Source organism: Magnolia sinica, chromosome 6, assembly GCF_029962835.1.
Source record: "Magnolia sinica isolate HGM2019 chromosome 6, MsV1, whole genome shotgun sequence".
Taxonomy (NCBI): domain Eukaryota; kingdom Viridiplantae; phylum Streptophyta; class Magnoliopsida; order Magnoliales; family Magnoliaceae; genus Magnolia; species Magnolia sinica.
This window is the reverse complement of record NC_080578.1, coordinates 5,737,428-5,809,516: the sequence shown is the minus strand read 5'-3', so window position 1 is coordinate 5,809,516 and position 72,089 is coordinate 5,737,428. Positions and strand designations below refer to the sequence as shown.

General features: G+C 39.8%; 3 protein-coding genes and 1 long non-coding RNA gene across 7 annotated transcripts; 2 read left to right on the top strand and 2 right to left on the bottom strand.

The window, feature by feature from the left end:
- Window positions 1-1,880: 1,880 nt before the first annotated feature.
- LOC131248055 (probable WRKY transcription factor 12) lies at window positions 1,881-5,299 on the bottom strand. 2 transcript variants are annotated; one of them, XM_058248095.1, is made up of 4 exons: window positions 5,007-5,299; window positions 4,807-4,874; window positions 3,993-4,154; window positions 1,881-2,149 (listed from the first exon to the last, which is right to left on the bottom strand). In XM_058248095.1, the coding sequence occupies exons 1-4, from the start codon at window positions 5,235-5,237 to the stop codon at window positions 1,990-1,992; spliced, it is 621 nt and encodes a 206-aa protein (XP_058104078.1). In that variant the 5' UTR covers window positions 5,238-5,299; the 3' UTR covers window positions 1,881-1,989. The 2 variants fall into 2 exon arrangements, with proteins under 2 accessions (XP_058104078.1, XP_058104077.1); XM_058248094.1 differs by having other exon boundaries at window positions 1,881-2,152; window positions 5,007-5,294.
- A 31,589-nt stretch (window positions 5,300-36,888) lies between these two features.
- On the top strand, window positions 36,889-38,984 carry LOC131248053 (nucleoside diphosphate kinase 1). The gene is made up of 4 exons (XM_058248093.1): window positions 36,889-37,039; window positions 37,136-37,184; window positions 37,301-37,532; window positions 38,699-38,984. Exons 1-4 carry the CDS (start codon window positions 36,989-36,991, stop codon window positions 38,811-38,813), a joined length of 447 nt encoding a protein of 148 aa, XP_058104076.1. The 5' UTR covers window positions 36,889-36,988; the 3' UTR covers window positions 38,814-38,984.
- An 839-nt stretch (window positions 38,985-39,823) lies between these two features.
- Window positions 39,824-42,130, top strand: LOC131248054 (uncharacterized). The gene is made up of 2 exons (XR_009172128.1): window positions 39,824-40,253; window positions 40,666-42,130. It is a non-coding gene; the product is annotated as an uncharacterized LOC131248054 (long non-coding RNA).
- On the bottom strand, window positions 41,426-53,938 carry LOC131248051 (uncharacterized). Of its 3 annotated transcripts, none has more exons than XM_058248091.1 (9): window positions 53,284-53,938; window positions 51,904-52,089; window positions 51,412-51,480; window positions 44,662-44,777; window positions 44,503-44,557; window positions 43,291-43,411; window positions 43,160-43,207; window positions 41,782-41,876; window positions 41,426-41,683 (listed from the first exon to the last, which is right to left on the bottom strand). In XM_058248091.1, exons 2-9 carry the CDS (start codon window positions 52,072-52,074, stop codon window positions 41,582-41,584), a joined length of 777 nt encoding a protein of 258 aa, XP_058104074.1. In that variant the 5' UTR covers window positions 52,075-52,089; window positions 53,284-53,938; the 3' UTR covers window positions 41,426-41,581. The 3 variants fall into 3 exon arrangements, with proteins under 3 accessions (XP_058104074.1, XP_058104073.1, XP_058104075.1); XM_058248090.1 differs by having other exon boundaries at window positions 51,904-52,013; window positions 53,284-53,936; XM_058248092.1 differs by lacking the exon at window positions 41,782-41,876 and having other exon boundaries at window positions 51,904-52,013.
- Between the last annotated feature and the right edge of the window lie 18,151 nt (window positions 53,939-72,089).

The window sequence follows — 72,089 nt, the reverse complement described above, 5'->3', positions numbered from 1 at the left end:
TACACAGAGGAGATTTACGTAAGAATTGGATCGTTGATCTGTTGGGCCAGCATAAAAAATCATGTTGATTCGGCAATCCTAGCTCACCAATGTGAAAGTTTCACCCATCAAATGTGGACCGTTGCTTATTTTGCTTTCTCAAACTTTTTCTCGATTGAAGCCACTACTTATTCCAATTGATCTACATAGACCATTCATATGGTGGAAAATCAGATTAACGGTTCTGATTTTCCCTAGAAGGTTGCTATTAGTAAGGAGGAGATGTTGGACACAAGCAGCATCCATCTCCAAAAATCTATGAATATGCTAAAAGTGAGTGGTAATCGGCTCTTTCCATCAGATGGGCTGCACCGTTCAGATCTTCTGGCATAAAACAAAGGCCATTTCAAGCGTCAGAAGGGCAACGGCATACAAAATGAACGGACGGCTAGAAAAAGCTGTCTTAGCAATCAAGGCAGAAGATCTAACCAATATATAGAAAGTTCAGATCTTACACATGTGCACCATCTTGTTACGTGTGCCTGCATGTGAATGGGCTTAGCTCCACGTGCGTAATTAGAACAGAGCCCCACCACCCAAATGAGAATGTGATATGATGGGACAGGCCCATCATCATTCCTTCTGATTTTCGGGCCAGATTTTGAGGACTGGAGCATTTAGCAAATCCCACCATCTGCATATTGCGGTGTACCAAACAGCTCCACTTCCATGAAATGTACAAAAGCCGCATTCTCTTCCATTCTCAATCTGCTGGACATCCAAACACTGAGGTCTTGGTATCGATCCCTAGTGGGGGTGGCTAACACTGAAGTGTCAACTGACAGTGGGGTGTACTAACAAGCTGGCCAAAAAATAAAAATAAAAATCTGCTTGACATCCAAACAGGCCTTCTCTAGACTGATCACTGATCAGGATCTAGATTGAGTGGCTGTATCTTACATGCATGGAATTAATAGGGTTTTGCCAAGCCCGCACGTGTGTACAGCCGTGCCCATCTACACACCAGTGCCCATGATAATATATGCAAATCTCACAGTCCATCAGGTGGGCCACAATGTACATTTCTTAGCTGGAAAATCTGGCAATTTTATCAAGTGGGCCACGGTTCATAAATAAATGGGCATCTAGAAAAAAAGTCTTTTTACCCGTCCATTTGTTTAGCACAGCAGCCCACCTGACGTGTGGGCCTGAATATCTCTACAGTGTTGCAGACCTGATGGACTGCTCAGATCTTGCACGTGTTCACCATATTGGCAGGTGCACGGCGCGTAGAAAGTTGGGCAGGCAACATGCATGTGTGGGTTTAGCAAAACTCTACTTAATAGCTTGATTTTAAGTATGAGGGAATTTTTAGGTTGCTACTTAAAAAATGAATTCATCTCATTTTCATGAACTATATTTATATATTAGAGATCATACTTTATATAATTGGTTGGTTATTGGTTCTTAATCACTACTAAAATGAGATGTAGTTATTTTTAGGGGTCGTTTGGATCATAAGTTACTTAAAGATAAGCTACTTATGCCTCAAGTATATCTTGGTTTCTACTTATTAAGCTGAAGTGATTAAGTGGGTGTTTTGATCATAAGTTACTTGAGATAAGCTATTTATGCCTTAAGTAGCTTATCTTGATTTCTGCTTATCAAACTGAAGTGATTAAGTAACTTTAATAAAAGGTTACTTATAACTGATCATAAGTTAAACTTATGCATCTCAAATAAGTTACCTATTTACTGTAATAAGTAGAAAAAGTAACTTATTTAGTGGTATCCAAACTTATTTACTGCAATAAGTAGAAAAAGTAACTTATTTGGTGGTATCCAAACTGGCCCAAAGATTGCATGAACACAAATGTACATTTTTATATGAGAAAGATTACTTCAAACAAGCAATGCTTTCATTTGCTTTATTCATAATGACAACGGCTCTTGGTAGATTACAACATGGTTTTTATTATACAAGAAAAAAAAAAAGAAATTAAAAAGCTGTTAGAATGACGTGAAACATTCATGTTCGGATGGATTCAAGTCGTCGCATGGAGTATGTGTGTGCCTACCTTCATACGTCGTTATCACCATTCGACAATCCTCTGATAATCGTTCGACCCGTTTCTTCACTCGACAGTTACTGTGGGTGCAACGGTAATAACTTCTGCCAGAAATTCCATTGGAAAAGAAAAAAAGAAGACCGAAAAAGATATGCTATTTAGCAAGCGAATGCAAACGCATAACTACATCTACACAATGAGAAAATGTAAAAGTAAAAAATAAAAACAAATTAACAGTTCCAAATGTTGGTGGGTAAGAGAGATGGCCCACGGGCATTGCTGATCTACGGTTGGAGATATTTTCCAAAACAATGTAATGTGTCCAATTGGCTGTTAACTTATCTTTCCCACCAACATGTTCCTTGTGTAAGACATCAATAATTCGGTATCAAGAAAATCAAGTTAATCCGATCACTATGGGTCTGCACTGTTGTCCAACTATCACGAAAACAATAGGCCCTACCATGAAGATCGCTTGTTACAAAAATCAAGTTAATCCCATCACTATGGGGTTCGCACAGTTGTTGGTTGGAATCTAAGGACAACTAATGGTCTACCTCAACATATAAGTGAAGCCCGAGTAACATTGGAATCAATGAACAAAACTAAGGGAGTGTTTGACACATGATATTAGATGTGATATGGAAAAAGTTGATATTAAGTGGGATGGAATTGCATGCGGGGTTTCCGTGGATTTTGAAATCCACTACATATGTGGGGCTCACATTGACGGATGTGTTTATCTACACCGCCATCCATATACACTCTTTACATGTGACATTTTGGTTATATACGTGTACAAGTGATTGACATCCGTTGTGAATATAGTCAATTTGTTGATTACAACTCCATGGTCCAGTACCAAACAAGATTTTGCTTAATCCAGTGTTTTTCATAGCAAGAGTTTTATCCCAAATATGGAATTGGATATGTAAAATACCATGGTAGACATGCAATTATTGTACAAGAATGATGTTAATCTCATCTAATACAATTTAATACCATTTAATCCCATGGACCAAACACACCCTAATGGTCTCACTCAACATAGAAGTGCAGCCTGAGTAACATTGGAATTAATGAATAACTAATGATCTGACTACAAGTGCAGGATAAGTGTAGCCTGTCTAATATTCTAATCAATGGACAACTAACGATCTCACTCAACATATAAGTGCAACCCAAGAAGCATTGGAATCAATGAACAACTAATGATCTGACTCAACATACAAGTATAGATGTAGTGGGCGGATGGATTTTCTGATTTTCGAGAAGGGTGATCTTCATGGTAGATTAATCTACCATGCTCATGGTATTGATGTCCTGAATAAGTGGCATGTTTTCAGGGAAAGATGGTACGGAGACAGAAGTTGTGGTACCGTTGCCTGTAGGTTATCAGTTCTAACTTTTCTTTTATGTTAGCACAAGAAGTCTTATAAGCACTTGATTTTATGTCCGAACCTCCTTCAATGAATCATTCTTCCAAAGCATGTGATTCTAGAAAGAGGGATTGTACGATACGTGGTGGTATACATCTTTACGCATACATGCGCATTTTAAGTTCTGACAAGTGGGCCTACGCTTTGGCAATCTAGACCATTAGTCTATTGCGTTCCACCGTTGGATGGACTCTTTTCTCTTGGCTGAAACAAGTAGAACTGATCCCAACTCGCATCTTTTATGCAAGTGGTGGTGATGGTGGTGCAATCAAGAATCATGGGCACATACCATTGGAGGAAATAATGAAAAATCATGCATGGTTCCAATCCAACGGCTTAGATCAAAACTTAAAACCATCAAGCCAAGCTACTAATAATCATCCCAGTGTAGTTTCAAATCTAAATGATTACAACCATTAAGGTCTTGTTGCTAATGCATCTTATTGGAATGTTGCGTTGAAGAGTTGGATGTGGGTTAGAAGAAATAAGAAGAAAAGATAATTACCTTGGGTGGAGACTATTCTTCACAACCTTTTGGCCATATTTTCTCCATTTGTAGCCATCATCTAATACATCCACATCGCTCCTTGTTTGAAAGCAGAACCTTGGTTCTCTAAGCTTCCTCCTCACTTTCACCTTGTTCTTCTCTGATGCTGAGCTTTTCCACCTACAAGAGAGACATGCCCAATCATGGAGAGAGAGAGAGAGAGAGAGAGAGAGAGAGAGAGAGAGAGAGAGAGAGAGAGAGAGAGAGTCTTTACAAGGGAGACGGGAATAAAAATCAATGAATTTAACCAAAAAACCCACAAGATTAGAGCCTGTTTATTTCACTTTCTTATTTTGTGACACAATGAAATATATTTAGTTTTTCGTTGGGAATGTTTGGAGAAAGAAAATAAAAACGAATGGAAATTTATGGAATCCAAAAATAAGTATGTTGTTTGGTTTTGGAGTGGAGTTTTGCTTAAATATGTTATAAGGATGATGGTCAAAGGATGAGTGTTTCTCTTTTAACCTTGGAAATCTACATTTAATATGTTTGTTTTGTTTTGTTTTTTTTTTCAGGAGAGACTGTTACCATGTTTTTATAGTGAAACCTTGGAAATGAAAACGAATCCCCACAGTTTCTTTTCTACACAAACAACGCCGAACTAGATTTCTATGGAAACAGAATTCTTATATAGAGTATTCTCTCAGTCCAAACACCCATAATAAAAGAAAGAAAAAGGAATATATACATATTTTCCGTTGAATTCATTATTTCCTAATAATCATATCTCGACCAGATATAACTTGAGAGAGAGAGAGAGAGAGAGTACCATGAATTTCCTACATCGTCACCGGTGCAATTATGTTCATTGCCAGCCCTTGGATCCAAAGTCTCAACCTAATACAAAAAAGAAAAACCAACAAAGAAGCCACAATAAGAGAAACCCATGTTAGAGATGGCACAGACGGCGCCCCACGTCACAGCAGAACGATTTTCAACCGTCCATTTCGAGAAATCTTGAATACCCACCTGATGATCTTGATTCAATGTCATGGAAATCTGGCCATCATTGAAGAGCATAGGATCGCTGCAAGGTATCGAAAGCTGGTGTGGACATGGAATTCCCTGAGAAGGGACCATGAAGCTCATGCCATGGTTTTCTTCCAACTGCACAAACTCCATCTCATGCATTGCCCGTGGATCAGAGAACGAACGGTCAAGCTCGAAACAGCGTGATTGAACACCTCTCTCTCCTTCCATGGCCGTTGATCTTCATTACTCTTCCCTCTCTTCGACGTTTTATGCCCTCACAGGCCGAGCCGGATTGTCTAGTTAGCGTGGTGAGTAAACTCTGTGGGCCCACCGTTATGTATATGTATTTTATCCACGCCGTCCATACGTTTTCAAAGCTCATTTTAGGGCACGAACCCAAAATAGAAGAAAATTCAAAGCTCAAGTGGACCACACTACATGAAAGAGTGGGAATTGAACGCCTGCCGTTGAAAACTTATTGAGGGCCAAATAAGTATTTTATCAAGCTGATATTTGTTTTTTCACTTCATCCATGTCTTTGTGACCTTATGAACAGGTTGGATGACAAATAAACATCTCTGTGGACGCTAGGTAGATTTCAACGTTGTACATCATTATCCCCACGATTTTTTGTGGTGTGGTCCACTTGAACTTTGTATATGCCTCGATTTTAGTTTTATACCCTAGAATATTCTGAAAAAACGGATGGACGGCGTGGATCATAACAAATATATCACGGAGGGCCCCACAGAATCTACTCACCACGCGCGTGAGTTACTACACAATCCCTACCGGGGCTGATGTCGGCTCGTGTCATCGACCCGTTTGGCTTCCACAGATGGGATTGGTGCACCTGTAACCATCAATCTACACTCTGGGTTTGTGGTTTATCGCGATGATTGGATCTTGATCATTACAACCGACCATCATTCATGTGGCCCTTTGATCCAACTAATCCAGACCGTCACGGGTTCTACAACGAATGGCTGCTCGTGGAAAAGCCACACCAATCTGTGATCCTAGCTTTCTGGCCCATGTTCTTTCAAATGAGTCCTGAAATTTGAACTCGGTTACATGGCTAGTTCTATCTGGCCGATGGAAGTTCCATACAGTTGTCCACCATAGGGCCGGTGGATCCTAGTGATGGACGGTTTGGATCCAACATGAGCACACCCACGTGTGCAACGGTGAGTCGCAATGAACCAACTGGTTCATCGCAACGAACTCAAATATACCCCCTAAATAATTCTCCAAGAGATAAAAATCAAGAAACCATAACGATAGCGACAGCAAAACCAGAATGTTGGAGGCTTGGAGCAACCTCACTACGGTACAAGTTGTGGGGGACGATGAATCGGGACCGTTCATGTGATGGACCTTAGCTTTGATACGTGAAAATTTCACCGAGAAGATAACATTAATCATCTAATTGTTTTCCCTTCGACTTTGCAATATGAACTATTTCACTTTTAACCATCCATTTGATCGGAATTATTTAGACGGTTAGGATTGCTTGATCAGTTTTATTTTAGAGATATAGATCCTCCACGGTGGGATCCACATTTTGGATGGTCTGGATAGCTATACATCAGCGCCACATGTACGAAGTATGACTCATCTTTACTGTTTAACTGGTGGAAAACTAACACAGGAGTTTCTGCTAGCTTTTATTAGTGGTGGATGCGTGCAATGCACGTGAAGAGAGATAAATTGGTTGGCAAGACCGAGGGAAAGATAAGCGGTTTCAAAAAGTGAGCTATTCCTATTTAAATGGTGGTGACTCATTATCCACACACGTAGGATGCATTTACGTCCATTCAAATTCTGAGTACTACAGAAAAATAGATCTCTAGAATAAATCTTGACCATTCAATCGATGGTTATCAAATGAAAGGTTAAAAGTAAGATAGTGAATCTGAATTCCAAAGGCAAAACAGATGTTCATTAGCATCTTTTCACTGTAAGTTTTTAGTTATGGTTCGTCCATGGATGGGAGAGAGATCTGGATGGCCGGAACGGCTGGGGAACATGTCATGTCTGCAGTTCAAGAGTCACCCTCCTTAAAAAAATAAAATGGTAGTGAGCCATCGTAATCTAACCCCAAAAAAGCATATATATTTCTTTATCTATCACTTCACATCTAATTACGTAAATATCCTTTAGCTTATTTAAAACTCCCGTCACAGTGCAACTAATTAAGATAGGTGCAAACACTTCTGTTGTTAGAATTTAGAAAATCTTGCTATATTTCACCCCATGAGGTAAATATATTAGGGATTTTTATCACAAAACTATTTTAAAATTAAGATGTTACCAAATATAAACACAAGGAGCTATAAATTTAGCATAATGCCTCACTTTATACTTTTTTTTTTTTTTTAATTTCTTTAAAAAGTGATAAAGTAATGCAGGACTTACCACGGATGCATTCTTAATACAACCAAACCAAAAGAGACCCAAATGAAAGTGAAAGCAATCAGTCATAATCAAACCCAATCCTATATAAGGCATGAGGTAATTGGGTTTCAGGCATGTTTGATTCGAAGATCAAATTCATTCCGGATATGAAAAACTGTCATTCAAAGTTTTGATCATAAAAGAGTTATAACTTTTTTATTCAAGCATCGTCACAAAATGCACAATCTTTATATAATGCATGTCGCAGACATCATTTCGTAGGAAAATGCATGCTTCCGATTTAAAATTGTGATTTTAGAAAAAATATTACTATTTTAGAATTTTTTATTTTATCTTATCTCTTTGTTCTTGCAATTTAGGACTCTTATCTTTTTTAGAAAGTACTTGTAATCATGCTAGGAATACTTCAGTAGCGTTTATTTGGATATTTTTATTTTTGACAAATTAAACGTTGTAGAGAGGTTACTATTTTGGATAATTTCAAATTAGAGTTTTGATTTTCTTTATTAGTGATGTAATCGAAAAATTATAAACACATTATTTCAATAAAATTATCCGTTTTTTCTCTCTTAATTCTTATTGACTCAAGAACTATCATTGTTGATTCAAGGCCTTAATCACTTGATAAAGGTGATGCTCTTTCTTCTCATTGTTTTATGTTCTATTCTACGTCATAAAGTGAAGAATTGTAGCTAATTCACCATAGATGTAAATGCTCTAAAGAATTAAAAACAATTGGTTAATCTAAACATTACTTTAGCCACACCATAAAAAGTACCATTCACCTCTTAAAAACTCCAAAATACACTCATAGCCCTATTGTGATTCATTCATAAAGATTTGTAGTTTGTATGATTATCATGCTTTGATGCATATGCTTGACAAGTTGAATGTCATGCACATACCATGTGGGCCGTAGAATTTTTTAACTTATATTACTTTTTGAAGGAAAATAATATGCGAGGGGACTTTAGTAACTTACCTCCTCAAAAAGCACCGCCCAAATATTTTGATTATTAAGGGAATTCTTTGATAAATTTGATATTTATGTGAAAACTTTTAATAAAAGTTACAAGATATTATCCTAATAACATCATGAGAATTTGAAAATATTAGTAGTTTTTATTTTTTGCAATTCTATTAGAATTATCTCCATGTTAACATAAAAATTATTCAAGATTTTAACTAATTCATCATAATTGCAAATATATATATATATATATTTCTTATTTTAGAATAGTTGCTTTTCGAGAAAGAATATTATCAACGTACTTTCATGTGTTATTTTTCTTTAAAAAGTAATAAAGTTAGAAAATTTTGGGCCCTCATGTGCATGGCATCCAGTCTTTCAAACATATGCACCTAAGCATAATAATCATATGGGCTAAAAATCTTTTTAAAAAATAAATTAAATCAATAAATGTGTTGCAGGTGCATTTCAATGTTTTTAAGTGGTGTATATTATTTTTTATGATATTGCTCATTATATGTTTAGATTGTCATTTTTTTGCTTTCAAGGTGAATTGGACGGGTTGGTGTGGAGGCTAGATCCTTGGGCGGATCACGCTCACGCTAGGCGGATTTGGTTGTAAATGGTTAGGTATGATTGTATAAAGATGTTATATTTGATTAGATTCATTATGAGCCAATTAATCCAATTCTACAGATGGTTAGACCCTGTAAAAATATTAGGATAGAGAATCTAATGATTTCATACCCTAAGATGACTCATCAATCTATGGTAGAAGAGATTCTGAGTAAGGAACCACGGCTATAGAGAGGGGGAAGGTGTTAGGCACTCACTCCGCTTGTAAAAACATATGGTCTCTGCTTCACAAGATCTTTCAAACTTTTGACGATTGGGTTAGTTCTTGCGCATTAATAATGCGGGGGTGTGTGTGATGTTGTGTTAAATACAATGCTTATGGAAAGTTATAGTTTTGGTTAAATAAATTTATCTTGACTGTCCACTTGACAAAGTGATAAGCCAACCAGTCCAAGTTTTTTATAGACAAGTTTTGATTAACTCGTCGAGTCACATAGCATACATTTGAACTGATCAGGTGCTGCGTGCTATGTATGCAAGACTATATTTGTAATGATGCATTGTGTGTACAATACTATGTTAAATGCAATGACGATGATAGGCTATAGTTTCAGCTAGGTAAATATGCCTTGACTGCCTACTTGCCATGCGTAAACTAATTAATTAAAGTTTTTCATGGGAAAAAATCAATTATATCGACTAGCCATGGAGCATACGCTTGATTCGATAAGGTACGTAGTGTTATGCAATGCGATGTTAATGGTTGACATAAGCAAGGAGTTGAAAAGGGAATGAATGTTGCACGATGCTAAGGTAAGAGTTGATGAAGCTGATCTCAAAAGTTGGGCGGTCGGATGGATGATAACGTCGTGAGGATTGGATTGAGTGGCTTGGATTTGGAACTAGATTACTAGGGAAACTAGGGATCTAACTGGATTAGGCTAGACCTAGGCTAGACTCTCTTCTGCTGCTTCATCCTCTACTTGGTGGAGGGATGGAATGGCTAGGCTAAGGGTGGCTTAAGGGACTTGAGGGATGGGAAGTTGTCTTGATGTTTCTGGTTGGATGAAATGAGAAGGGGATGGGGCAATTTATAGAGTCCCAACATGATTTTCTGGTAATTCTTGTAAAGTTTGGGATTATAAAATGCTTAGACGGTTGAGATTCAAAATCTCCATATGACATGATCTTAATGGTTAGATTAGATGGCATGGGCCATAACTTTAAGTGCAGGAGAGGGTCATCGAAGTCAATTCACATTACCGCACATTCAAAAAATTTAAAAGGAGGGAAACCATGTGTGTAGAGCTCCTGCCAAGACAAAAGACATGTCATGTGGTTAATGGCCCCTAGGGGAATGCCAATCACAAACACGATCTCCTTCTTTGACAAATGATCGCTCTCATGCACATGAACGTAGCGTGGCGCAGGTGACGCAGTGTGGTGTGGTGAACTGGTGTGTCTTTGATCAAATACTTTTGGTTTTCTTTACATATGTTATGCATATGAAAACAGAGTCGTTATACACCTACCAAATGGTTAATGAGTTGGCATGTGCTGATATGCATTTATTACGCCACTCGTATGTGCCTTGAGCCACAATGACTACGTACTTCTCCTTTATAAAGACATTTCCTCTCCTTTACAAAATTCAATTGAAAATTATTTCTTTGATTTTCCCTATGTGTTCTTTATGGATAAATCAATTTGAGTATTCTTAAGTTCGTGTGACTTTGATTAAGAGTGCACCAAATTTAAGTTGTTCATCTTGGAGGAAAGCTATTGTATCATAGGAGCAAACTTGCTGAGACCTAGTGCATCAGGGATCATATTCCTATGAGGGCAAATCTACTTTAAGATAGTGACGGTAACATGCCTAAGCTCTTTAAATTTTTCTTTATTTCTGGTTTGATATTTTGAATTTTTTGCTTTATCTCTATATTTTAGAACCAGCACACATCATTGTGGGCCTTATGGTCATGGATCCACCGAATCCGTTTCCCTTCAATCCATCCTCGCAGATGCCTTGATATCTCTTGTGATTATCATTCTAATGCACTTAAAGTCAAATTCGAAACGAGTGAAAATGTGTCCCTCTACTTCCTTCCTTTGTTATTCTTCTTCCACCCAAGAGGGTGGATCTTCTCCCACGCTTGTTGAATACGGTGATGTGTTCGTAGCATCCAAATCCGTCTATCACGGGCATCCCATCATGTTGTGCTTTAATTTCCAAATTAGGCCAATCTAAACTCAGGTGGGCCATACTATGTAAAACCGTACATAAATCCTTTAAACCATGTAGTGGGCCCACCTGAGTTTTGGAATGGACTGATTTTTTGGGCATCTATTCACATGTTATGAATGGATTGGATGGCATATATAGAACACAGTGGACCCAACACACAATCTAGGAGGTTTTAATGGTGGTGTCCCCATCCCAACTGTTCACCGTGGTGTGACCCACCTGTGTTTGGGATCAGACCAAGTTTTCGAAATGGACAAATTGAAAGGGTAGTGCACCCTTTGTATGGATTAGATGTGGGTCCTACACGACAATGGCCCCTATAATCGTTGTCATGATCAAGTCCTCTCCACAATATTCTGAGACCCTCAAATCCTTTCAAATCAGATTCCCATTAATGCTTTTCTCCACACGACCACACTGTAAAAATACTATCATCACACCCTATTTTTGCACCCTTTCCACTCATCCTCACCTGTTACTTCATCCACAGTGCTTTCTTAACAGAAACACCCAATAACACTTAAATTATTATACTAATAATGGTCCATCTCTAATGATATCTTCTTCCCTTGTTTGTCTTCCTCTTGTTGGGTAAGGTAGGTGTTGGATGTGTGACCCCAACGGTTCAAGCAGATAACATGCTCATTTCACATGGTTGATGGATTCAAAGACAGTTTTGACTCATTGATTCTCAATCTTATTCACTTTAGAATTTCAAGAACACGTACAGTTTGAACATAGATATTCGAATACTGTCGGTATCACATCATAACAATACAAAATCATATAAGCAAGGCCACGAAAAGAAGAAGAAGAAATATCAATATATCAAGAAGTAGGAAACAAAAATAAGAGAAGAGAGTACAATGAGAAAGAGAAAAAGTGAAAGAATGAGAAAAATTAAAAGATAAAAACTTCTTTATTAAAAAAGCATGAGAAAAAGTGGAGAAATTCTTAGGTACATGTTATACACATGCTAGCTGGCCTTATGATAGAAGAGAATTCCTTATTTATTAATCCAACTAATAATACAAGAAGTAATTAAAACTACTTTTCTAATTTAGTTGAACCAAAGCTTGTTTAATCACGATCCTAATTAAATTAAAACAGTCAACAATAATTACTTAGCTTAAGTACTATATAAGTTGTCCAATAAAACCCATCTAAGATAAATCTCATTTCAAGATGATACTGTACAATGCTTGACCACAGAAATCTATATTTGGATTGTGTTATCATTTGCAGGCCTGTTGTTCAATAATCATCTTGAATCCCTATACACATAGCTCTCTCATATTAGAAGACCATGGAAATTGAATATTTGAGCTTTTGTTTTTTTTTTTTTTTTTTTCATGAGTGCTATTGTTGTGACACGTGTGTATATATATCGAGTAATGATCCCCTATGAACCATAGCGTAGGAGAGTTATATGCAAGAGGATTGGTACACGGATTGTCCTATACTGTGGGGGCCACGGTGGTGTACGTGCTTTTATCCTTGCCGTCCATCTGTTTTTCCACCATAGTTTAGTGGATAGCACATGGTCCTTTGGGTGTTGTTGCAAAAAAAGAGAAACATATGGATGGGCAAAGCACATGCATGGTCCCAGTTTCGTATCGGATACAAACTGGTTTCATCCACGAACGGTGCGGTTCTATCGAAAAGGGGATGATATGACTCGGTTTGGGTGTTGACCGAAGGGGTACCCTAAAACGGATTTTCAAACCTTGGTTTTACAGATCACATGCTATTCTTTTATTATGGTTCCAATCTCAATATCTCATACAATGTCCCCGGTCTCATTCAATCATCAGAATGACTTCCTTTGCTCTTCTTTTTCTTTTATGTTCTGCAATTGCCAGAGTCAACTGCCTCCCTTTTCCAACCGAGAGAAAAAAAATAAAAAATAAAAAATCTTAGCCTGATGCGATTGGATCGATCGCCTGAGTCGACTTAAACTCAGTCAGAATCAATCCGATTTGGGTCCTTACTCTTGCTTGGGTGGTAGATTCTTAGGAGTTTGTAAAATAATTTTTTTTTAAAAAATAAAATAAATAAAATAAAATCCGATTTGATACCATAGGTCACACCCAACTAAGGTGAGCTGAGTCGATTCAATCCCAACTCCGGCGAGTCATGACTCAAAATAGGCTCACTGAGTCCTGTGACACATATGCATGGTAATCCAGACCACACGAAACGCATGAGAAAATAACTAAAATCATTCAAAAGCTCCAGCCAGTAGGATATCGGTAGCTTACCATAACCCTTCCATTGTCCAAGTGCCACATATGCATGGTAATCCGGACCGCATGAATTGTGGGCCCCATCATGGATACATCATGATCCTAACAGTCAAATTATACTGACCATTAAGCTAATATAACATGCAAAAATCTGAAGGGTAGGTGACGCAGGGGATGACATGAGGTCAAGCACCGTTTTCTTCAAGAGATTAGTTGTTCCAAATCCACGGAACTTCTCTGGACTTATCACAAAAACTTCTCGAATCCATGAGAAAGAAAGCAAGTAAAATAGAAAATAAATAAATGAATAAAAACAAGTTCACAACCCTTTAAATAGGGGTATCAAGCAATAGTAAAGAAATCAGAATTAAAATACAACTAAAACTCCTAGAATTCGCAACTTATTATAAATAGTAAACTTACTATTTATAAACGGTCGTGATGTCTACTAGTGCGTAAGGTTTTTGGCCAAAAATAGTAAGTATCCTATTTGGCTTCACCAGACCATTCTCTTAAGTATTCTAAGCTCTTTTCATGTTGGACACAACTCCGAAAGCTCACGGATGAAGAGTTATAATCAAACTAAAACTTACTATTTATAGTAAAAACGAAATTAAAATAGGAAAACGACCATTGATTTAGGGGTATTTCGCAAATCTGGCTTGCGCAACCCGGCGTAGCGGGGTTGGTTGGATAAAGTAGGTCGTTCTACTCTAAAATCATTTATTTTACGTCCGATAACTCATTTCAGATTGCAAGATATGCTTGATTTAAGGTTTGATGGTCCGGATTACTTCTGTCGTTGACCGAGCCTTTTCTGATTCATCTTAGCCATGTAGTTGTCCGCAACCCTCTCAACATCAGTAGGATTGTCCAACCAGTTGAATTTTCCAGTTACCCTCCATTGGTTGTGGGCCCCACAACCTTGAATGATGTAGAGCGGGTCACAAACACTTTCACGGCAAAGATGAACCAAGGAAGTCAATCAAATGAAGAAATGATTCGGACTGTCAGAACCTTAAAACAATTGTATCCGGCAAACTAGTATGAGTTTTTGAATATATCATATATAATTTTGGTGCAGGAGAATCTACTTTATCCTGCTGGCCCCACTACTCCAAGTTGCCCACGCCGAATTTGTGAGATTCCATCAAATTGACGATAAAAAATCTGTTTTATTTTCGTATTTAAAATAGTAAGTTTTAGTTGGCATATAAGTTTTGATCATTTGAGTTGTAGGAGTCCTACCCAATATGAAAAAGGGCTTAGGAAGGATAGGAAAACAATGTGGTTAGGATAAACTAGACACTATTTTTTGGCCAGAAACCATAAAGTCTAGTAGGAATAGTCATCACCTATAAATGGTATGTTTACTATTCATAGTAAATTAAGTTTTTAGGGAGTTTTGAGTCTAAAACTCAATCCTAAGTTTGAGCTTATTATTCTATGGAATGTAATTTTGTTTTTAATCATTAATAAATTTATTTCAAATTTATTAGAAAGTATTTCTATTTTTATTCCTTGTAGAAACTTAAAACTTATGTGAGAAATAGAGAGAGCTCCGTAAATTTAGAGTATTTATTCCCGTGATAAGTTGGTGATTGACCTCATTACGTCACTCCCTCGTCATTGAAGCACATGCGCCACATTACCATGGATGGGCAATGTCCTTTCCGACGTGCCAGCCTGGTCGGCCCCGTATAAGCAAAATTGAAATTTAAGTAGTCCAAAATCCGGGCTGCCAGTCCACCCCAGTGATAGCAAGGGTAATTAGAATTGAAAATCGGTGTCGGTGGGTCATATCAATAACCACTCAAACGGGTCATATCTCACCATAGTTCTCTGGCCGTATCTGGCAGATACAGCTGTACGTTTTAAGGACGAAATCAGTTCATCTTGGATGGTGCATGCTCTTTTAAATGATACTTTTAAACCTTGTTATTTTTCAAATTTCTAAAATCAAAATAAAGGACATCCATAATTTACAAGATGAAGCCACGTGCTCTTCACTCTCCTCACGTGTGCAGTATGCTCTACTCGACTATTAGCTGGCTAAAAACGGATAACAATGGACGGTTTGGATATCTTATATGTGTAACCTGATGGACGGCTAGGATGTCCCATAGGTTTGTGAGGTCCAGCAGCCTTCTATTATTCAGGGCGTGAAATAAGGCACAAACGAAAACAACCCACACGTATTAAGTTGAATATACGCTGGTCCACTTATAAAGTGCACCGCATGTGTACGTTTGAATAGAAGCCGTTAATCATTTTTCCTAACCGGCCATTTTTTTCGAACATATGTGACCTACTCGTTCAACCAACTGCTCTGATTTTTGGGTCATTGTATGCTGATGGTGGTACCAACCTAATGCATGGCCTAGATCTCTTCCTCTCACATGTCCACCAACCTAATGCATGTGAAGGGGACGGAAGATGAGAAGAGGTAGAGAAAGCAAAAGAAAAAACGAAGTGGGAGACGCACTACACGTACGTTTCCACCAAAGGCTACAACTCCTAGCGATGTTGGAAGTATCGTGCGACGACGTATATGGGTAACGTGAGTCACGTACACCACTAGAAATGGGCTAATCGAAAGATGTCACCACGACGTTCACGACGACCATGGCCGTGAGTCACACCACTGGAAGGTGCAACACACTCCACACGTGGAAGGGTTTCGATCATGGTTTTGAGGCTCGGACGAGTCTGGTGCGACTCCACCTGAGTCATCTCCAACTAAGGCCAAGTTGGGGAACGTGGATTTGGTAGTACAACTCAGACCACTTCCACTGGTGGTGAAATGATGTGGCATGATTTGATTGGCCTGTTGCTCATGGCCGTCCCTTTGTAAAGCTTTTTGGCCGATGATGTATTCTGCAGTCTCTCGCTACATCATATCACCCCCGCTGGACATGATTTGGGTTTCATTACCCGATTCATGTCTGAAGTTGGACTGATTTGACACCAACTCAACTAGAGTTGCACGTGAGTTGAACTGTGTCAAGCTTGTCCTAGCTTAGCCCGGCTCGGCTCGGCCAATAGGCTATCCTAGCTTGAACTCAACTCAGTCCTCAAGCTTGATTGGGCAGCTCAGCTTAGCTAGGCTTAACTAGCAACTCGAGTCAGCTCCAGCCAAGCTTGAGCTAAATCTTTAGAGTTAAGTTTGAGTTTGGGTTTGAGTTTGTAAGCTGATTTCAAGTTTAGGTTTTAAGGTTTTTAATATATCTAATACATAAATTATTTATATATATATAATATTTATATTAAGTGAACTCGATCCGAATCGAGTTAAGTTCGAGTCAAGTTATGAGCCGAGTCGAGTTCAGTTCAAGTCAAGTTTTGATCTAAGTTGAGTCAAATTCAGTCTAGGCTCAAAATTCTTTCAAACTCCAAAAATCAACTTGACTCGGCTTGAACTCAATTTCGAGCTGAGTCAAGTTATGCTTTTCCAAGTTGGGTCGAGTGAGTTAATCGAGCTTACTTGGTTTGTATACATCTCTAAATTCAACATAACAAATGAGCCAGCTTGGGTTATTGAGTATTCTTATCATGGGGGAAGATGATACACGTGCTAGGTGAAGGTAAGATGATAAGGCAGCCATCTCTTTACAGTACTCATGGCAGGGTTGTATTGAGGGCAATGGTTAATGACTCGAAAGTCACACCCATCCTATATGATCCGTGAACATTAAAATGATGGTGGAGGATTAAAAAAATAAAAGGATAACTGGCAAATATGCTGTGGGATAAACTGTTAAAAAAGTAATGAATGAAATCATCTTATGAATTTTATTTTCATGACATGAGATATCAGGCATAGTGCACCTAGAGATGGTGAAATGATGTGGCTTGCTTACATGAGCAGTGCCTTTTTTTAACACTTTGGGGCTGAGGACATACTCAGCATCTGACCCTGCGTACAGCTGGTCAAACAAATCTCACAGCATCATTTCACCACTGCTGGAGGTGGTTTGGGTTTTACTACTCAATCAGCGTCCAAAGCTGGGTTGATTTATCACCAACATGACATGGGACAAAAATGAGCCAGTTCAGGTCATTGAGTATTCTAACCATGGCTCATGGGAGAGAGGATAGAGAATGATAATATGATAAAGTCATCTCTCTGTAGTACATATGGCAGGGTGATTTGCAAATCATGTTATGCACGACCTTAGTATAGATTATTAATTACTCAAAAGTCACACCTATTTCTTATGATCCTCGAGCACTAAAATGACGGTGGAAAATTAAAAAAAGAAAGGATAACTTCCAAATATATCGTCAGATAAACGATAGAAAAAGTTATGATTGAAAATATCACATGACCTTTTTTTTAAAAAAAAATTAATTCTTCTTTTGTTTTTTTACGTGTAAACTATAGAAAAAGTAATGAATGAAAATATTTCATGAATTTTATTTTTACATATGTGACACATGGAGGGACGTGACGAGGTTGATCACCGTCATCTTGGAATAACTATTCCATATCCACTAATCTCTCTTGACTTATAGAGCTATCTCGAATTCTTGAGGAATAAAAATATAAATAATTTCTAATAAATTTGAAATAAATTAACTGATGATAAAAAAATAAAATTACAATCCTGTGAATAATGAGCTGAAACTTAAGATGGAGTTTTAGATTCAAACTCCTTAAAAACACAAATTATTATAAATAGTGAATTCATTATTTATATATTATCACAATTCTTACTAGACTTCATGATTTTCAGCCAAAACTAATAAGTGTTCAATTTAGCCTAATCATGTTATTCTTCTAACTTTTCTAAGCCTTTTTCATGTTGGGGACTAATATAGCTCAAAGGGATCAAAAGTTATACACCAACTAAAATTTATTATTTATAATAAAAATGAAAATAAAGGGTAATTTTGGTCGTCAATCGGACAGAATCTCACAAATCTAGCACAGGCAACCTTGCGTGGAGGTTGGTTGGCTAAAGTGACTTCTCCTGCCCAAAATCATATATGATAAGTCAAAAAACTCTTCCTCCCATCTTCCAAGATACAACTTTTTTAAGGTTCTGACAGTCCAGATCATTTCCACATCCGACTAAGGCCTTAGCTGGTCCATCTTTGCCATGAAAGTATCCGTAGCCCACTCTACATTAATATAAGTGTTCGGTGGTAAAAGTGGTGAAATTTTATTAGCTTGCCCTGCGTGGGCGGTGCCTTTATTAAGGCTTTAAGGCCGAGAGTGTACTCGACCATCTAACACCACCTATAGCAGATCAAACAAATGTCACCACATCATTTCACCGTTGGTGGAGGTGGTTTGGGTTTACCCAAATCAGGTCCAAACTTGAGCTGATTTATCACCAACTCAACACGACAAAATGAGCCATTCCTAGTCATTGAGTATTCTAACCACAAAAGAGAAAGTAAGCATGTCTTTGGTGAATGGTTATATGGTAAAGTCATCACTCTACATAACACATGGCAAGGAGATTAACAAATCGAGTGACTTCAGATGCGAGGCCTGAACATGGATGATTAATGAGTCGAAAGTCACACCTATATGTTTCACATGATTGGTGAAATTAAAATGATGGTGGAAGGTTTAGAAAATAAAAGAATTAAGTGTCAAATATGTTGTGGGATAAACTATATATAGAGAAAGTCAATGAATGGAAATATCTTAAAGTTCTTATTTTTGACGACATGATATGTTAGTTGCAGTAGGTTCATATTAGAGCGAAAGGTAAGTGTTCCAACTTTGAAAATATCAATTCCAAGCATCAAATGAATGGATATGATATATAGCCCACTTGTGCCACTTGCGCATAAATGGCAATGAGGCTACCTAATTGGATCCGGTCCTTTAAGAAATTATAGGATCCGGATCTGGACTCGGGTGCGAAGGTTGCAAATAAGATGGATGGTACGGTAGTATTAGAAGAACCCACGAATGGTTGAGCTATCTCTCTACATGACACGTGGCAGGGTGTTGTATCGATCAAGTCCACCCATATCCTAGCACGAAAATGGATGGCTTAGGTTTTAATAATAAATTTCATGAAACAATCCTATCCATTATGGTTTATCCCACTGTATACATGTGGTTATTGAGAAATAAACCATACATGCGGGAACCTGTATCCCTATCACATATATATTACAGATCATGGATGGCTGCATGGATCTTCGAGCTCCGGGGTATCATGTCCTGGTAACCTTGGTTTTTTGGAGCCTGTGCAGGTGATGTAGAGCGGGTCGTAGACAATTTCATAGTTAAGACGGATCAGAAAAGGCCCAGTCAGCGACAAAAGTAATTTAGACCTTCGGACTTTAGATCGGGTGTATCTCATAATCCGGAATGAATTATCGGACGTAAAATATATGATTTTAGAGTAGAATGAGCTACTTTAGCCAAATAACCTTGCTATGACAGGTTGCGCAAGCCAGACTTGTGAAATACCCCTGAATCGACAGTGATTTCTCTATTTTAATTCTGTCGGGCTTTAAGAGTTGCACCCAACATGAACAGAGCTTAAAATAATTAGGAGAACAGTTTGGTGAAGCCAAATAGGACACTTACTATTTTTGGCCGATAACCTTGCGCACTAGTAGACATCATGACCGTTTATAAATAGTAAGTTTACTATTTATAATAAGTTGTGAATGTTATAGAATTTAATTTCTATTTTACTTACGTTTTTTTCTCGTAAACTCAAGAAGCCTCTTGGAGGAGTCCAAATAAATTCCGTGATTCGGAATAATTATCCTCTTGAGGGAGGTGGTGCCCGACCTCATCATGTTCATCCCTGTGTCAGCAAGTGGGTCCCATGATTCAGTGATCATATAACGGGTCTATTGGCCCACTGTGGATGGATGATGCTTAAGAGACTCCATATTGGAGGACTCTAGGCCATCAACCCTCAGATTCTCTTAGCTGAATGTGGACCGCTGGTGTATTTATTTCCTTATCCAACCATTTCCAGTGAACCAATTTTGGGCGTACTGTATCCACCAATAATTCCAATAGATCAACGGTTTTGATCATCAAAGGATGGGCCCACTTGTAAAAATCACGGACCTCAGGATACTATGCAGTATCATTTCCTCATTAGAAATGGATTGGACATTTCATGATTTCATACTCAGGTTTCCAGCGTATAATAATTACGTGGACCCTTTTGCACCCTTGTAGGAGAGAAATGCAAGCAACAGGTGAAACCTCTATGTCTGATCAAATAGGCCGGTTCCAATACAAAGCTTTGTATGCTAACCTTAACCTACAACACCATGTGTGGGATCCACTGTGACGTATGCATGACATCCGATCAGTCCATCATTTTTATTTCTTGGCTCCCAACAATAAGGCCGATCCAAGCTCAGGTGGACCACACCACAAAGAACAGTTGGGATTTGGATGCCGACCATCAAAAACCTATCAGATTGTGTGTGGTCCAATTTATTTTGTATATGTTATCCAATCCATGGATAACATGCATTCCACCAAGATGAATGGATAAGTCCAAAATCAGGAGATTGAAAGTCTCATGTGGACCACAAAATGTTATTTGTTTTAGGTATGATTTTTCAAGCTGTGGCCCAACTGTGTCTTAGATCTTAGTGATTTTTGGATACCAAGGTGAATATGAGGGTTCACGAATGATGGACGGATAGGATATAATTCACACATCACGTTACAACCCACAGGTCTCGTTGTATGTTAAGATTAACCTACAAAGCTTTGCAGTGTATCCAGCATCTCAAATCAAAACCACGGCTTCTTGTCGTTCTTCTGAATTCCATGGCAGCAATCATAGCCTTTCAAAATCCCGAAAATCAAATTCGCGGTTCTCATGATGGAGGATTGTGCGTTGGATATTTGATGGGGCCCCTTAAGTTCCCACGGTTGTCTCACGTGAAGATAGAGCGAAAGCCGGGTCATTGAAATTCATGAAAATGTGACAACGAGGAATTACACGGACCTCGAGTCCACGTTATGCACGGTGTCCTCGAGCCCAAGTTTATACGAATGGGGGCCATGAACTGTTTATCAAGACCGTCGATATGATAATCTCTGGCATGGATGGGGGATTCCCCAAAGTACTCCCAGAACAATCTCAACCGTTTGATTGTTGATGTGCAAATGAATTTGACAACAAAAAATACAGAACCTTTCACATTCAGTAGAAAAAAAGCCAGAGAATGAATAGCTTCGATCCTCGAATATGGGAGCTTTTAGAGTAATCACACATCAACATTGATGGCCATCAACTCAACGGTATGGATCACCCACTCGTGGGCTCCAATTAGGATCAAAGATCATGCAGTTCCTAGTGAGTGAGACTATTTGCAACCTACGAAAAGCACCGAAAAGGAAGGGGCTTTAATGAATGCGGTCTAGCTTATTCCGAGCTTATCCGCACGAAAATAAAGACGAATTACGCAAATACATTTTTTTTTTCTTTCAAATACAGACGGGTTTTGAAACCCAGGGTTGGGTTGGGCTTGGGCTGAAATTCTTTAACCCAACCCAACCTCGGGTTGAACTGGGCCTAGCTTGACCTAACCTTACATGCATGTGCATATGATTTATGTCGGCCAAAAATGTGAAGTCATCGCCTGCTTGGAAAATCGTGTTGATAATCGAACCATCCATGTTGTGGACCTTATACAAGATTCAATTGGAACCGTTCATGCACAAAAAAATAAGGTTTATGATTGCAGCTGACTTGAGGCTTATATTTGGAGAAGTCCAGTGTCTTTTAAATTGTTAGATATAGAATAGATTACAGTATCTAATTAAATTAGAGATATTTTTATATTTGTTTATAACGTGTATTTGTTAGGATCTTTCAAAATTACTTATGGATCTCTCATCTCCTCTGTATATTTAAAGATACGGTAATTTACTCTAATCTACTCTAACATGAATTATGTTTGTAAGCATTAATATGTATTATTTATTTATTTGCATGTGTTAATTGTAGACTTTATTTTGAGACACTTAAATTATCTTATGGTACTCCTAGTTGCATGGAGACACTTAAATGTTCCAATTGATTGATCTAGATTGTTCATTTGGCTCTGCCAAATATTTCATGGGTTACCATCTAATAAATATGAATTGTTTCACCAATGGCTTTTAATTGGAATTAATATCTTATCTTAATTTACATTAGAAAGAAATTATATTAACTTAGCAACAAAAGTTCAATTCCTAAAATCAGAATTAAGATCTTATCTATTTTTTATTTTTTTTTAAAAAAGGCTTTTGTGTTATCATTTTAGTGTGCCCAATCATGCAGTTGTGGCATGCAAGTATCACATGAGCCAAATGCCAATATGCCAGCATTGATATTGCATGTCTTCAAGCATAACAAATGTCTCATATACAACTTTCAAATCTCTCTCTCTCTTTCAAAGACTTTGGGCCCATCACAAATAGGTTTACGCCCAAAGTCTACAATCTTCCACGTCTACATTATGTATATGAGACATTTGTGGGTCCACCATAACAATATACTGAGTAAACTCTGTGGGGTCCACCATGATTTATGTATTTTATCCTCTCCGTCCATACATTTTACCAGATAATTTTAAACTCTGTGGGGTCCACCATGATTTATGTATTTTATCCTCTCCGTCCATCCATTTTACCAGATAATTTTATAGATTGAGACAAAAAATGAGGTATATCCAATGTTCAAATGGACCACACCACTGGAAAAAATTGAATTGAACAACTACCGTTGAAAAATTCTTGGGGGCCACAGAAGTTTTGGATCAAGCTTATATTTGTGTTTTACCTTAATCCATGTCTGTATGATCTTATGAACAGGTTGGATGACAAATAAACATCACTGTCGGGCCTAGAAATGTTTCAACGGTGGAAATCATTATCCCCACTGTTTATAGTGGTATTATCCACTTGATCCTTGGATGTGCTTCAATTTTGGGCTCAACCCCTTAAATTATATGGAAAACAGATGGACGGTGTGGATAGACCACATACATTCAAGGTGGTCCCAACTGAGATTTCAAATGTTTTGGGGTGGGAAATAGGGAAGCGGATTGCGCTGTGAATAACTCACTCGCTTAGCGTACTGAGTAAGCTCTGCGAGGTCTATCATGATTTATGTATTTTATTCACTCCGTCCATTCATTTTACCAGATAATTTTAAGGCTTGCGCCCAAAAATGAAATATATACAATGTTCAAATGGACCACATTACAGGAAACAGTTGAATTGAACTTCTATTGTTGAAAACTTCTTGGAGGCCACGGAAGCTTTGGATCAAGCTTATATTTGTGTTTTCAGTTCATCCGTATCTGTATGATCTTATGAACAGGTTAGATGACAAATAAACATCACTGTGGGGTCTAGCAAGGTTTCAACGGTGGAAATCATTATCCCCACTGTTTCTTGTGGTATGTTCTACTTGATCTTTAGATATACTTCAATTTTCTTACCAACCCCTTAAATTAGATGGAAAAATTGATGGACGGCGTGGATAGACTACCTACGTTCAACCAACATGGGCCCAACTCAGTTTACTCAGTACAATAAGAGCTTACCGAGTAACTCGGTACGCAATCCGATTTCGGGAAATAGTTCACCATTCAATGGGTCCCACCCCATGTCATAGCCAGAAGAATCAGAATATGGTAGAGCCATCTCTCCACTATCTTCATCATCAATTGCAGGGTTGTCAACGTCTGGCCTTGGCCGTGGAATATCAAAACAGTCAAATTGGGATGGGCCTAAAACTGGGACAGGCCTGGCACAGTAAGCCCATCCTGTCGCAGGCCCATCTTGTTGAACGCCCATTCTTTCTGACAAGTCGGGCTCGTTCGTACTTGTTAGCCTAATGGATTGTCCTGGTAATGGGCCTGTAAGCCCACAAAAAAGCCCATGGAACAATGTACATGAGATCCACCCCATCCAGGTGCGTTGCATTGAATCCCCAAAATCAGGCCGGTTCAAAAGTCAGATAGGCCACACAATAAGGAAGAGTTGAGATGCAATGCCCACCATTAGTTAAATGTGGGGCCACTGCCACGGTTCATATATGCCATCCAATTTGCTCATCTATGTTTATCACACGGACCAAAAGGCCGTTCTGGAACCATGTGGCTCAACTCAAGTATGCCACAACATATGAATTTAAAGATTTTAGTCGTGATTTCACAACATTATTCTATTCGTCCCCTTCTAAAATCATGTGGTTCAACTCAAGTAGGCCACAGTACATGAATTTAGAAATTTTAGACGTGATTTTACGATATTATTCCATCATATAAACATTATATAGTGCACTCGATGGACAGGGTGGATGTAACCAGATGCTGTTTCGGTACTATCCTGCCCATAGGAAGGGCCACCCTGATATATGAGTTTTATCCACACGGTCGGTCCATCCTTTTTGCCATATCATTTTAAGTTTCAAGCCCAAAAATGAGGCAGATTCAAGGCTTAAAGTGGATCACACCACAGGTAGCAGTGGTGATAATTACAACCACTGTTGAAACCTTCCTAATGCCCACCATGATGTTTAATTGTCATCCAAACTGTTCATAGGTCACGAAGACCTGGCTGAAGGGAATACACAAATATCAGCTTGATCCAAAACTCCTGTGGCCCCCAAAATGTTTTCAATGGTAGGTGTTTAATTCCCATTGTATGGTCCACTTGAGCCTTGGATCTGCCTCATTTTTTGTCCTTAAAATGATATGGAAAAATGGATGGACGGTGGAGATAAAATTTATATATCATGGTGAGCTCTGTGAAACCCTGTTTGTTTCTATACATTTTACCGCTTCATTTAAGAGCATAAGCCTAAACATGATACATATCTAACGGTCTAGTGGGGATCGACCGCCCTCCATTGAGAACTTCTTAAGGCTTGCCATGATGTTTTATTTGTCATCTAATCTATTTAGAAAGTTGCATGGACATGGATGAAGGGAAAACAGAAATATAAGCTTGATCCAAAACTTCTATGGTTCATAAGAAGTTTTCAATAGTGGACATTTAATTCCAACTATTTTTTGTGGTGTGGTTCACTTGAGCTTTGGATCTACATTATTTTGGGGGCTTATGTCCCAAAATAAGTTAGAAAAATGGATGGACAGCATGGATAAAATACATACATCACAACAAAGCTTAGGCCACGTCATGCCACATAAATTTGATTTCAAATTAATTTGGATAAAGCTAAAATTTGATGGGTGCGTCATATCTGTTGGAAGAAAAAATCATCCTCCTCCTAATGTACAACAATATCAAAATCAAAAGAAAATAAGAAAAAAGAAGAAGCAACCTACAACATAAAAATTTACATAGCTTCCTTTTAGTATATCTGCATATTCACATCCAGTCACTATGCTCAAATGTAAAAAATGAAGAAGTGATAACTCTCCTTTTATCTCAATATATATTATCCTAAATGAGTTAGAGTTTATATAAAAACTATATAAAATTATAAGAGTACCCTTGCAGAAGTGAGGGCTAGATGAACAATACATTTATGATGATCAAGCTCCATAAATCCTAAGCCTGTTTGTTTCATGAACTAGCACAATAATGCTATGTTAAACTAACATCATTATTTATTATCATTAATGGGATATTACAAACAGTTAAATCACTAGAATCCTTTGGAATCAGGGCATGAATCGACAAAGGTGTGTTGACGTGGCATAGTTTCATGGGTGCCACCATGATGTGTGTGTTATATCCACAACACCCATCCAAATTATCTGATTATTTTATGCAATGAGACAAAAATGATGTAGATCGAATGGATCACACTACTAGTAGTGGGATTGAACATTTGTCATAGAAAACTCCTCCAGCTCCACATAAGCATGGGATCTTTGTTGTTTTTTTAGACATGTCCTAAAATGATATTGCAAAATAGATGAACAATTGGATAGAACACATATGGAGAAACTTACGATAAAGTATATCTAACCATTGAAAATACTTTATATATGGTAATGATAATTATTGCCTTTTTACTACACTTTACACACATTATACATTATTGTAGTAGTTCACAAAAACCTACAACCCTAACAATATAAGCGACTTTTATAACAATAAATGAAATATTTGTAAAAGAATAATCCATGATTTACATTTAACATACATGGTAGCTCACATTATGTTTTACTACACTTTACACATATGAATACGTATGTTGACAAATACTTGAGGAAGGAAGTGTGACTCTGGAAAAGATTCATACGAGCATGAATTCAGCAGACATGCTCACTACGGTGGTTCTCATAGAGAAGTTTAAGTTCTGTGCAATTTCTCTGGGCTTGGCGAAAGCGTGAAGTAAGACGGAGGATGCACAATACACATTGATGAATCTATGATGCAATGTGGAATTAGAGATGGAGAAAAATAAGCTAAGAAGAATAACAATTGGAGACATGGTGGAGATGGTTGATCGATATCTTAAATCTATAAGTCAATATGCTTATCAATGACAGTTCGATGCCATCAAGCAGATTTCGATACCATCGTAAAAATCTGGAATTTATCAAGTTGGTTGTTGGACACTCCAAGTGTCCTGTTTGATGTCATTGAAGGTTGTTCAATGCTATTGAAGTCTTATTAAAAGTGTCATCAAACGATCGTGAAGAAAATACGCAGAATTGCATAAGTGCAAGATTCGTTTCTTATTTCAATTGTAATTCACCCAAAGACTATATATATGGGTATAATCGGGATTAGGGTATATTTAAGGGCTTTCTAATTTGTTCATAAGGTTTTCAAGGGCTTGTAAGGAGAGATCGAGGCTTACTTGAATTAGGTATTCTCTCTATCTCTTGTAATTCTTGCTTTCATAGTGATATATGTCACGCCCCAAACTCAAAAATCGGATTCACAGGAATCCCGATCGTCGAATCCGATACCGACAGCCTCCGTAGCACCCCATTCTCGACTCTCAGCGCCTATACGCCAAGTTCCGATCCTGGGATTCTACAAGGAGGATTTTCAGACATACATTTATCACTTAAGAAGCATAATCACAAGTTTATCCAAATCACAAAGGCAACATCATCATCACATATCCACTAATATAAACATTTGAATACAATGCTGAAAGGAAAATACATATATCAAAATCAGAGCTCTACAAGACAGCTGTATGCTCCAAGCTCAACACTACTGCAACCTAACGTTACTTGCACACATCTATCGTGCATAAGCTTACAAAAGCTTAGAGGGTGGTGTAAGTACGTGCATAAGGCAAGCGCCAAGTGTACAATATCAGAGTAATGCGAAAATATGCGGTAAGTCCATGAATGCTATCAGTTGTACCAAAGCTATATGATGCAAGGCATAAATGCTATCGGTCATACCAAGGCCATGCGATGCGAGACCTATGTAGCCAAATGTCATATGCGAGATGCAAAGTAAACATGTTAGTCCTCATCAAGTACACATATCAGTACAGTTCATCTCTGGATATTACCGGGGTCTAATACACTTCACATTGACTGCCTCCTCCCTATCTGCACAGCCAAATAAGTGGAAGAGACCACACTATCCTCCTGACCAGTAGTCTGCCAATACCCACCCGGCTCGTCGATAACGGACTCATTTACGAGCTGGTTAAACTCAGCCTAGCTTATAGCCCCCTTACTCAGGCGGATAAGGCCACACTCCCTTCCAACTAACCACAACACAGTGGAAAACGCGGCCTACTGGTATTCGGCACTCGGGCGCTCGTGTATCCACTCGGTCTAGACGTGGAGTATCTCTTAGTATCAAAAAGATTCTGAAATTTTCACCCAAGGACATCCTAAGTGCCCCACAATGCTAGAGCTAATATTTTTGGTATCCGATACGACCATCCAAGATGTGCCTGTGGAGGTCACGGCCCTGATGTCGCTAAGACGTGCAGTGATCACGACACACAATGCGAAATACATGAGTCACACCGTCAGTCATGCAGCAATCCTACGTGTACCGCGTGATCTTGTGGGGCACTCCATCTTATAAGGAGTCCCGTAAATGTCTTAGCCCAACGGCTTATGCTATGATCAAACATTTCTCATATCAAGCATACATATGATGCGTATGGGCATGAATCATGCAGTTATACTAAGCATGTTATAAAGTGATGAACTATCAACAAGTATGGGCCTATCAATGGGCCCTAAGGAGAGTTACAATGCGGACATTTAACCAACATTATACTTACAATGTGGACGTCAAACCATCATTGCTCCCAAGGCATAGCCCGCCATAAAGGTCAACACATAAACTACGGTGGAATCACATTCAATGGGCCTTATGTACATCTCATTGGGCCTCGACCCATGGGCCTCTAATACATCAAATGGGCCTTATAAATATCAAGGTGAGCCTCAACAATGGGCCACAAATACATCAAGGTAGGCTTCCTCAAATGGGCCTTATAAATATTAAGGTGGGCCTCATCAAATGGGCCTTTAAATATCAAGGTGGGCCTCAACAATGGGCCACAAATACATCAAGGTATATATATAGCATATATAAACGAATCATATCAAAAGATCAACTGGACCGCACTCCAAATGATAGTAGTGACAGTGATTTCCACCGTTAAAATCCTATAGGGCCCAATAATGGAGATAGATGAAGTGAAGGCAGAAACATTAGCTAGATTGGAACTATCGTGATCCTTAAGAAGTTTGAACGGTGAATGTCACTATTCCCGCTATTTTTCAGCGGTGGAGATCCACTTGAACCATGTATCTGACTCATTCTTTAGCTCATGCCAAAAAAGTGAGCTTTTAAAATGGTTGAACGGTTTGGATGCAACACATGCATCATGGTGGGGGTCCACATGAACTATGGATCTGACTCATTCTTTAGCCCATGCCAAGTGGCTGGACGGTTTGGATGCAGCACATGCATCATGGTGGGTCCCACCGTCTAGGTGTGGACGGTGTGGATAAAACAAGTAAACCATGGTGGGTTCCACCGTCCACTGCTATGGATGGTGTGAGTAAAAAACATACATCATTGTGGGTTCCACATGGGGCCCACCATAATGTTTACATGTCGTCCAACTTGTTGATAAGGTCACGCTGACCTGGATGGAAGGAAAAAACAAATTTCATATTGACCCAAAACTTCTGTGAAGACCCAAATGGGTTTCAATGGCAGCCATTCAATCACCATTGTTTCCTATGATGTGGGCCACCTGAGCCACGTATACGGCTGAAATTTGGAGGGCGGCCCACTGCCCTAAGGGCCTACAAAATGGACGGTGTGGATATTAAAAACACATCACGGTGGGGCCCACGGCTGGGACCGTGGTCCCTGGCCCCCACCTGCCACGCGCAGAGGACATTGTGCCGTCCTTGCAGACACTGTTGCTGCTATTTATATATATTTTTATTTTTGAAAAAAAATAAATTTTACAGTTTTTCGTATGTCGGGCCCGCATCAAGTGAATCCACCCCGTCCATTGGCTCTCATGGCTCAAGACAAGCCAAACAAGTTCAATATTTGATATATTTTGGGGTACAGAAACATCACAGTGTATTTTAACGGTGAAAACCACTGTTTTCTATGCTATGGCTCACCAGATACTCGGATCGGCTTCATTTTTCGGCTCAATGCCTAAAATGATCGAGAGAATGGAATGGACGGCTTGGATTAAAAACATACACCAAGGTGAGGCCTGTATAAGTGGCCCACCCCCAAAAGCTAAAAAAACAAATATATTTTATTTTATTTTTCTTCTTTGCACGCCCACTGACAGTTCATACTTCATTGTGTAGCTGTCCAGCGGCCCTAGACGATGGATGGTTGCACATAACACATTTAAGGTGGGCCCCACGGGGACGTGGCCCACATGGTTTGGGGACGTGGCCCACATGGCTTGGATCAATCTGATACTTGTGTTTTCCATTGGCAAAGGGTAGGGCCCACATGGCTTGGATGGCCATAGGGTCCATTTGTTGGACGGTTTGGACATCACATACACTCATTAAGTGGGCCACAAAATAGAGGACAGAGAGAGAGAGACACGTGATGATGGAGGGACCCCAACACTATGGGTCCTCCCTTGCATTCAATCATACAGGGTCCCATTGCATATGGGCCAACCGATCAAAATCAATGGTGGAGATCCTTTCTCCACCGAAATAGAAGGTCTAGATGACCCATTTTCAAACTAGAAAGTAAACATCATGATGGGGTTCATGGAGAATGACCCCATCATGGAATGATAATGAGCATCAAGGTGGACCATCAGCCACATCTTAGGGTCCAAAGTGAGATCCATACCATCGATCGGTAGGCCTCACTTGGCCCATCATAAAATTTGAAAGCTAGCCTATAGAAGCATCCACCGTTTGATCTTCTTGGTCCGATGGAAAGCTGATCTCCTTGTGTCTCACTTTGATAGTGGAAGATGAGAAATGAATGGCTAGGATGAAGGATTTTGGGATGGGAAGGTGGGCCACACAACACACTTTCTCTCCTTAGAAATGCATGGACGTCCACCACTTCTTTTGGTTACTTGGAATTTGTGAAGAGAGAGAGAAAGAGGGCTGTAAGGAGAGAGAGTGATGGGTGATGGATGCGAGGTGAGTAATGGATGTGAGGTGAGTGATGGGTGAGGTGAGAGACTTATTGACTTTTGGGGTTTGCTTGACTTGTAGAGAAAAAAAGCATGGGTTGCTCTTGTACTTGACATGAGATGATTGATTGATTGATTTGAGTAATTGATTGATGGGACATGATGTAGAGATTCTCTTGGGATTGTAAACAAGCGAAGTTTTCTTCAAAATAAACGCTGACATACATCTCCTTGCCAAGGTATCAGATCGGTATGCAAGACACAGCGTTAGAACCGCGGCAACGGTGCGGTTGCAATGGTAGAAGTCTCGAATTAAGCCGACTCAAATCTATAGGATACGATTTAGGGTCGCGCGCAAACGTCGATTATAGGTCGCAGGTTGCCGGAATTCGTCGGAAGGATCGTAGGAGTCGACGGAACAGTACGGATTAAGATACGGGTTTTACAATATATGTCGCTTTATGCCATGATTATTTTTTGTTCGCAAAGGATTTTTCCACATTAAATTCGAAATATCTATGATTGGGCTTGTTTATGTATTGAAATACTTTGCTTAATTCATCTATGTGTGCTTCCGCAATCCCCGACATCATACGGATATTTGGGATCCATGCATGCTTTTTTTCTTTTTTGGTTTTAATTTCTTTTTCAAGGATGCATAAAAGTAACAAATAAATACTTTGATGCTTTTACAGAATAGGATGACTGCCAGCTGGGACCGTGGTCCCTGGCCCCCACCAGCCACGCGCAGAGGACATTGTGCCGTCCTTGCAGACGCTGATGCTGCTGTTTATATATTTTTTTGTTTTTGAAAAAAAATAAATTTTTACAGTTTTTCGTATGTGGGGCCCACATTAAGTGAATCCACCCCGTCCATTAGCTCTCATGGCTCAAGACAAGCTAAACAAGCCCAATATTTGATATATTTTGGGGGTACAGAAACATCATAGTGTATTTTAATGATGAAAACCACTGTTTTCTATGCTATGGCCCACCAGATACTCGGATCGGCTTCTTTTTTCGGCTCAACACCTAAAATGATCGGGAGAATGGAATGGATGGCTTGGATTAAAAACATACACCAAGGTGAGGCCTGTATAAGTGGCCCACCCCCAAAAGCTAAAAAAAAAAAAACATATTTTATTTTATTATTATTATTTTTCTTCTTTGTACGCCCACTGATAGTTCATACTTCATTGTGTAGCCGTCCAGCGTCCTTGGACGATGGACGGTTGCACATAACACATTTAAGGTGGGCCCCACGGGGACGTGGCCCGCATGGTTTGGGGACGTGGCCCACATGGCATGGATCAATCTGATACTTGTGTTTTCCATTAGCAAAGGGTAGGGCCCACATGGCTTGGATGGCCATGGGGTCCATTTGTTGGACGGTTTGGACATCAGATACACTCATTAAGTGGGCCACAAAATAAAGGAAGGGGAGAGAGAGAGAGAGAGACGTGATGATGGAGGGACCCCGACACTATGGGCCCTCCCTTGCATTCAATCATATATCAAGCGGGTCTCATTGCATATGGGCCAACCGATCAAAATCAATGGTGGAGATCCTTTCTTCACCGAAATAGAAGGTCTAAATGACCCCTTTTCAAACTAGAAAATAAACATCATGATGGGGTCCATGGAGAATGGCCCCATCATGGAATGATAATGAGCATCAAGATGGGCCATCGGCCACATCTTAGGGTCCAAAGTGAGATCCATACCATTGATCGGTAGGCCTTACTTGGCCCATCATAAAAACATGAAAACTAGCCTATAGAAGCATCCACCGTTCGATCTTCTTAGTCCGATGGAAAGTCGATTTCCTTGTGTCTCACTTTGATGGTGGAAGATGAAAAATGAATGGCTAGGATGAAGGATTTTGGGATGGGAAGGTGGGCCACACAACACACTTTCTCTCCTTAGAAATGCATGGACGTCCACCACTTCTTTTAGTTGCTTAGAATTTGTGAAGAGAGAGAGAGAGAGGGCTGTAAGGAGAGAGAGTGAAGGGTGATGGATGTGAGGTGAGTGATAGGTGAGGTGAGAGACTTGTTGACTTTTGGAGTTTGCTTGACTTGTGGAGAAAGAAAGCATAGGTTGCTCTTATATTAGACATGAGGTGATTGATTGATTGATTTGAGTAATTGATTGATGGGACATGATATAAAGATTCTCCTGGGATTGCAAACGCACGGCATTTCCTTTAAAATAAATGCCGACCCACATCTCCCTGCCAAGGTATCAGATCGGTATGCAAGACGCGACGTTGGAACCGCGGCGACGATGCAGTCGCAATGGTACAAGTCTCGGATTAAGCCGACTCAAATCTACAGGATACGACTTAGGGTCGTGCGCAAACGTCGATTATACGTCGCAGGTTGTCGGAATTCGTTGACGGGAAGAATCGCGAGAGTCGACGGAATAGTACGGATTAGGATGCGGGTTTTACAATATATGTCGCTTTGTGCCATGATTATTTTTTATTCGTAAAGAATTTTTCCACATTAAATTCGAAATATCTATGAATGGGCTTGTTTATGTGATTGAAATACTTTGCTTAATTCATTTATGCGTGCTTCCACAGTCCCCGACATCATACGGATACTTGAGATCCATGCATGCTTTTTTCTTTTTTCTTTTTCGGTTTTAATTTCTTTTTCAGGGATGCATAAAAGTAACAAATAAATACTTTGATGCTTTTACAGAATAGGATGACTCATGCACATGTGCACAAAAGTTGCACGTGTTGAATATAAGAAAGCCAAAATAAACGGTTAAAATGGTTTAAACCGATAATATTAAAAAAAAAAAAAAAAGAATTCACAAAATCACATTCTTGATGGCCCATTATAAACTAAGATTAAAAAATTATTCAAAGATATAGATGCTTCAATCAAATGTCCATTAATGATAATTTAAGATCCATGATTTTCGGTTGTCTTATATACACTAGATTCTATGACTGCAAGGTTCCATTTTGAATTGCATGAAAGCTATTTGGACAATTTTTGAGTGCGTATGCACGAACAATCATACACTTGATGAGCGTGGGATAACATCTTTCCAAAGGAATATCCGTTTTGTATCATTGATAGTTGTTGGATATCCTCAGAGGAAAGAGGATCTCGATAATTCCATATGCAGCAATAATGGGAAACGGATTGGCTACTCCCCCTGACACCAGCCTGGTGGCTGGTGGTCGGTGCTATGTGGGCCTCACCATGATGTATATGTTTCATCCATTCTGTTCATCCATTTTTACATATCATTCTATGCTTGATCCCAAAGATGAGAAGGATATAAATCTCAGGTGGACCACACCACAGGAAAACAATAATGATTGGATATCCACCATTAAAATCCTCTTAAGGCCCACTGTACTGTTTATTTGACATCCAATCTATTGATTAGGTCATACAGACCTAGATGAAGGGAAAAAACAAACACAGGCTTGATCCAAAACTTTTATTGCCCCAAAAAGTTTTTAATGTTTGACGTTCATTTAACACTGTTTCCCATAATGTGGTCCAGCTGAGATTGGGATATACCTCATTTTCGGTCTCATAACGTAAAATGATCTAGAAAAATAGATAGACGGCATGGATGAAACGCATACATCATGATGGGGCCCACAGAGCACAGAGCACCGACCACCAGCCATGGGGGTAGTAGCCAATCCGTTTCCGCAATAATGGACTCTGATTAAACCATTCAAACTGCAGGACCCATTATTGGATGGGTTGCAACGGACGCGGATTGAGTACTACCCCGGCCACTCCCTAGCTAGGTTGCCTGTCTCCCGCCGGGAACGGGCAGTATCTTCGAGTGGCCACTGTGATGTAGGGTCTTATCCACACTGTGCATCCATTTTTTCGTATCATTCTAATAAATAAATCCAAAAATGAGGCAGATCCAAGGCTCAGGTGGACCACACCACATGAAGCAGCAGTGATAATGATTCTCACTGTTGAAACTTTTTGAGTGCCCACCGTGATGTTGATTTGTCATCCAACCTATTTGTAAAGTTACATGGACATGGATGAAGAGAAAAAACAAATGTCAGCTCCATTCGTGGCCCCTGAGAAGTTTTTAACTGTAAGAGTTTAATCCCTATCTTGTAGTCCACTCGAGCCTTGCACCTGCCTCATTTTTTATTTTATACTAAAAAAAATAATAAGAAAAAAATGGATGGATAGTGTGGATAAAACTCATGCATCACGGTGGCCCCTCAAAGCTCCTGACCGTTCTCAGCTGGAGGCGAGCGTGGGTAGGACGCAATCCGCTCCAAAACTAAGTAATTCCGAAATTGATGTTGGCCACACAACTTGAATATAAAGTTTGTGCATCTTCCCGGGTGTGATCACTTTTGAATAAAGTGCTTCTTGGAATGTGTAATGCATCCCGAAGTGGATATTTGACGAAGGAATTGAGCTGGATATTCATCATGACTGGCCCCATCCAATGATAACAATTCCTTAAATTTTCAATTTGAAGAATCCTTTCAAGTTGGTCCATACTATCTGTGTCCAACTATTTTCTAAGATCATTCCATGGCATGAGCCCAAAAATAAGGCAGGGCAGAACCTCAAGTTGACTAGGATTGAAAGCCTACTATTGAAAACTTATTTAATGTTATAAAAGTTTTGAAAATAATTTAATAATTATGTTTTTCCTTCATTTTGGTTACGTGAACTTAATAATAAGTTAGATGACAAATATATATCATGAGAGGCCCTTGGTAAATCTCAATGGCTGCCATCATCATCCCATAGCTTTTTGTAGCGTGGTACATTTAATGGTTGGAATTGACTATTTTTAGAATTATGCTCTAAAATAATTTTGCTAAATAAATGAACAGTGTGGATAAAACACATGCATCATGGTGAGCCCCAAGGAGTTAGAACCTAGGGCGATCACCGCATATATGATCATTCCATGGGGGTCATTCTTTTTTTGTCAGGTGGAGAGAACTTGATTAAAATCCATTTCATCCATCAGGTGTATCATCCCCTGTAGCCTTATCTTACTCAACACTTGAGTGGCCCACCCTATAAAACAATACATAAAAGCTCTAAAAGCACCTGATATGTTTTTATACTTGTAATCTTTTGATATTTCTTTCATCCACTAAAGTAGCGTGGTAGGCTTGAATACTTGTAAACACATAAACCAACGGCAGCGTCCCATGGGTCCATCTTACTTCTGGATGGTCAAGGTTTCAAAGTCCATATGAGTCTGCGTACCTGACCAATGGCTAGATCTCATTAAAAGTTTCACCACGTGTCTGTCGGTGCGGGGTTCTAGAAACGGTCCCACGCACACGCGACTTAGCTGCGACTACCAGCATATGGGTGTACGTGACCGTGGGGCCCATCTAGATATTTAAATTTTATACCTACGCCGTCCATCCGTTTTGCCAACTCGTTTTAGGAGATGATACAGAAAATGAAGATGATAAAAATCCCAAGTTGACCACACCATAGGAAATAGTGGTGAATGACTATTAAAAAATATTTATGGGCCACAAAAGTTTTAGATGAAGGTGATATTTGTTTTTACCCTTTATCCATGTCTGCGTGACGTTCTCAAGAGGTTGGGTTGAAGATAAACATTACAGTGGGCCTAGGAAATTTTTAATGGTGGTCGTTCAATGACTACTGTTTCCTGTAGTGTGGTCCACATGATATTCGTATCTGCTTCGTGTTTTAGATCGTTCCGTAGAAGGAGTTAGAGAATCAGATGGACGGTGTAGATATACAAAGAATACATCTATGCGGGCCCCACGGTCAGGTACCATCGACCTTTTTGAACCGGGGTCGCAGAAAAGTGGCGTCCGTAGGGATGCGTGGATACGAGTGGATGCTCTATATAAGCCATTCGACCTCGTTCTAGGGTTAGGGTTCGTATCTGAGCTACCTGATACGAGAGAGAGGAAGAGAGAAAGAGACGCGATGGAGCAGAGCTTTATCATGATCAAGCCCGATGGTGTTCAAAGAGGCCTGGTTCGCTCTCTCTCTCTCTCTCTCTCTCTCTCTCTCTCTCTCTCTCATCTTCTTCAGTGTTCCTGAGTACCACCAATCTTTTATGTTCTGTTTCAGGTTGGCGAGATTATCAGCAGATTTGAGAAGAAGGGCTTCTCTCTTAAAGGCAAGGAACTCAATCCACTCCAATCGCGTTTGGGTTTTTGTTCTCATCTTCCGTAGATTTTTAAATTTTTTTTTAAAAATGGTATTTGAACGGATTGCATTTTGGTCTGAATTTAGGTTTGAAGCTGATAAGCGTAGAACGTCCGTTCGCCGAGAAGCACTACGAAGATCTGTCTTCGAAGCCATTCTTCTCCGGCCTTGTCGATTACATCATCTCCGGCCCGGTGGTTGCGATGGTTTGGGAAGGTAAGAATGTCGTCACGACTGGCCGGAAGATCATCGGGGCGACCAACCCTTCTGATTCTGCCCCTGGTACCATCCGTGGCGATTTTGCAGTCGATATCGGCAGGTCCGTCATAACACGCCCTCTGCTTGTCTTTCTTTTTTTGGGTTTCTTTGATTTCTTTTCGTGCAATTACTGTATTCTTTGGCATGTTGGTACAATTTTATATCATTTCCCTTGAGTTGCCGCTTGCATGTGTCGTGTTTGGTTGCTCATTTGGATTGAATTGTAATAATTCTTTTTCATTGATGAAGAAGAAATTACCTATGTAGGTTGAACCTAGATAATTCGTGTTACAATCAAACTTCCCTAATTGCGACCATCTGCTATTCAACTTGGATTTGGCATGATCGTAATGGTAATTTGGGAGTGAGTCCATCACAGTGGATCGAGTGGGGAAAGTGACACTTCAAACATTTCTTGTATGATAATAGGAGCAATTGCAATTCACTTCAATTGAGCATCCAAGCATGCCCATAATCGCCTCTAGTAGATGTATTTCTAGCATTTTATTTCTAGCGAAAGGTGGTCTGTTCCCATCGAAACACATTAGATTCTGTTGTGGCATGTCCATGGTGGGTTAAAACGTCAAACACCAGTGAAGGTGTTGAATGGTATCTAGAACTATACATTTAAGTGCCCATCAGATGTTGGTTGAAATTTTCAGTCATTGAATTGGCCCACCTCGCTAATGGCTATAAAGTGATTTGATGATGCTGACCATCGAATCTGATGGCTCGGAGAAAAGATGGTTATTGCAAAAGGGTCATAATGCAGTTGATTAAAATATTCTCTATCTGATTTTTGCATAGTTTAAAACCATGCTAGCCACAATGTATCTGGTTTCACTATCCTGCCTATGAGGACATTCCTTGTAAATTTTGTAAACAGCATAGTTTCTGGTTTATATGTTTCATAATCTGGAATTTTTGTGATTGCCTTCTTTTGGGGGGGATAAAAGAACAATGAACTATTGCCAATTGCTAATTTTGTTATCATATGGTATCATTTTTCTTGTAATTTCCAAATCCTTCCTGCGAACTTCATCAGGTTTTGCAATAGGGGTGTAGTAGTGTGATACATGAATTCCATACTCGGGATTTTGGATAGTCAGTACATTACATGCTTCACACCCAAATGGGTTATTTCAATTGTGGATTTTTTATTTTTTTTTGCTTGCACCCTTGTTTGCATATGAGGATTCAACTGAGGATTCTCTTTTCTACATCTAGGAATGTCATCCATGGGAGCGATTCTGTTGAGAGTGCAAGGAAAGAGATTGCTTTGTGGTTCCCCGATGGCACTGTCACCTGGCAGAGCTGCCTCCACTCTTGGGTCTATGAGTAAATTAACTGGCTGTTGCTGCTGCTCCTGTTGCTGCTGCCTGATTTATGTTTCCCGTATTTGCCTAGTTTTCTGCCTGAACCTAAATTTTGACTTATGTCTCTGTGCCCTCTCTGAGAGGACTGTTGCACTTTCCTTTATATTCTAGATGGCCCTGGCTTGGTGGTTATTAAATCAGTGCAAATGCTATTAGCTTTTTCTTTTTTGAGGCATTGTGCAAGTGCATCCATCTGAAGCTAGAACCATGGTCCCTGGTTGTGACACCGGCATGGGATTGGGCCCTTCTACTTCTGGTGTGTTTGTGGAACGTAGTGGTGAAATCTTACAGATCCTCAGTTTTCGACTGCTTGTCATCGGATTGAAGGCTGGAAAATACGTTTTTCAGCTGTCCAAATTTAACAGGTGAATGCAGTAAGATTGGGCTATGCTCTGTCACAATATAGCCCGTGTTAACGCTGTGTGGATCTTGAGTACGTTTGTGCTAGGCCCGCCAAATCCGGACAATATACCTTACCTGGAATTGGTCACACTTGTGCATTTGGTTGTACCTTGTGCATTGATAAGAATGGCATTGTGCTTGGATAGCCTATGAATTGGGGGATTTAATACTTTTCTAGTGAACGGTTACTTCCTGTTCAAAATGCCATTTTTTTCATTCCAAGCTAGCATCGAGTTTCAACCGATGATGGGTGCACAAATCACCCTTTATGGAGGGTAGACCCAGAGGCTCAAGTCGGCCAATGTTACTGGTTTTGGTTTGCCTGAACCTATTAATGTAATCAACCCAAAACAAAGAAGGTTCTTGTGTCTGATCCTAGGTTCAGGATCATACGAATGTTTTTTGGACTGGGGGAATCCATCAAAGTGCATGGCCCACCTGTACCTTGAGTCTAATTAAACAAACAACGTGAACCTCCCAATGTATGAGCAAACAATTTCTTCCCTTATGGTGGCGAGAAGGGTACTGCTTAAACCGATTGTATGAGCATACCAGGAAAAAAAAGAAAAAAAAAGAAAGGGATATTGTATGGAGCGGCCCTTTACGTAAAAAGACAATTCAAGTTTTAGAAAATATATGCTCCAGTTCTACTCTCGGAGCGCTATAAGTTACAGGGTATCTAGTTGTATTGGAACCCTCGATGGTCTAAACGATTGATATGAACCGTAAAGCCCAACCATCCTTGATCTGGCTTTATTTTCTGTGGCTGCCTTTTTCTAAGCCATGGATGATTTTGTTACGACTGCCTAGCAAAAGTGAATCATAAGCAATCCATGGTGGGCTCTACGCGTGGATAGATCAAGCTGTTTATTGGACATACTTGTGTAGACAATCTTAACCGTCCATTCATGAATAGAGGTAACAGGATTGATGTAGCTGGCCCCAACTAATTGGTATAAGGCATGGATGATGACGCTTATGATTACGGAAGGACCATTGAAACGGTTAGTATTTGTCAAATAGGTGTGATGTATGCATTTTAGTACATGAAATCTAAGCTGGACCTATCCAATAGCAATTAGGAGCACTGTAACTCAAAACTGTTGTGAAAGTGAAAGCACTGGAGCACGTCTCTACAGGAAAAAAGAACTAATTGCATTTAGTGCAGCGAATCCTCCGTGGATGGCATGGGGTCCGCCAAAATCAACTTTAGACGTACTCACAATCATGTGGGATTCCCTAACAAAACAGAGAATTATTGAGGTCGTTCAAGATGGATCCTGCTCGTGGGCTGAAAATTACAGGCTAAACTGTACTTGTGCTGAATTAGAACTCTTTTCTGCTTGGTAGAACATTGAACATTTCCTCTTTTAATCAACTTCACATAAACAATCTCCCATGGCACTCCTCCTTCAGCTTGGAGCTGCCTCAGCTCTCCCTGCAAGTGTTTCTACTGTGAATTCACAACTGATCAAGACAACCAACCAGTTCCAGTATAAACCTTCATAGCCGGCTTGGTATTTGGATTCAACAGCTTGCAGCTTGATCACCAAAATCATGGCACCAAGCCAACTCGGGTCAAGGCAACAATGGTTGGACGCTTGAGATTGAAAGTGATCACATTCGAATCATTGGATGTAAGAGCCTTAAAACATTTAAATCTATTTCTTGGATCCTCAGATCTCAGAAGCACTGACACACACACACACACACACACACATGTTTATATACAGTACACACACTCACACACACAAGGATCACCTAGTGCAATAATCAACCCCATCTAATCAGGTGTACTATCCCATAGAAAATAATGTCTCACCATTGATAAATAGCAAAACACAAGTGTGACCTATTTTAGCATAAGGCAATCCTCATGGTGGGATCAACCTATTGGAACAGAATGGATATTGCACACACATGAAGGATTGGAAGTTATCTGCTGGGTCGACCATAAATTGTGGTCCAACTGGTTGTACTTGAGACAACCTACATGCGCGCACACAGATCCAAACAGCATCAGAAAATACATCGCTCTGTTTTTCATCTTTGCAGGGGCTTATCCGGCAATGCAATAGATGAAGCTTCATCCATTCTTTTCCGGTACAAACAGGAATGGCTTGGTTGGTCCTTATTGTTTATATTAAAGCTGCTTCAAGACGAAGAGTTGAATGCATAGGGAAGAACGAGGAATGCCACTATGTATTAATGGGTTCACTCATCCAATGTAGAGAAAGTTTTCTATATTTGATTTAACACAGGAAAGGTTGAACCCTCTATCTTGCTTCTTCAAGTAACTGTCTTCATCATCCTGTTACTTCAACTTGCTACATTAGCGAAGGAGAAGGCTGTAGGAAGGCATGTCTTCCAGACGTGTGATTTCCTCAAGCAGCAGCTCTCTTTCCAGCTGACGGCGTGTGGATTTCATCACCGACTGTGGAAATACGCAAATTCAAAACTAAATTGCTGGTTGGTATTTGGTAATGAAGATGAGATGAAAACGAATATCTCAAGAGGTGCTAAGAGGCATACATTGAAGTCCATGTATGAAGCATGCATGGCAAGCCATTGCTGATCCATCAACTTGAATGTTATACAGTACAGAAGATCAAAAGCCCGTTCATTTTCTGTCACACAACCACAAGTTACACTCCAGATACAGAAAAGAGTACCTACTAAATGTCATTGTGTATAACCTATTGAGAGAGAGAGATTCAACCCCTCTATATTTTTTGTTCCAAATTGCACCATCCAGAATGTGGGTCATTTGCAATCCAGATTGCTATTTATATTCTTTTTGTCGACAGTATGCATACAGGATTTGTAATAACAACATTTGTTATTTCATATATAAATAATGATATCAATTTGTATATATAAATATATTGCACATTAGGAGTATGTATTGAAGCGGCCCTTATGATCCTTCTAGCATCCTACATGTAGGAGGAAGAACAGTCCAGGTAACCTTTTGTTAGGTAAAGCTGGCACTAGAACTGCGGTGCCCAAGGTTGTGAGACGGCCAACCTATGGAAGTCCAGGTTAGGGGTTGGGTTGTTGGCTCAATTGGGAAGTGCTGAATGCCTCAAAACTCAAGGTTGATAACCCCATCTCAGGTCTCTAAAACAGGTTCTCTTTTTTCCTTCCCTCCCTCCCTCCCTCCCTCTATACACTTTAAGGTAACAGAGATCAATTAAAATTATTTTAAGGCTGCAGCATCGAGCTCCATCCAAACATCATATTCTAATTAATCTATGCAAGTCTTAATTTGTCAAGACATTGGAAAGAATAGCCCTCCAAACAACACTGGCATCTATCAAACACAAATTTTCGTAAATACAGTATCCATGCTATGCTACTGATCCTTGATCAGTTTTTATGATTTTTTTATCTAGTACAGGCATTGTATGATTAACTTTAGAAATGAAAATTAGCACATCAATAAACCACAGAGCATGGTATTAAAAAATGGTGATGCAATGGCTGTAACAGCCGTTGCATAACAGTAAAAGTAGTGCACATTGCGCAATACAGGGCATAATGCCTGATTGAAAAAAAAAAAAGGGCCCGGAATGGGCTGATACGGGGCCGATACATTCCTTTAAAAAAAATCTCGACCATTACAGGGCTGTAACGGCCATTACGGCCCATATCATAACAGCCATACCGCTGGCCATTATGGCTACCATTACCATTATTGATACCTTGCAGTGGAGTATAAATTTCCAAAAAAAAAAAAAAGAAGAAGAAACAGAGAGTACTACACACAATTCCAAAATAAACAAATGCATTCACAATATTCTTATTCTAATCACTTGCACATATAATTGCAACTTGAATTTTATCTGGCATGCACAAGAATATTAACTTGAAACAAACTACTATAAAACTAGAAAGCACTTTCACATACCCGAAAGTAGCTTTAAGAAAACTGCCCCCATCATTGTCCGAGGTTTAGCTGTAAGTTAAGAAGGCAATGTTGTTAATGATATGGAGGTTTCATAGGTGCACGCATGCGTGTGAAGCTAGGAAAATACTAACCAGCTTGGAGATCAAGCATCTGAATGAGCATGAATGTGATGTTCACGCCAGCTACAGCAAATGGGTACTCCCACATAGCTCGATCACCTTCCTGCTTCCGGAGAAGATCCTGGAAGGATTTCTGCAAAGGCAAAAAAGAAAAATGAAAAAGAAGTTTAGATTCTTTACTCACGAACACCCAGATCCATAGCTCAACTGGCAGACTGAGTGGAGATACCTCGTTTCAACACTTGAGGTCTTGGTATCGATCCCTAGGGGGGGTGGCTAACATGGAGTGTGTGTACTGACATGGGTGTGTACTAACAAGCTAACCCAAAAAAAAAAAAAAGATTCTTTACTCACGAATCTGAATATAGTAAGTAATCTATGCAACCATATATATAATATTAGATGATAATGACCATATACTAATAAATACAATAAAAAAAATATCATGTACCATACGGTAAAGAAGATTTGTTTTTCTTTTTTTTTCTTTTGTCGATGAAACTAAATAATCAATAAGTACCAAACATAGAGGGTTCTTTTTTTTTTTGGAAGGTTATAAGTATAAGATGAATTCAACCTTTTCTAAAACCAATCACTAAAGAATGTCCTTATACTATAGTAAGGAGAATACATCTGGTTCGATATTTAACACAAAAACGCTGAAGGAAACAGCAAAGATTCTCCAGTCTGATTTATTATTTAACAAAAAACAAAAAAAAACAAAAAAACCCTTCCAAGCTACATGTTCTACTTTTAATGATGGTAACCAAAATAAGCATCTGCATGGTTGACATAGAACTCCATCTATTAGATTATTTACATAGGCAATTGAAAGTGTTGGACCCACTATATCTCATCATCATTATCATCATCATCTAAGCCTTATCCCAATTAATTGGGGTCAGCTATCGCCACCACATCTGATGCTTAAAAAATATAAAACTACATCTGTGTGGTTAACAATGAAATCTATCTATTAGATGATTTACATAGCCAATTGAAAGTGTTGGAGCCACCATATCTCGTTATCGTCATCTAAGCCTTATCCCAATTAATTGGGGTCAGCTACGGACCCACCATACCTGATGCTTTAAAAAAAACCTAAAAACTCAGCTCTTCTCAAACTTTGCAAGTGAAGATACTCCTCTACTTGAATAATATGCATACAAAAGTAACTATAAGCAATCCAAAGGAGAGTAATATAAGCAAAGGAAATCGAAGTACCGGAAAGGTCTTGGCAAAGAACAATAAGTTCTCCAGAGATATGAAACCACCACCCCTACAAGATATAATCCATTGATCATGTAAAAAGAAATAATTGAGGACTAACTTAAATCCTAGCGAATAAAGGGCCCTCACAAAAACTAGGAAAAAATAACATACCTGAAATCCGTAGATGGGTCCTTTCCTTGCCAACCCATTTCCTTCCACTGTTCAGATATTAAGCCCCGAAGTTCTTCTTCAGGAAAAGCAGCATGCCAGAGAGCCCTCAAGGCTTCCTACAACTTGCAGCAATAAAAAGTGACAATCGAAACATACTTTATCATATTTTTGCAGTACGCACCCTATCCAACTCTTATCTGTAGAAGGATAAGGAGTAGACGGAGGTCTAGATTCCATGTGGAAGGAAAAGAATAGACTATGACACACTTTAAGGGCCTGTTTGTTTTCCTATTTGCCATTGTAAATGGTGGTAAATAGGTAATTATAACCTATTTCTATTGCTTGGAAGAGATGAAATATGAAGGGTAATTACACCTCGATTTTCGGAATTTACTTTTTGAAAAAATGGGTGAGAATGATTGAGTGAAATTTTTGGATCTCACCATGCTGCATGTGATCGATCCACATCATCTATCTATTTTATCAAATAATTTTAGCACTTGTGTCAAAAAAATTAGGTAGATTATAAGCTCAATTGGACCACACTGCAGCAAACAAGGGGATATTGACATCTATCGTTGAAATGTGAAGCCATCCATAGGTCCCACACTGATTTGTATCTGTGATCCAACCTGTTCATATGATCACATGGACATGGATGAAGGAAAAACACAAATATCAGCTGGATATAAAACTCCTATGGCCCACAAGAAGTTTTTAATGGTGTGTGTTTAATCCCCATGTTTCTTGTGTTGTGGTACACTTTCACTTTGGATTTGCCTCGATTTTCAGTTTATGCCCTAAAATGAGCTGTTACAATGAATGGACAGCTTGGATCCGACACATATCATGGTGGGCCCTACAAAATTTTGAAATTTTTTCTCGATATTAGTGTCAAGTCAAATCAAAGCTTACTTTGCATGGGCAGCTATAGTGCATTTCTTTTGGAAAATAATGATTGCTTATTTACTTTTATTTCCAACTGGAAATAAGAAAACAAACACCCCCAATAGAATGATGAATTACAATTACAGAGAGCCTAAGCATGCAATACTTCAAGTCTTGCTAGATAGTCCTTAGTGAGACAGTCGCAAATTCACTGACTGTCAAAAGGAAACATCCATACTTTCTACCAAAAGTCCAACTACTCCACAAACCAGTGTACCTCTTCGATGCCCAAGAGATGGCAATAGCCTCAACTAAGGGCATGAGATTAGATAAATACAACTACATGAGACTTCCAACAACACACTAGTGCAAGGGCATTTTCATACCGGGCTCGAGTGGGGTAGCTCGTGGGATGCGGGGACACACTCGAGGTGTGTGACCCATAGGGGTGTACATCGAGTCGAACCGAGTCAAGCTGGCCTCAGCTCGAACAGTGGTTGACCTTAGCTCGAACTCGGCTCGGCTCGGCTCGGTCCTCGAGCTTGACTGGCCAGCTCGGCTCAGTTCGGTCAGTAGCTCGGGCCGAGTTCGAGCCGAGTTCGCCATTGAGGCATTTCCACAAACACCTTAACTGCAACTTCAAAATCCCACTGTTTTACAAACAGAGGCAATGGTTTTACAGATATTTTCTCAAATACCTTCTAAATAACATAAAAGCCAAAAAAAAAAAAAAAAAACAAAGAGAAAAAAGGTATTTGTTTCATGTACATACCTTTCTTGCCACCAACCAAACCTTCCTTGCCACTAGCCACATTTCGTTGAGTCATTTTATCAAACAGTTGGTGAGCAACATCAATGGCAAAGTAACTGAGTCACCGAACTATTTCGATCCGAGTTCAATTCGAGATGGATTCGATTCAAGTCAAGTCGAGCTGAGGCCTGCTCGAACTCATTTTCGAGCTCAAAAAAACAGCTCAACTTGGCTCGAACTCAGCTTCGAACCGAGTCAAATTGAGCTTTTTCGAGTCAAGTCGAGCGAGCTAACCGAGCTAGCTCGGTTCGTGTACACCCCTAGTGACCCATGTGATTTGGGGTCCACGGGGGAGGTCTTGTGCTCGAGACTCCTCACCGGCGGTAATTAATGCGCATTTCACACCGAGCTTGAGTGGGGTAGCCCGTGGGATGCGAGGATAGACTCGGGGTAGGCGGCCCATGTGATTTGGGGCCCACGAGGGGGGTTCGGCCGAAGTCCTAATCCACGAGATGTAGGGCCTGGGCTATGAGATAAAGGGATTAATTCGCCATACTCTAACAGTTCGAGCTTTTAAAGAAAGTGGTTAATTGTCCCGCATCAAATTGGTATCAGAGCGGTAGGTCTCGTGTTCGAGACTCCTCACCGAGGGTGATTAATGCAGGGGCATTTTCACATCGGGCTCAAGTGGGGTAGCCCGTGGGATGCGGGGACACTCTGCCATACTCTAACAGTTTGATTAATGCAGGAGCATTTTCACACCAGAGATGCGAGGACACACTCAGGGTGGGCAGCCCATGAGGGGGGTTCGGCCGAGGTCCTAACCCATGAGATGTGGAGCCTGAGCTATGAGATAAAGGGATTAATTCACCATACTCTAACAGTTCAAGCTTTTAGAGCAAGTGGTTAATTGTCCTGCATCACACACTTGCTTCAGTTTTCTTCAAGTGCTTTACGCCAATAGGGCCCAGATAGGCAACTATGCTTTGCCAACCTCATTGTCAACAACCCCAACATACCTGCAGTTCCTAGTTTCCAATTCTCCACAACTACTACATACTCATCACTGCCTTAGGCCACTAGTCTCTAGTTAAGCTTTTAATCATGGCTGCTGAAAATCCCACCCCACAATAAACACTTCCCTAATGTTGTCAAGGAATTCCTTTTTATCGGTATGATAATTGCCACCCAACTATTAGATTTTTAATCTTCTCCACCAATCCTAGAAAAAGGGACTGGACCAAATTTTGAAGGTTACTCTCTTGAAGAACATAGGTATTCACCTCACTTCCACTAGAGCTTTTGGAGGTAAGACAAGTGCCTCAGATATGAAAAAATCATTTATTATCCAAGATGAGGAAGCTCTCAGAGAGTAACATCCAAAATAATTTTGGGTCCCTTTCATTGGTCCAACATGACTGCAGTCTTCAGATTCTTTCAATAAACCAATGACAGCAGGCTATCATCCTTATTCATAAGATTTTGTTATGCTTTCCCACTTCATGAGTTCATGTTTCAGTATTTCAAAGGACATCCATCACACTTCGTTGAGTGATTGTCTGGGCGAGGTATAAAGCCAAAGCCTGTTGGCTTTCCCCGCCATCACCCTGCCTAGATCCGGGGGGTTGACACCCAAAAGTAGCATAGATGCATCCACATTTTTGAAAGACCAGATTCAACCCCTACCCTTCTAAAGTTCACAAAGCTCATAAGATAGCGTGCAAAGAATTGTTTATCTGTATCCTTGATCCTCACTACTCGTGAAATGGCGAAAAGGAACTATTAAATCCTATAGCATCAAGTCACATGTCAATAATACATCTCAAACCTGGACCCTAGACAGTTGTTGATCATTTGTCAAAAACTCTCGCATTTACCAGCCAAACTGTTCTGAATATCCACAGATTTACTGTCTCAGAGGTATGCAGTTGAGAAGCTTTCAGCTAGTTTGTACACAATTGATTGCAGAAAAGAAACTACTGATGAGACTTAAGGGTTTCAAGAAGAAAGGCCTGAATAATTGGTTTTTTCTCTCTCCCAAAGGTAGCTTGGTTATTTTTGCAAGAAAATAAAGAAAACTTCAAGAATGTTGAAATATTTTGTACTCAGTGAAGTATTTTATCTTTTAAACACCTGGCAAATTGAACATGTTAAATTTAAAAATACTGTCAAGTTGGATGGATGTTGTAAAAAGAGTGACTCTGAAAAAATACAAATCATCATCATCATCTAAGCCTCATCCCAACTAATTGGAGTCAGCTACATGAATCCTTTTCCAGCATTCCACGTCCTTTTCTGCCTTCCCCTTGCCCTTTTAGAGCCTTCAACTTGTACAAACTCGCTCCTTCTAACCGGCGCAGTCCTTGGTCTCTATTGCACATGACTAAAGCATCTAAAGCCTACTTTGAATTCCTTGAATGCATTCAATTATAATTCTATCCTTCCCTTTTCTTGCCACTCATCCGTCTCAACATACTTATTTCAGCTACACTCATCCTATGGAAACATTGTTCCTTAACTGCCCAACATTTTGTCCCATAAAGCATGGCTGATCTTATAGCCATCCTATAAAATTTCTCTTTCAGTTTTATGGTATACGGTGATCACATAAAACTCTAGAGGCACATCTCCATTTCTTCTACCACCCTTGAGTTGTATGGGCAACATCCTTCTCAATCTCTCTGCTCTCATAAAATTGTCGACCCAAGATATCAAAGTAGTTATTTTGAGAAACTTCTTGGTGGGCAATCTTTAATAATTCCTCGTTCCTACTTCTATTGTTACTAAAATTGCACCCCATATACACTGTTTTAGTCCAACTAATTTCAAATCTATCTTTGTGTTTACGCCCCCACTCGTCTTGTCAATCAAAACTATGTCATTTGCAAACAACATACACCATAGGATCTCTTCCTACAAATGTCTCATCAAACTTGTCCATAACGAATACGAAAAGATAAGGCTGAATGCCGAGTATCAACCCTCTGTGCAAGCCTACAATAATTGGGAACCCACTTATCTCACCACTAGTGATCAAGGTGTTCCAAAACGGTAACGGTGGCAGTAAAGGCCACCACCATTACTGTTATGATACGGGCCGTAACAGCTGTTTTTTATTTTTTGAAAAAACTGTTATAGGACCATTATAGGGCTGTTACGGGCCGTTATAGGACCGTTACGTCATGTTTTTCCTGTAACAGCCGTTTCAACCCCGTAACGCATAACGTTTATGACTGTTACCATTACGTAACTGATTTTGAATACTGTGCCAGTGGTTTTTACATTTGTTACTACTCCCTCATACATAATACTGGGGCATTTTCACACTGGGCTCGAGTGGGGTGGCCTGTGTGAGGCGGGGGCATACTCGGGGTGGGCAGCCTGTGTGAGGCGAGACCTATGTGATGCAGGCTCATGTGAAGTGGGGCCCATGAGGGAGGTTCGGCCGAGGACCTAACCCATGGGATGTGGGGCCTAGGCTATGAGATAAAGGGATTGATTCACCACGCTCTATCAATTTGAGCTTTTAAAGCAAGTAGTAAGTTGTTCTACATCAAAGTGGTATCAGAGCGGGAGGTCTCGTGTTTGAGACTCCTCACCGAGAGTGATTAATGCAAAGGCATTTTCACATTGGGTTTGAGTGGGGTGACCTGTGTGAAGTAGGGGCACACTCGGGATAGGCGGCCCGTGTGAGGCAAGACCCATGTGATGTGGGCCCACGTGAAATGGGACCCACGAGCTATATATCTTTTAAAAAAAATAAATAAATTCATAGAGGTAACGATTTCTTTATTGAAAAGAAAACAGAGAAACAGGAAAACAAAAGGCAGAAAACAACAAGCAAAAAGAGGGAATACAACTCCCTATATATCTTCAATTGTCTAAACAGGAAAATAGCTTTAATGGTAGACCTCCCTAGCATGAAACCAAACTGATTTTCTGATACATTTGTCTCATGCCTTAGTCTTTGCTTAATCATTCTTTCTCAAAGTTTCACAATATGGCTCATAAGTTTAATCCCACAATAGTTAGTGGAGTTTTACGTCTCCTTTATTCTTATAAATAGGTACGAAGTACTTTTCCTCCATTCGTTTAGCATTTTCTTCAATCTTCGAAAAAATACAAATGCATATTCTAAGTTTCAGCAACCATTTTTGGTGGTGGAAGTGAGAAACAAGAACATTGCGTCGTGAAGTGACGTTTTGACCATGGTTTGACACGGACAGGTCGACTTGGGCTCGGCAAACACCGATCTGGTTTGACACCATGAGTTGGGTTCTTGGGGGTGATTTAGGCTGACTCTTAAGTCATCTAGCCGAGTCAGCCCCATCCGACTCGTTGGGCATGCGTCTCTCACTCTCTATGTGATGTCCATGTGACATCCACCCCGCCCATCACTTTCACAAGCTCACATTAGGACATAGGCACAAAAATCAGGCATATTCAAAACTCAAATCAGCCACACCACAGGAAACTGTGGAGACAAAAGTGCCCACCATTGAAACCTCCCTAGGGCCCACCATGATGTTTACATGCAATCTAAGCCGTTCATAAGGTCATTCCCACAGGGACAAAGGCAAAACACAATCATCAGCCCAATAAAAAGCGTTTATGGACCCCAAGAAGTTATCAATGGCAGCCATTCAATCCCACTGTTTGTATGGTGTAGCCAACTTGAGTTCTGGATCTACCTGATGTTTTAGATCATGTCCTAACATGAGTTGGCACAACATATGTACGGAGTGGATAGCCCTGCCGTTGCCTAAATTGGGAGATAGGGGGCAACTCAATCCGACTGATCCAGGTTGACTCAACTAAGGCCGAAAAATCGGTCTCCAAGTCGCCAAGTCTTAAAACCATGGTTTTGACATAACGGTGGGAACAATTAGCTGAGAAACAAATGCAATTGAGCAGGTCCGGGTAAGCAGTTTACAACATAACAAGGGTAAAATACAAGTAACCTCATAATGCATGTTTGTTGAACCAGATCATCATCTACCCACATCATCAATGTCACTGACGTATTATGAAAGCTAATAGAAGAATTTATGGGGATAGAAAAGGTTCAAACATTTTAAGTCTTGACATGATGATCTCTCAGTTTATACTACCTGATGCTCTGGCTTTGAACTATCATAGGTGACTTCTATGCGGCTCTGTAGCCTGTGCAAATATTCTTCCTGAAACCACAGAGAGCAAAAGAAGTTATCAAGGAATTAATCATTATAGCATTTTTAAGATAGTAGAGGACTACTGAGTACAAGGATGAGTTTGCTTAAAATAGTGTAGGCAAAATGTTCTCTTCGTGAATCAAGGGGATAAAAAAATAACATATGTAACAGATATTATGCACTTGTTGGTTAACTGGGGGAAATGGTTTTGGGCAAGGAACTCAACCCATTTCTTGAAGCTTTAAGCAGGTATTGCAATTAGCTTCAAGACTTCTGTGAATATGACAGAGAACAGCAAAGACTAGTGAATCATGAAGGTCATTACCAACATGATGTGAAAGATGTAATGTCAAAGAGCATAACAATGGAATCCACAAGCTGAACAGCAGCAAACCAAAATTGAATGTAGTGAAATCTCAGGCAGAAAATTACCTGCAAAGGGGTTAGTTCAAACGATGAACGGGCATCATTCTCTCTTCTTTGAGCACAAACACAAGAAAGGCCTCTTCCAAGCCATGCTGCTGATCCTGCCACAACCTCAGCTGTAGCAATACAAGGTTGGCAGTAAAGAAAATTTGAGTTTTCAAATTGTAAAATGGCCATCAAACAATTACCTATCTGCAGTGAAAAACATAGATCTTCTAAAGACCACAACAAGAAAAATCCATTCTGTAAGTTCACAATGCTGTGCTTGAGATTCCAAAAAAGGCCATCTTTTTCATAGCCAACAATCATGGCCAGATTAAACTTTTTTAAGGATGCCATGGCAAGCACATTGCAATGATTCGATACGATACTGGGTTAGAGTAAACCGTACACCTCATATCTTGGGTTTCAATGTCTAATTAAAAGCTCGCCAAACAAAAACCCAAAAACGGGGCCCTGAGCCCCATCGCTTGCAGTAAAAGAGCAAAAGCCTTCAATTCATTTTCGAAAATGCAACAAACCAAAGACATCATTTCAATTGCAATAGTGTAGGATACAATCCAAAGTATACACCCATTACACCTCATGAATCAATTAAGTGAAGAAGCTATTTCAAGAGTTATTTCTTCACCCACTCGATTTGTTTCAAAACCATTGATAACTGAAGGTGGACAACAACAGACGCTAACGGGGAAATTTAAACCTGTCCACAGGACAAAGATTATATTGCCCTATGGGCTGCATACGAAGACATGAAACAACATTCTGTAATTCAAACCATTCATCAGGTGGGAAATGACAAGAGAGCTGCCATAGAAATATCTCGTGGAACAGACCATCTGCTCGGCAACCCACAAATGACGGGTAAACAAGAATACAAGCAATCAGCACTGAACATGAAAATATCCATCAATCCGATCAGCAGCGTTATTGATCCAATCTATGCAATTCTGAGGAAGTGGGCCATCCACATCAGGACCGACCAAATGAAAGGTACAAATAACTGGACCTTTGTGAAAGGTCTCCAGAATACACAATCCGTGCACTATTAACAACCACGCGAGGTTTAAAAAATAGAAAAAAAATATCCAAAAATATCTTATAAGTGATCATTTGGCATTCTTAGATACACAATGCTGCTGCTAGCTTCAAGTTTAGCTCTCCCAAAATTCAAAATATCAAATCTTCAAAAACTTAAATAATAATAAAAAATAAATAAATAAAAACAGGCACCAATTCACCATTTTCCAAGTCCACGAAAGAACCCAAAAAAGAAAAAAAGAAAAAAAGAACTTGAATAAAACGAGAAAACATAAACTCGAGAAAGCTGTTGAAATTGAACATCTTCAGATTAAATGAAGAAAGAAATGAGGATTTATCACGCACCAGATGTGGAATGGTAACCGCTGCTCCGCTCCAGCCCTTGTGAGATCCGCCTAACCGCGACAAACGATCCGCCTTGGTCGCCCATACCACCCACTAAACGGCACCCCGGCGGCTCCGATCCCACATCTCAGACAGACACTCTTCGAAATCTCCTACTCCAGCAGAAAACGGCCGAAACGATGAAATCCGAGTGTTCAAATCCGATAGTAGCTCATGGAAACCAGCAAGAACGAATCAACGGCTACAGAGATCCGATCTGCACCGTCCGAAAGCGCAGAGAGCAGAGAACCTGAGGCTCCTTTGGCAGCCAGCATCAAGAACAAGAAAAGGGAAGAGAGGCAGATACAAAAGAACTCGCTTCAAGAACGACGTTGGATCTAGTCCCCTTTAACGGACGGTTAAAATTTAACGGGGATTTAGGGTTTCATGATCTGAAGAAAAGAAGCTCAGGTAGCTGCTGCATCTCTCTCTCTCTCTCTCACTCACTCTCTCTTTCTCCGTTCGGAATTAGTTGCAGGTTGGGGAACGTTATTTTAATGGACTGTGTGTTAATTAAAGACATTTAGAAGGGTTTTTTTTTTTTTAATATTTGAAAATGAGGTCCAAGCATCTTCAATAAGGAGGGAATGCCTGTCCAAATTCTAGAGACCAAATGCGGGAAATTTGGACAGGGTTTTTTATTTTTGGGTGTGGGACCGGTTTGACATTAAATGAAAGATACAGGGGTAGTATAGGAATTAAGAATCCATCATTCTCTCTCTTCCAATAGTTGCATTCTACGACACGTAACATGAGTCATACGCGGCTTTTCAATTCAAGCACGTGGGGCCATGCTTCAGTAATCTCGAATGTACCTCACCGAATAATCTCAAATGTACCGCACCAAGTAATAATTGAAACGGATTGGCTACTCCCCGGGCACCACCATGATGTATGTATTTCATCCATGGCGTCCATATATTTTTATAGATCATTTTATAATATGTAAAAAAAAATGAGATATATCGCAAACTCAAGTCGACCACATTATAGGAAACAGTGTTGAATGAACATTGACCATTAAAAATGTTTTGGGACCATAAAAGTTTTGTATCAAGCTGATATTTATTTTTTCCCTTCATCTGGGTCTTTATGACCTAATCAACAGATTGGATGTCAAATAAACAGCACAGTGGGCCTTAGGAGGATTTTAATAGTGGATGTCCAATCATGATTGTTTTCCTTGTGGTGTGGTCCACCTAAGATTTATGTCCCTATAATTTTTCGTATCAAGCCCTAAAATGATATCTAAAAATAGATATGTAAAAATGAATGATCCGTAAAAACCGGAATGAATGAAACACATACCTCATGTTGGGGCCCGAAGAGCACCGACCACCAGCCACGTAGCACCGACCACGAGGCTGGTGTCAAGGGAATAGCAAATCCATCTCCTTGTGATATTGGGTCGGATTAAATGCACAAAAGCATTAAATGCATGAGTATCAGTGTTGTGCTGTGTACAGTGGTTAACTTGAGCGTTGTACGTATCTTAATCTTATGCCTGTACGTTAAAATGGTATAAGAGAAGGATTAGATGGCATGAATAAGAAGATACATCAAGGTGGGCCTGCCCATAAAACTGACCGTTCGTTGCTAGAGACGGCGGGATAGGATCCGCATCGACGGAGATTGCATCCTGCCCCTCAAAACTCGTAAGTTTTGTGAGGCCTATCGTGGTTTACGTGTTTTATCACGTGGTTCATTTATTTTTACCAAATTATCTTTTAATATAAATTCAAAATTAAGGTAGATGTTTACCGACGTACTGGATGGAACCGCATGGTATTGAGTGGATTTGATCCCATTTCTATCAAATGGTAGGTTTGGATGGCTGCACGTTACTACATTGTAGAGTGCCTCGTAGACTGCTGCATTAGGGGATGTATGGGATTAGATGAGTTTAAGTGGGATGGGATTTGCAAAACATAATAATTATATTGTGTCCCATTGCCGCGTAATTCCATGGCTTGGAGGCCATCCCACTTTGTGTTTGGAAGAAAAGATGAATGCATTGGAATTGAATTAGCCACTTATCTTATCACTACCAGTTGGTTCTCTATAGACCCTACCATGATTTATGTGTTTCATCCATGCTGTTCACTCATTCTTCCAAATCATTTTATGAACTGAGCCCAAAAATGAGGTTGATCCAAATCTCAAGTGAACTGCACCGTGTTGATTGAACGCCGACCATTAAAAACTTTTTGGGAGCCACAAAAGTTTTGGATCAAGCTGATAACTATTTATGACCTAATCAACAACTTAAATGTCAAAAAATCATTCTAGTTAGCTCTAAGAGATTTTTAATGATGTAATTCAATCACTATTGTTTTCTCATGGTGTGGTCCACTTGAGATTTATATCTACCTCAATTTTGTGATCAAGTCCTAAATTTATATTTCAAAATAAATGAACGGCATGGATAAAACATATACATCATGGTGGGCCCCACATAGCACCGATCATTAGGCACACGAAATCCAAAGCTAGATCACAAAAATCCCTTGCTCTAGTGCAGATTCCAAGAAGGGGTTTCACAACCCATGCCTGGTGTGAGTCGCAAATACGACCTTGCAATCATCCATGAGAACTTAAAACCCACTCCCACCTAATCCCCTTTAAACCCATGTGGCAAATGCCCCATTAGGGATTGAATGTCTCCTTCAGACTTCGCCCATCCCTTCAATACAGTGTGGAATGGGGGATGGGACCACAGGCAACTTCACAGGTGGGCCACCGTGATGTATAACTTCGATCCATACCATCTGTACATAAGGTCCATTTAGTATAGGGAATTAGACCAAACAAATATAGATCCAAGGTTGCAATGGACCACACCACTAGGAAGTAGTGGTAATAAGGACGCCCATTATTGAAAAACACATTATGTATTTCAATATATTTTGCATTTCCAAACACTACCACAAGTTTACACAAGTACAATGGCCGAATTCCATCACCCATCCAAATTGAAAAGTCAGATCATTCCAGCCTCTTCCAATCATTGGAAGTCCCAGGTAACCACCAATAGTCCTCTTGTTACCTTGAGGGCCTGTTTGGCTGGGGGAATCCCATGGGATTAGGAGGGATGGGATGTCATGATGGTGGTGTCAATGGATTGGTTTAAGATTCATGGGATTGCTATATCCTGGGACAAGATCACTGGGTCTGTTTGGCACGCCCACGTATCCCAGGACTTCCAATTTGTCCAACCAAGGGATGGGATCAATTTTAAGGCAATGATGATGATGTCAGTGGATTGTTTTAAGATCCATGGGATTGCTTACATCTCAGGACAAGTTCATCGGGTCTATTTGGCTCGTCATGCATATCCTGGGATATCAGGATCCCATCCCTCTTAATACCGTCGGATTCGTCCGGCCAAACAGGCCCTAAATCTAATTTCATCCCGTGTAAGCCACGCTATGCAACGTTCCGAACTGGCAACACACAGATCCATGGCTCAACTGGCAGACCGAGTGGAGATACCTCGTTTCAACACTGAGGTCTTGGTATCATCCCCAGCTGGGGTGGCTAACATGGAGTGCGTGTACTGACATGGGTGTGTACTAACAAGCCAACCCTTCAAAAAAAAAAAAAAAAACGCCCCAGCATCAAGTGGACCACACAAGAAGCAGTAACAATAAGACGTCCACGGGTGCAACCTTCCTGGGGCCTACGCCATGTATAATTGCCGTCCAACGTGTTCAGACGGAAGCCACATTGACGGAACGAGTGGACAATGGGCCCCACGAAGACCGGCCAAGACCGAGTCAGTCCTGACAGGAGTAGTACGCAAGCCGCGTGCCCAATCTTTTGCCTTTTCTGGATTGAACAGGGGCCACTGCTGTATTTTTATTCTCAGCCGTCTTCTTTTCTTTTTTTTTTTGCCACATTGAAGGGCCAGGAATGTCCTATCAAGGATAATCAAAAGGGTAGGACCATCACATCAACTTGAATATTAGGCTCTGCCATTCGAACATTTGGCTCACAACTTAGACAATCTCGATTTTTTTAACTGTGTGCCACGTGTACGGTTGATATGCGGTTGGAGCATGATATGCCATACTCTTCCAAAGTATCACATAAACGGTACGCCGGTCTGAGTCATATTCGAGACATGGTCTTCTCCAAACTTGTTACGTACCACAGGTACGATATCCGTGGGACGAGCACGTGGTCAGACCGTTGATAAGTATTAAACGCGCATTGGGTGGCACCCCCACCCATTCCTAGCTAACGGACAGGGGCTCCGAGGGGCCACCGTGATGTATGGTTTTTATCCACACCGTCCATCCATTTTGCCATATCATTTTTGGGTATAATCCACACCGTCCATCCATCCTCGCTAACGAACTGCTCCCTGTGGTGTGGTCCATTGATCCTCGGATCTACCTTATTTTTGGGTTTGTACCCTAAAATAATATGGAAAAAATGGATGGACGGGTTGGATAAAGCCCATACATCACAGTGGCCCCTCAGAGCCCTCGTCCATTCCAAGTTAGGTTCGGGCAGGAGTAGTACCCAATCCGCGTCCATAGTCATGATATTAGTGGGGCCTATGGCTGTCAACGGGCTGGGCCTAGGGATTTTGATCTGCCTCGGGCCGGGCCGCAAAGCCGGCCCTATACAAAATTCATATTTTGGTAGGCCGGAACTCGGCCCATTGACACCCCCAGTGGGACCAGCACGTGGTCAGACCGTTGATATATGCAACACATTGCAAACCAGCATATCATTTTTTTAATGAGAAAAAGTGTTAGTGTGGCAAAGTACGACCCATCACACCACATGCATGCAACCAGCCAACGTACGCACGGCGTACATTACTCCAATCCAAACCGTCCACGTCGTGGGCCTCACTATAGATGGGTTATAACATGAAACATGCACCTAAATGATGATCATGACTCTCTAATCAACTTCCACTAATCAATTTCTTATGATCATGGCTCTCTAAACAATTTCCATTAATCAATTTTTTTTTTAGTTGTCCAATCAATTCGATTTTTCAGACCATACCCCATCTACAGTGGTTGGTACAACTCTAACGGTTTGGATTTAGGCATATATATGCCAGATGTACTGGTGCAGTGTGCATTTTTTGTGGATGGTCACACCCTGCAATCCTCCAATCAAATAACTCTTCTTTTTTTTTTTTCCAATCATCATTTTGACCAATCTCTTTAGCTCAGCCGTATACATTCCGCGTCGTGGAATGATCACGTACGTTAGCTTTTGGTAATTACCATACGTTGTGTGGGGCCCACCAGAGTTTTGGTTTGTCTCTTCGACCTGGTGGTGATGGCATACACACAGTAAGGTGGAAACCATGTTCTATCTGAAGATTTCTACGGTGGGCATCACTCTCCCCAGTGTCCCCCATTGTTCTTCCTGGCGTAGCCCACCGTTGCAGTGGATAATGCTGAAATTTGGGATATAGATCCAAATTGGTGGGACACATCTAATGGATGGACTGGATGGCGTCCACACTGGTCAAAAGTAATTATCATTCGTAGGAATGATTGGATTTGATCGTTCCTATTGAAAATATCCAGGAAGAGTGCCGATTGCTTGCCGAGCTCAAAAGCTGGGGCCCACCATGATTTTTACGAGAAATCCAGCCTGTCCACCCGTTTCACCGTATCATATTAATACAGGAGCCCAAATATAAGTCAGATCCAAAACTCCAGTGAGCTACACCACAGGAAATAATAAGAATTTAACATGCACTGTTGAAACATTTGTGGAGCCATAGAAGTTTTGGTCATGGTAATGTTTTGTTGTTTTAATTCATAATAGTAGGAATGTCCTGGAAAGGTTTCAACAGTAGACATTTCTCCACCCACTTTTCCCAGTCGTCTAGCCCACTTGAGTTTTGGATCTGCCTTATTTTTAGTTTGATTTTGTAACACGGTCAGGAAAAATGAATGGACAAGGTGGATTTCTTACAAACATCACAGTAGGCCCCACCTAGCTTTTGAGAGCAGGACGTCCGTCATGGTATGCATATAAGGGTGGGTCCACGCACGATAGAGTAGTCAGTAGAAACTCCTCATCTTAAACAGTGGTACTGGAGCCAGAGAGCTGAAAGGCTCACCTTCCATTGGCTTTGGAAGATCGATAAAAGGACAGGGAAAGGAAGATGAGATGGGGACATGCACTGAGCGAAGGCATGGAGAGGGTGGGTCATTAAAAGAAGTTGGCATGAGTGATGGCTCGCTCTCGTGTCTCCTTTTATAGACTCATTCGTATTAATTTCCAGGAAAGCATGTCTGCATGAGGGAACCTCACATGGGATGCTTCCTTAGGTGGGCCACGTGATGAGTGGTAAGTACTCCTCGCATGACATTGACGTCCACTCCATTGGTTTTGAGGCACTGTTTCGATTGTCAGATGGCAGCATGTTGAATGATAGTCGGCCACTTTACCATCCTATTCTCATCCAATAGGTCAGGTTTATTACAAAGCAATACGTGGTACAAAAGTCTGTCTGGGTGAGTTTTAAGCGTTCTTGAGTGCATTTAAATGTGTCTGAGTGCGTATAGATAACAGTTTTAAGTTTATTTAAGTTCATATAAGTGCAACATTCTTAGATGAACTTGACTTGCTCGGACTCCATGTTAGAGCCATCCATTGTATAGGTGTGGCCCACACGCACAAGCATGGGTATTTTCCTTGTGTTTTAAGAAAAGTTTCATTTCTAGTAAGGCGTTCAATCCCATTGTTTCCTATAGTGTGGTTTACCTGAGTTTTTGATCTTCCTCATTCTTGGGCACAATGCCCTAAGATGATCTAGCAAAACATATGCATGTTGTGGATGTATAATAAATACACTAAGATGGGCCCCACAATAAGGGACGCACAATCTTGGGTGGGTTGGGGCCGCACCTAATATGCTACCCCCATTTCTCAACTAGTTTAGAAATTTGCTAATATAAACCTATGCAAGTTCTACCATAGGAAGAGGAACTAAAAGCTTGTAAATTAACGAGACACTTAAGGGGTTCTTGGACGATAAGTTACTTTAAATAAGCTATGTGTCATAAGTAGCTTATCATGGTTTTTACTTGTTCAATAGATATAGATGTTTGGTAAATAATATACTTATTATCAAAAAAGTATAAAAGTATATTTGATTTCTAACATCATAAGTAATTATCTTGAAAGTCGGTTTGATTCCCCTCACATCCACGGTCCATCATGTGGGGCCAACCTTTGATGTGAATTGTTCATTGTGTGGCCCCACCTTTAATGTAGGTCGTCCATCATGCACGGGCCACCTTGATTGTAGGATATTCATCACCAGGGTCGACCATGAAAAAGGAAAACAGTTTATTAGGTAGGGCCTACCTTTGATGTTAGTCATCCATCAAGTAACTTATCTTGATTTCTGCTTATTAAGCTAAAGTAATTAACTTTAAGAAAAAAATTACCTATAATTGATCATAAACCAAACTTACTTATCTCAAATAAGTTACTTATCTACAAATATAAGTAGAAAAGTAATTTATCTGGTGGGATCCAAACAGGGAATATGCTCAAAACATGCTAAGCTTACCATCCTTGTGGAATTTACTTTCTATAACGACAAAATGAACTAAAGCCATCTAAAAATATACAATGACTCTCTCTCCATTTGTTTAAAACATATTAAGCTTTCCATCTTTAACACACCTAAGAAAAAAAATAGGGAGCAGAAGAGGTAAGTTGATTTCATTGTAGGACATGTGGACCATTGATCACGACAGTTCATCTTTAAGCCCAAACACTTTGAAATGTTGTCGTATGCTCTTAGATCACATGGTGCAAGTAGAGCTGGGCATTTCGAGACTGATCCGGTGGATCCGACCCGATCAGCTGCGATCCGACCCGAATCGCACCGAACCAACGGCCTGGATCGGTCAGGTTCTAGTAGGATCATGCAGATCTGACCGTTAATCAGATCGGGTTCGAGTTAACGTCAAATCGGACCGCACTGATCCAAAATCCAATTTGTTTAGATCCGATCCGATCTGATTCGGACCAGACTGGATGTGTTATTAAATACTAATTTACTATTTTACCCATATATATACACACACACACACACACACACACACACACACACACACACTTTTACCCTTTTTATTTTTTTACCCTAACCTACCCGTCCCTCTCTACCCACACGACCGCACCCGAAATCCCTAAATCCCTACAACCCTAAATCCCCAAAACCCTCTCGTCATCACGACCCGAATCGGAGATAAAGTTGGAGATAAAGTTACAAATCTATACATTTAATGGTAGTTTGTTGGAGATAAAGTTGCATATGTGCTTTCTCAAGGTTTGAAGGTGATTGCCTGTAACGGCGAGACTCCTGAGCAGCGAGAATCAGGTTCCACCGTGGAAGTAGTTGCGGCACAAACAAAAGCAATTGCAGGTGATTCCCCTTACCAGTTATATGAAATATTGGAATATTGGAATCTGCCTTCTCTCTCTCTCTCTCTCTCTCTCTCTCTCTCTCTCTCTCATGCATCCCCATCTACAATGAGGCCCATCTTATAAACTGTTTATATCACTAAAACATGACCTTAGATTGGATATGCACATACAGGATATAAATTTTTCAAAAAATAAAATAAAATAAGAACCGATCCGAACTTTGCCCAATCCGATCCGACTCGGTTTTCATGATCGAGTCAGACTTGGATTGGGTCGGGACAATAGGGGTTCGGGTCGGTCCGAGTCAGATGACCCGGACTCAGTCTCGGATCGGTCCGAGTCCAAGTTAGCCCATGTAGAATCCGGACCGAGTCGAGTTGGATCCAATCCGATCCGACTCCGTCCGATGCCCAGCTCTAGGTGCAAGGTATGTACTAGATCGCTTTCTTTTCTTAGTCTTCAGTCTGATATCTTATATATGTATTTGTTTCGGATCCTTGATCTAGAACCATAATTGTTTATCGCTTTCTGAGTTGATCTTGCAATCATCCTATCATTCCTTTGTAGGTGCACTAAACCACATTCCATAAAATGGGCCATAGACGTTGGACCATCAAGTCCAGCCCATGTGTCTCATGGGTTAACACATTTTATTCAATTTGCATTTTCTAATGATCATAAACATTTTTGGTCCAATCAAGCCCAAGGGGTCAGATTAATATGACCCGTTATCATCATATCCTCATTGTCATGTGATTTCTACGTATCTTGCCACCTCCATTTTGCAGGATGCACCAAATAACTCATGAACTCTATAGACTCCACCGGTTTGATGCCAATTCAATCCATTCTCATTTTGGGGTACACCTTGCTAGAAAATTAAGTGTTTCTTGTATACAATAGAGGACTTCAAGAGGTCGAATTGAAAGTAATTACATAGAAGATAATATAATTTTAAGAATTAAGAGTGTTAACTTCTGAATTATAGTATATAAGATTTATATCAATTGAAAGGTTATGGATTTCTTTCTGAAGATATTCTAACGTGCCTCTTCAAGAAATCCATACCCATTCATAACAAATAATAGCCTTTCATAAAATGACATGACTTTACAGCCCACACTGCGCGCATGCGCGAAGCATCGTGCTCAAGGAGATTTGAACCCTAGTTGCATAAGCAAAAACCTTTTCTCTTACTAGCTATATATATTATTTATGAAAAGTTTAAATAAACAATATATTTATTTACTTTTTTAAACAGGCCACTAGCTATCATGAAAGCGTCGGATCTAACTCCAGCCCACTGACGTGCCATGTTCGGAATGACAAGGTCGTGGCCATTTTTGTCGTTGTACTATCATTAGGCATGATGTGAGAGGTTTAGATGGAGTGATGGATGTTTTCTGGCCAAATATGAAGCTTTTGATGGCTACTGATGCAAAAGTACAAAGGCTGAAAAACTAGTTTGACATGGATAATCACTACTTAGACGATCCACATCATTTGGAATATTTTAGGGAATTGATATCAACACCCACTCTGATTGATTTGAATACAACTATTTTCCATTTTGGAATTGAAATAGCACACTTTTGTGCTGTTCCAATCCCCAACATCGAAAATGAATGTATACATGAGATCCAAGCCATTCATCAGTTGGGCTGCATGTGCACCAAATGTTGGACGCGGTAAATAGCTTGTATATGGTAAACGCATACATGTGTAAATGGATTTCTATGTAAATACTTTTCTATTTAGACAGGAATTCACTTACATGTATTGTTTTTTCAATTTAAACGTAAATGAAGTGTAAACATATATTTACTACTTCTCACACCTGATTGGAAGAGAGAAATTTACACCATAATTAACCTTCAGAAAGCACGGTATAAAGATTTGAAATCTGATAGAAATTGTAGCTGTAAAATCTGTGGCGCCCACGTCCGCACTCCATCCGCTCTAAGTGCTCCTAAGGGCATGCATGAGCCTGAAAATAGGTAGATCCAAAGCTCAAGTGGACCACACCATAAGAAGCAAGGGAAGTTGAACACTTATCATTGAAAGTTAAAAAGAGCCTAGGGCCCACAAGGATGTGTACTGGTCATCCAACCTGTTCATAACATCACACAAACATGTATGAAAGGAAAACACAAATATCAACTTCCAAAACTTTTAGCCTTAAGAAGAATCCAACGATAAGCATTCATTTCTCTTCATTTTTTGTGGTGTGGTCTACTTGGGCTTTGAATCTACATCAATTTTAGGCTCATGCCCCTAAAATGAGTGTGAAAAATGGATGAACAATGTGAATTAAACACATACATAATAGTAGGCCCCATAAATTTTAGTAGAAAAAATCTTCTTTTCATCATTTGAGCTTGCTGGCAACATTAGTAGCCACTGCTGAAAGTAAATATAAGAGTAAGTAATAATTACCCATTTACACCTTATTTATATTGTAAATTGAAAAATAAACAAACCTAAAGAAAAAAATAAAATGATGCCTCCACATTTACAACTATCAATTTGAATTTATGGGTGAAAAGAGGAGTGTCGGATGAAGCCACTTAAACCACTTCTTAGTGGCAACTAAACTGATCCAACCAAGGGCTAAAATTCACCCACACAAGTGAACTGACGGCTGTAGAAGCGAAGGCACAAGTTTTTGTGCCCCTCAAGGCACAAAATCAATTCTCTTTCCAGAAATATCATTCGAACCATATCATTACTACATTAATATTGCGACATTTTTAATTTTTTATAGTTATTATTTTTTCCCACTTTTATGGCAAAATCAATATGCATTTTACTTGCAATTTTAAATAATTATCTTAGGCTTGCATATAAGAAGGTTTGAAGTCCAACCCGTTGGACGACAAGTTATAATCCATCCAACATTTAATTTCTAACCTATTGGGTGAACGCCGCATCCAACTCTTCCAATAGGATGACCCACAAAGGATCACCTAATGTAATAGTCAATCCCATCTATTCATCAGGTGGGCCATACCATAGAAAGAATGGTTAACCATCGATGAATAGCAAAATACACGTGTGGTCCACTCAATAAGTGGATGTGGCTGATTTTTGCATAAGGCAATTCCCGTAGGGTTGAATGTGTTGGATTACTCGGTGGAACGTAAAGTGTGGTCAAACCGTTCGACTGGAAGCCTCCTGTAAACATTTAACATTTAAAATAATTTATTATTTTACAATAAATAATTATAAGTTTTATATGTTCAGCAGGATTTTCTTAATAATATCTCAAGAAAAATCTAAAAATCTACGAAGGATTTTCAATTTTTGTTTCTTTCAAAATAGTAAATTTTACAAAATATGGCTACTTAATATAGGATTTATTTTTGATACATTTTAAAAAAGAATATATTCAATAAACTTTCTCATTAATCTAAGTAATTATCTTTAGACTACTTAACATTAGATTTCTTAATTGTCATTGTGGATGGGTTGTGCCAGCAAAGGGGTTTACAGCTCACGTGAGTCCTACTTTGAAGATGTTTATATGAAATGTACTTAAACCATTACGCGTATCACCCTCTGTTAGGCTCAGGGAAAAAACTCAGTTCCATATATGATTCAGGTGTAGTATACAAGGCATCACTCACCCTCTAAATTGTTTCCATTGGTGTGACCCACCTAAATCACGGATGGGCTTGAATTTTGGGCCTCGTACCTAAATTTTGCCATGGCATCTAATGGTTGGAGTGGATTCATATAATCATTATGGTGGGCTGTATAAAAAACAACTGTGGACGTCTCTCTCAATTGTTTCCTTTGGTGTGGCTTCATTTTTTTATTTTTTTTTATTTTTAATTTTTGCCTGAATCTAGCGCAGAATTACATATCTAATGGTTGGAGTGGATTTCATACACATCACGGTGGATCCCGTCACAATTCAAGGGCAGGTGTTGTCACTTAATTTCTTACAAGACCCACTATGGTGATGTCTATTTAAGATCTACTCCAACCATTGGATTTGTAATCTCAAGGTAGGCCAGGAGCAAAATATCATGTTGGCTCAAGATTTAAGTAGCCACATTAAAGGAAACAATTGGGAAAGAGACATCCATGCTCAATTTTTACAGGGCCCACCATAGTGATTATATGGAGTCAACTCCATCCATTAGATGTCGCACCAAAATTTACGCCCAATGATGAAAAATCAGGCTGATCTATGATTCAATTGGGCCACAGCAAGGAGAACAGTTCAAGGGTTTATTGTTGCCCCATTTCCAATTCTATGATATGTTTGAATCTTCCAATGCACTGATTTTTTTAGCCTTGGGCCTAACATGGGGTGATTCACCCTGGAGGTGAGATGAATTTTACATAAACATTGTCATCTGCCAACCCCTTTGCTTGCATCAGCTGACTGAAATTGCTAAGAAATGGAACTCCAATTACTTAAATTGAGGTAGATTATTGAAAAGCTTTTGGAAAAAAAGTATCAAAATGTAAATTCTACATGAACTAGTTTTTTTTTTTTTGGTAAAATTCCCTTCAAGATGTATTATACAATATGGTCAATAGGTATAATGATGATGAGGGTAAATGTCAAGGTAAATAACATTGACCAGAAATTTGACATGTATTCATATTTGACCATTTCGCTTTCATTTTGGGACTTCTGTGGCATTGGAACTTGAAACTTAAACCACACATTACTTTTTTATGTGGTACCATCAACAACTAAGATTAATCATAACACGCTTTCTATATTTTTAAGAGGGATTTTAACTATGAAATCTTCAAGGATTTTGATTTAGACTAAACTAATTCAAAGTTAGGGAGGGAGTATCGGAGGTAAAAGCACCACAATGTACTTTGTTTATAAGAAATTTTACAAAAGACTACCTACTTAATACAAAACTTACATTCCAATGCCTTCTTCAAAAAAGGATTTCAATAAGCTACCCTATTAATTTAATCAATTAATAGAAGTTAGAATTGACTCGCTGGCAAAGTGGTCAGCAATTCGAGTGGGCATCACGGTGATGTTTATGTGAAATTCACCCCCCAGTACTTGGGGTTAGAGGTGGGCAATTTGGGTCCGATCCGGTGGATCTGACCCGACCAGACCCGACTCGGTACCGTTCCGAACAGAACCGACGGTCTGATCGGGCCTGATCGATTCTGATCGGTCAGATCCGATTTAATTTCGGATTAGGTTCGGATAGCACTGTACCCGGACAGATCCGGTCCGAACCAATCCGAACAGACCCGACCCGGAGGGGTATACCTATAAATATCCTTTTTTTAACCCAAAACCTAACCTAAATGTTATTTTTTCATATCTTTACGTCAATCTAGACCATCCAAATTGCTAACCCAGTTGTGAATTGAGATATGGCTATACCACATTTTTGGACTCATATTGTAAAATGATCTCTACAAATAAATGGACGGCATGGATGAAACACATGTGTGATGGTGGGGCCCATAGCTCCGACGATGTCAGCGGTGTAGCCCGTCCGTTTCCCACCCACCATGATGGCTGTCTGACAACCTGCAGCTGGCGCGGGTACGTGTCGTGCGAAGTCGAGCACTGACGCTCCTCGAGCTCCGAGTTGTACGAAGGGTTCAAAGAATATCAACGTTACATGGGCCCCACCGTAGTGTATTTACTATATCTACACCGTTCATGTATTTTTAAAGATCATTATAGAGCACTATCCAAAAAATAAATAATATCCAAAGATCATCTAGACCACACCACAAATAGTAGCAGAGAAAAATTTTCACTATTAAACGATTCGTGTGGTCCACATGGTAGTTAGATCTATCTTATTTTTCGTCTCAAGACTTAAGATGAGGTCACAAAATGGATGGACGGTTTGGATATAACACATATCCCATGATCACACCCCTATAGCTTGTTAACGCCAAACGAAGAGAGTCCCTGTGCATGAAAACTGAAAGGACGGCACTGCACTTTCGTGCAGTGCACGTCAACAACATAACACATTAACACCGCTAGTGTACTTGTATATATGCTCTTTCAGATACATATGGGGCCCACCTTGATGTATATGTTTTATCCAAACCGTTCATTAATTTTGACATATTATTTTAGACGTTGACAAAAAAAGTGTGTTATATTAAAAGCTGAAGTAAACCACACCAAATGAAATAGTTGGATTAAATTCCAACTATCCGAATCTTACCCAACCTGGTCCGAAATGGGCAGGATGACCGAGTCAGACTCGGTTCGGGTCAAGTTAGCCACGTATCGGATCTGTCCGAGTCAGGCCACCCGGACTCGGCCCCCGGATTTGATCGAGTACGGATTAAGCCACTGGGACGTCGAATCTGATCGGATTAGGCAAGATCCGGTCCGACCCGGACCGTTGCCCAGCTCTACTTGGGGTGTGACTCCATGTTAGGCTTAGGGCCCAAAAATCAGTCACATCCACTATTCAAGTGGACCACATGATTGAAAATAGTGTACATGACAACCCTCACCCTTTAGATTATTTTTCCTTGGTGTGGCTCACCTAAATCACAGATAGGCTTGATGTTTAGGCCCAATGCACAAATTTTAGTGTGGCATCTAATGGTTGGAGTGGATTTCATATAATCATCATGGTGGGTCTTGTAAAAATCAAGGTGAATGTCTCTCTTCCCATGGTTTCCTTCGGTGTGGCTAGGGGTGTACATCGAGCCGAACCGAGTCGAACTGGGCTCAACCCGGCCCAGCCCCGTCACCGGGCCAACTTGTCCAGCCTGAACCCGGCCCGATCAGTAATCGGCCGAGTTCGGGCCAGTTTCGGACTCACGATTTAGACAACCTTAATTTTTTGACTCTGCTCCATCTACTCCATGGGAAGGGCTTTGGCAGATAACTTGAACAGCCTTAATTTTTGGAAAAGGCTTTTGTCATAGATTTTTGGGACTTTAGTCCATCTACAAAGGGACCCGATTTGGATGGCCTGAATTGCTGTAAATGATTAGGGTAACTGGGTAAGAATTTAGGAAAAAAAAATATATTTATTTTTATATATAGGCCGAGTCGGGCCGAACTGGAACATATCCGAACTCAGCCCGAACTCAGTTTCGGGTAGAAGAAAATGACCCGTCCCGGCCCGAACTTAGTTCCAGGTCGGGCCGAGTCGAGCGAGTTAATCGGGCTAGCCCGGTTCGTGTACAGCCCTAGGTGTGGCCCATTAAGATCACAAGTCGACCTAGTTTTTTAGCTATGGGCCTAATGTGGAATACACATTTAATGGTCGAAGTGGATTTCACATACATGTCACGGTAGGCCATGAAGAAACCCAAGGGTGGTGTCCTTTCTCAATTGTTCAAATATGCCAACCATTGGTTCCGGACAGGTCCATGGTGATGTGTATTTGAGATTCACTATTACCATTAGATTTGTAATCCTATTTTAGAGCTAGGGCAAGAAAAAACAAAAAAGAATAAAAGTTATAGCCAAACCAAAAGAAACAATCACGGGAGATGAGATACGACCACCCTTAAATCTTACAAAGGCGTGGTGATAATTATATGAAATTCACACTAACTATTAGATGTCATATCAAAATTTAAGCCTCAGGCTCAAACGATAGTCCAATTCATATGATTCAGGTGGACCACACCAATGAAAACATTTTAGAGGGTGAGGGTTGCTCAACATATTATTTTCAAACATGTGGTTCACCTAAATCACAAATAAAACTGATTTTTGGACAAAGACTTAAGGTGGGGCTGACCTAACATATTTAATAAACATTATGGTGGGGCTAGCCTGAGCCGCAGGCCCTTTTGCTGGCATAACCAACCCCAAATTCTATTAAGAAATCTAACAAGCTAATCCAGGGTAATTACTTAAAGGGATAGTTACTTGAAAAACTTTTTAAAAATGTAAGATAAATTCTATATTATATTAAGTAGGTAGTTTTCCTTTCTATAAAGTTTTCTTGTCTATCTTCTTCTTGGAAGTTGACTCAAAGCATTTTGGGGTGATGTGCAGCATATGACGTCCAACCCATCAAAGGTGTGGCCTACCTAATAAACGTATGGGCCAGATTTTTTGGGCATCTTACAAATGTATGAGTTGGGTTTGATTGAATGGGTACAACGCGTCCACCCTACAAATGCTTGACAGATTTTAGAAAAAATATAAAATATATAAACGAAAGGGCCATGTCATCCATAAAAGATCACTTTAGGAATCAATCACAGCCCATTTGAACGTACATCCTCAAAAGGAGGTTTCCGGAAAAGGATGATTTGAAGCCTCTGCTTTTTTTGGTCGGCTGCATTTGGTTTTTTGTTGAAGTCCGTATTTTAGCGCCACTGTGCAGTGAGGATTTGCAAAGTGCATCCATACACACGACATGCATTGCTATTTGGATTAAAACAGTGTTTTAGCCTCAAATACCCTAGGGTTCATCCAAACAGGCCTCTATGCCTTTCTTGGAAATTATACTTCTTTTAAAAAAAATACAGTAAAATTGCCTTAAAATACTTTATTTTGTTTTTATTGTTTTCTTAAAGAAAGTTGATAACTTGTGCACTATGCTAATTTGGCATATAACCCCATCTTTTCCACCGACCAACTTATACTTGTCCGTAATATCTTATCTATATAAATAGTGGCCCCACCATGAAGATCACCCAATGGTAAATGATATAGAGCGGGTCGCAGACAGTTTCATGGCCAAGATGGATCAGAAAAGGCCCGGTCGACGACAGAAGTGATCCGAACCGTCGAACCTTAGATCGTGCGTATCTCGCAATCCGGAATGAGTTATTTGATGTAAAATATATGATTTTGGAGTAGAACGAGCTACTTTAGCTAACCAACCCCGCTACGCAGGGTTACGCAGCCCGGAATTGCGAAAAACCCCTGCATCGACGGTCGTTTTCCTATTTTAATTTCGTTTTACTATAAATAGTAAGTTTTAGTTTGATTATAACTCTTCATCCGTCGGGCTTTAGGAGTTGCGCCCAACGTGAAAAGAGCTTAGAATAATTAGGAGAACGGTTTGGTGAAGCCAAATAGGACACTTACTATTTTCGGCCGAAAACCTTGCGCACTAATAGACATCACGACCGTCCATAAATAGTAAGTTTATAAATAGTAAGTTTACTATTTATAGTAAGTCGCGGATTTTAGGAGTTTGAGTTGTAGTTTGATTCTGATTTCTTTCCCATTGCTTGGTACCCCTATTTAAAGGGTTGTGAACTCGTTTTTATTCATCAATTAATCAATTTCGAATTTATTAGAATTTATTTCTATTTTCTGCTTTCTTTCCTCGTGGATTCGAGAAGTCTCTGTGAGGAGTCCAGAGAAGCTCCGTGGATTTGGAGTAGTTATCCTCATCACGTTCATCCTTGCATTAGTAAAGCAAGCTAGTCGATTCCATTTATATTCTGTGGGAGAGCATTAAGTGTTGGAGTTCCATCAAATTAAGTCTCTCTGTAGGCATTAAATGATAGAGTCCCGCCAAAAGTGACCTCTGCATATTTAATAACCAAAATGAAACGAGCACTCCAACAAGTTTTTTATACAAAGCTCAATGATGTGAGGACTCCAGTGATCCTTTTTATACACGACGTAGTCTCTATACACGTGACCTAACATAATGGGCTACACTTACATGGAAAATCAATGAGATTTACATAACCAACTATCCAAATCTCACACGATATGGATTTATATGTGGCCACCGCCTCCCCAAATCTATAAAAGTAACACTCGACAAAGTGCTTATGAGAGATTTGGATAATCAATTATACAAATCTCCTTAATTTTGCATATAAGTATGGTCCATTGTGTTAGAACACTTGTACAAGAGATCACGTAGGTCTCTTGTTAATTCGGTCGTGTGTAGAAAGGCTTATTGGAGTCCTCATGTCACTAGCCTCCTAGATAGAAAATTTGCTAGAGTCATAATATCATTGGATTTTTGCATTTGCATAAGTTGCTTTTAGTGGGACTCTAACATTTAATGTTTATAAAGAGACTTGCTTTGATGAGACTATATCACTTTATGCTCTCATATGTGTATGTATCAAACTCTCCCCTTTATACTTCATCTACACCACGTGTGGTACAACTGCCATATGACACCTTCTGCATCATTTAATTTGGCTATAATTAGCCAAGTGTAATAAACTCATTAAGTCATATCGTCAAAATCAATAGACACCCGACATTAGCTTCACATAACCAAGTAGCCCATCTAATGAGTGAATGGGCATGATTTTTTAGAAAGGCAATGCTCATGATAAGGTCCACAATTTAAGTACACTTTAATGGGAAAAATGGGCCTAGTTGTAAATGATCACTTCTCTCTTAAAATTCATTGAAATCT

Excerpts from the sequence above, each read along its gene's own strand:
- LOC131248055 (XM_058248094.1), bottom strand. The coding sequence starts at position 5,237 with ATGGAAGGAGAGAGAGGTGTTCAATCACGCTGTTTCGAGCTTGACCGT. Across the intron at positions 4,875-5,006 it reads CATTGAATCAAGATCATCAG|GTTGAGACTTTGGATCCAAG; the intron begins GTGGGTATTCAA and ends TTTTTGTATTAG. Across the intron at positions 4,155-4,806 it reads GACGATGTAGGAAATTCATG|GTGGAAAAGCTCAGCATCAG; the intron begins GTACTCTCTCTC and ends TCTCTCTTGTAG.
- LOC131248051 (XM_058248090.1), bottom strand. The coding sequence starts at position 53,368 with ATGGGCGACCAAGGCGGATCGTTTGTCGCGGTTAGGCGGATCTCACAA. Across the intron at positions 52,014-53,283 it reads CGGTTACCATTCCACATCTG|CTGAGGTTGTGGCAGGATCA; the intron begins GTGCGTGATAAA and ends GTATTGCTACAG. Across the intron at positions 43,208-43,290 it reads GATGCTTGATCTCCAAGCTG|CTAAACCTCGGACAATGATG; the intron begins GTTAGTATTTTC and ends CTTAACTTACAG.
- LOC131248053 (XM_058248093.1), top strand. The coding sequence starts at position 36,989 with ATGGAGCAGAGCTTTATCATGATCAAGCCCGATGGTGTTCAAAGAGGC. Across the intron at positions 37,040-37,135 it reads ATGGTGTTCAAAGAGGCCTG|GTTGGCGAGATTATCAGCAG; the intron begins GTTCGCTCTCTC and ends GTTCTGTTTCAG. Across the intron at positions 37,533-38,698 it reads TTTGCAGTCGATATCGGCAG|GAATGTCATCCATGGGAGCG; the intron begins GTCCGTCATAAC and ends TTCTACATCTAG.